A 72089-nucleotide genomic window follows, 5' to 3' on the forward strand; every position below is an offset into this window, starting at 1 on the left:
TTGAACGTAACCATGAAATAGTTATTTGCTAGTAGCATAATCTCCATTTCTCCATTCGGTGCCCATGTCCATTGTGCCCAGTTTTCCAAAAAATGCAATGAAACCCTCATTCCCAAGAACTTGCAGTATAGCGATTGATTTTAAAAGTATTCAACGTCTTCAACTATAATCTCAGGAGGGATAGTCAGCTACGGCCTCTCATTACATCTCTCCAGGCAACCATTAATTTTCACCATGCGTGAGCTACCAGCACTCCCAGATCCCGAGTTAGAAGAGAATAGGTTATTGTTAAACATCTTCACATTCTGAAATGGGGGTTTTGAGCCCACTGCAGCACAGAAATCCATGGCTAGACTCGCCTGCGAGGCTTCCCCTCCTAAAGTCACCATTGGGGCACACAAGAAATTAAAAACAAACAAGGACAGTGGCTTAGGGCCCACACCCCAAGATCTCCCCATGGGGGCTTAGCACCCAAGGCCTCTCCCCTCACCCACACGACCAAGGATCGGCCTACCTAAAGTCCCAAACACTTGAGATAGCCTCGACCGTAGTAGTAGATCCCCACCCCTGTGCAACCATCACACCTCTTGGCGACCACCCTCGCAGCCACCATTGAGCCCTAGCAACCCCTTCCTCCTTCGTCTTCCCCCAACATCCAGCACTTGCCCCCCACGCGAGACTACACCAGCACTGCCTGCGAGCTAGGGCCATGAAACCCTAGCTCGGCCTCTTGCACGCACCCGCATGAACACCATCCTTCCTCATATTTGGTCATTGCACATCAATGCATTTGATTTTGGACATGAGATGTGTTTGCGCATTTTCTAACTTATACATGTACCTATTTCATTTCTCCTGTATATATTATTTTTCTCATTTATTAATATAATGGAACAAGTATTCGCCTATTTTTCTCTCACAATTAATTCTAGTGACAATGTAGAACTATATATCAAGTGAATGAATTGATCTATCACTTTGGGTGAAGGTAATGTTAGGTTTAGGTTTAGGTTTTTATTATTTAAGGAAAGCATCGATCACATTAACAAGGATCTCCAAGTGGTTGGTTTTGGGAATCAAGATCCATGGAGCAAGAATTTGGTTCTACATTATTGATTGAGTGAAAAGGTAATGGGTTAGTAAAAAAAACAAGTTTTGGATAGGTGGTTCTACAAATATCTCCCTATATCATTTACACCATCGACCTATAAGATACTAGAGTCAATTTAATCCTTGGCTTCACGTTTTAGATAGATATATTTCTCTATATCATGTTTAGGAGTATGAAGAAATTGACAAAAGGCCTTAAGTCAAATAAAGGAGGTATGGGTTTGAAGGATTCTATACAATGGATGGGAGGAAGCCTAATTAACATATTATTTTGAACTAGGAGCAATGATATAATATAAGAATTCAAAAAGTTAGGAAAATTGTTGATTCTTTGGTCTAGATGAAAAATGGGTTCTAGAGGAGGTGTTGTAGTCACAACTTATTTTTTCATATTATTGGAAGAAGGAAAATAACTTTTAATAAATTTTTTACTTTGTTTCTTAAATGATTGATAAGGTGTAGAAGAAAAATTTGAGTGGCCAACTAGGGTCAACAAGGAAGAACCCTCATGCCGACTAATTGATAGTTGATGATTGCAAAGGGTTATCCACAAATTTATGAATTAAATTTCATGAATATGGTTTTATCCCAAATCTGCGGTTGTAGGTTCCCAATGAAAATTTGATACACACAAACATATAGAAGAGAGTATGAGATTTGTGAAGAAATGGTTTGGTATATTCCTATACAAGTGGTTATTTTTTTTTTACTTGCTTTTAATGCAGTGAGTTAGTTAATGGGATAAATTGAGATCCAACATTGTTTTGGAAATGCTATAAAAATTGGCTAACATGTTGTCAGAAAGAGCAATTTGATTTTTTAGGTAACAAGGAAAAGCGATCTAGGGTTTCATCTTTTAATGACGTATGAAATATTTTTACAAGAAGAGCATTTTCAAAGAGGAAGTCACTACATAATATGGTAAAAGTCAATACATGAATTTTGGGGTCTCCTTTCCCATTATATTTATCAAAATGTGGTGCCTTAATGTTTTATTAAATGAGAGCTTTTAGAGTGGTAAATTATAATAGACTATGGGTATAATATGATGGAAAGGTTGGTCTAGATTGGTTTTGGTTTATACTAGCTAATTTTTGTTCTAAGGAAGACATAATTTTTAATAGTTGGCTTATGAAAAGATCAATAGGTAAATTGGTTTGTGAAAGAGAAGAATGAGAGAGTGGATAAAAAATAATGGTATGTTGTGAATACTATGATAAATAAAATCTGGGGACGATTGGCTAAAAACATGCTCTGATACTAAACAGTGAGCATTTCGAGAAACAAAAGGGAGAGTATAGGAAGGTGGGACATAAGTATATTGATTTTGAGGGTTCCCAAATGTAACCCTAGAAGTAATGTGAGTGACATTATAATTTTGTGTGACAATAGACTTGACTAAATATGTGAATGTAAGAATAGAATATATCATCATGGGTATCGATATGTGTGTTCACATTTGGTTTTGAGGAGACATATATACAAGCACTTCTATACAAGTAGCTATTGTCACAGTGTTTTCATCTACTATGTGAGCTATGATACATAGAACATCCACATCATATGAGTCACCATGTAGCAATATCTTTAGACTTTGAATAAGAGGGAAGAACTCTTCTACCAAGTGTTTTTTGCTCATAGATTGTTGGAAGCCTTTCAATTCCTTGCCCAAATTCATTAATTTCTCATTAAAAACTTGAAATATAGGGCTGTAAATCTCATGGGAATCATGAGAGGATTGGTTTTTAAGTATTAGAGGAAAGACGAGATATGATTAAGAGATGATTGCTCTCCCAAATTTTCTAATTAGAACAAGTCAACATGTAACTTAGACACAACACTAGCACTAGGAAAAGTAAAAGAAGTCATAAGTTAGTAACTTCTCCTTATAAGAATTTTATATTCAAAATAGTGGGTAATCAAACTCATAAAAAAGTAAAAAGTTTCAAAACACATATGTGCACCTTGAAAGAAATGGATAGAATAATGTTAGTAGAAGAGAGAAAGTTTTTTGTTTTTCAAACTTTTATATATTATCACAAAAGATGTTTTGTAAATGTATTATATAGTAGCAACTATGTAATTAATTAACCATCTAATTAAATGCAAGTATATATACAAAAAAAACTGATATAGGACAACATTGAATTCACTAAAATGAAAAGGAGAATATGAGATCTCTTGACTAATCATTACAACACAAAATATTTTAAATCCTTCATAACATTTGGAAAATTAATAGGCCTAGCTATTGTCCCTAGGAAAGAGCTAGAAGTTGGGATTCTATTCCTTTATACAAAAGATTGAGATATTGAAGAGTGTGTGTGTAAATGAACTAGGTTAATAATGAAAAAATGGTTTTCTAACAAAATATAAAAAATACAACATAAAATAAAAAGTAGTAATATAGATCTAGAATGTAAACACATAGAAGAACCTAACATTGAAATTTGGGGTTGACTACATATGTTGGATAGAATCTTTAGGAAGTTTTTTATGAAGGTGATAGATGCTCAAAATATGGCTCCAAATGGGATTAGGAATCTTTGCACACCTATCTCCTAAAAATAAGAAATAATTGGTAGGAAATGGGTGCTTGGTAGCCTAGTCCTAGGGTTTTTATCGATTAAAATATAGAAATCTATATTAATGTCTTCCCCTATTTGTAACTTATTAGTATCAGATTTGGACGTGTACAGATAGAAAACATGAAAATGGTTGTTATGTATAGGGGCTTGCCTTAATCAAACACCATATTAGTGTTCCCACTTCCACAATGGAAATAATAAGTTAGAGTGTGTGCCCTTGTAAAGAAATGGGCTAAAGAAAATAACAAATATTGAAATGACAAAATCTTACCTTGAGTATGAAATCCTCTCAATTAATATTGCATAAATGTTTGATTTGATGCTCATGAAGTATTGCAACAATGCTCATGAAGTATTGCAATATGTTAGTGAATAATCATAATATAATTTACCATAATTTTTTTTGTAACAACCTTTAATGCTCAGTTGAATTGATTTAATTTTTTAATAAGCAACTTGCACTTTTGAATTGCTTTATTGCTTTTCCTCTTTAATGCAGATTCTAGCTAGACTTTGAAATGAGAAAGGATCTTGTATTTATATTCAATTTACACCTTTACAAAATAATCTTTTGAGATGAACCTAAAAACAAAGGTTGGAACATGTAGATTGAAAGGCTAACTTTTATGTCTCAAAAGTTGAGCCCATTTTGTCAAGATAGGGGCATTGGATGCCTTAGTCCTAGAAAAATATGTGCTAAAAAAATCCCTAACAAGGGGGAAATTAGCTTATTTTTCCAAAATAGTTCAAAAATTAACACACACAAGCATAATCAAGAACATAAAATAAAATGGGTCCACAATTTACGATAATTTAGCACCCTAAAGCAACATACAAGACCATACCTTGTTTAGTGTGAAATTGTCAGGGTCCAGTATGACATTATGATCAATAAATTTTGATGCCAATTTAGTTTGTTACTCTGGTGCAAAGATATTATTGCTTCTTTTCCAAGATTCATCCTTATAATGTCACACTCATTATATAAAACCAAATAAATATTCTTACAAATTAGTACCATTATATTAGGTTATTTTGGATGACCCAACTATCAATATCACTATTATGGTAACTTGAGGATGAGAGACATCTTGGTATTGATCATATTTTTTATGTTTGGTTTATTTCCCATGACATACTTTCACAAGGACATCATCTAGTTCCTTATTTTTTCTTTAGGTTATTCTCATTGAGGTATTTAGGTCTTGTCTTTTATATTTGATTTATTATTTATTTCTTTAATTTATAATTTTTGAGTCAAATCCTTTGGGCATATATCATATCATCATCAAGATCTATTATATCATTATAAATAGTGCTTGTTCAAACTAAAAATTATGAGTGAAATACATAAGATTCTCTTTATAAATTTTTCATATATACCTAAGCTTGAAAACTTAGAAAATATATAATATTTATCCATATCCAAATCAATTATTATAAGATCCAATATTAACCATTATACACCACTCATTATCTATTTCTCATATTCCACCTAACATCATTCTACCATGTCTCTCATTTCTACCATCCTTGCTAATATCCTACTAATATCCATATCTACATCATCCCAATTCTCTTATTCTTCTTCCAACCTTCATAAATATCTTTGTCTACCCTACCAAATCATTTATTCTATCATTAAAATTGTATCTAATAACCTCCATTCATCCCTCACATCTTTGCTAATATCATTTCAGCTATTTCAAATGCACACTCATGTTCTTAGAGCTTAATTTTCATTTATCACTTTATTGAATCGCTAAAATTTAAATTAATATTTTGAATCTAAAACCTATCCAAGCATCCAGGCATCCTTCAAATACAATCATTGACTCAATCAATCAATAAGATAAAATTGATTGAAATAAACCAATTAGGATTTAACCTTTAAATCTTGGGACTTTATCTATCATCAATGTCGATGCACCCTATTTGCGTATTCACCTTATTTGAAATTCTATTTCTTCTAGTTGTAACCCCATTTTAAATAGAAGAAAATTGTAGACATCGAAATCACATATACACAAAATGTTGTAATATCTCATTTAAAATTCACCACACTTACCACCTTTTGATCTATTAAAATAATTAATATTATCCTAATTCAATTACATTGGCATAATTACATCTCATTAGCTGATATTCATTAATAATTAGTTTTATTAAATTTAAATCTAAGTTATAAACTTGATTAAATTAATTCGAATCCTAAATTACACCACATGAATCAACTATATAATCAAAATAGTTAACTACATGATCAATTTAGTTAAGTCAGCAATTGAATCCATTAGAAAGCTTTTAAATTTATATAACTCAAGGTCACATATTAATTAAAACAATACCAACTCACCAATAAAATGAGCTGAATACATAGTTACCTCCATCAAATTAGCAAATTGACAATCAACTCTTGCCATCACATCTAACATTCATGAATCTAACTCATGATCTAAGATTAAATCTTCACCATTGAATCTCCTTTTAAAAAAGTATATATTGAAACTTAATCCTCTATTTTTGTTTTCCCATCTTAAATTGAACAAATATATGCTACAATATTGAGCAAGAAACATCATAAATAATTTAACCACATTTAATTCATCTTCAATGATGTTTTCAATACATTTTACATTTAAGATTTCATTTTGTTTAGATGCAAATTGTTATTGAATTCAACTAAAAGATTTATTATTTTTTTTTTTCAAAATTTTAATTCAAATTCAATTCTTATTTGTTTCTTCTCTTTTTTATTTCTGTTTGATTTCAATTCTCACATGAACTTAACAATTTGATGAAATCTAAAAAATAGAAAAACATTTTGAAAACCTAGAAACCATTAAACCAATGATCCTTTCATGAGAAATTCTAGGTAATGAAGAACATCAATAGATTAATTGTATTGAATATTTGAATAATTCATGTAATAGCAAGGTAATACATGATAGGTGGTAACTAACTAAAGGTGATGAGGGTTAGTTAAATTTGATAAATTAGTTTAGCTATATTACCACATAGATTTTAATGCTATTTATAAGAAGAGCAATTTTCTGTACAAATTTTATTATTCGAAGATTCCTGTTTTTACAGATTTATTAAAAAAAATATGTTTCTTTTTAGGAAAAATAAATGTTAAACTTTTCCCGAAGCAGTCAGAATTCAAATCTAAAATGTTTCATTTACTGTTTGGGTGTACTACAACTAGATTACCGACCCTATTTGTTCCTGATAGATCTTACTCAAGTGTTACTTATGTTACAATAATAATACGAGAAACATTCCACATATCCACAATGACCTTCATGAGAGCTCTTCAGAAGAGAGACTGGGTGAGCAGGTTGCCAAAATTTTGCCACATGGAAATATCCCAGGCCTGACCCTGCACACATATCAAATGAAACATTTCATGAATCTTCAACTCCTTTACAAAAAATTAAACTGAGATAAACAAATATTTGAAGGCTTATATAGAAGCAAATACACACCTTTGGTGCTACGAGAATGTTAGAACAAAATTGACAAGGCTTTGCAGTTGAATTGATAGAAAGGACCTCAACTGGCTCTCTTCTCAACTGCTCTAGTTGCTTCACCAGCAAACTGGTTGGGCATGTAAGCAGATCTGTTTGCATGCTTGTTTTTATGTTTACGAGGCAGGGATTCTCTTTACACTGCTCCAAAGTAACTTCATTGCTACGATAAATAGCTGTGCTCTCTGAATTGAATGATTGATTGTGTGATTCGAACTCGCTACTTGCTATGCCTTTAATTGACATGTTTGCGGGAATCGGTGCCTGCAAAATTTTAGACTGTTGTTTGAGCTCAGCAAAGCGAAGCTTTAACTCCTTCAAATAGATTGTTGTATTTTCCAGTATGGAATTCCTATCATTCTGTTCACAGCATATTATAAGTCAAAACCAGCAGCAACGTTTCATCTGAAAAACTCCAGTCTGCTTAAAAGAAAATGAAAAAAATCTTACACAATTGAAATGATCAGAGAAGCATAAAAGCTCTGAATAGCTTGAGCCTGCTTTACAAAACTAATTTGCCATGATTGAAAAGAGATGAAACCATGGAAAGGCCATACCTTAGTTTTTTTTGGTAGAAGAGAGTAAAGATTTGAGAAATGCTGTTTCAATCTGATTCTTCTTCCCCGCTCGGCTATCATATGCTCAACCGATGTTCTCTTTATAGAGGCGGCAGCAGGAGGAGGAGGAGCACGTGGCATCATTAATCTTCTCTTCTCATCGATTTTGCCGAGAAGAGTGAAACATCTCTTGTGCAGATTCTGGCCTGTTTTGAATGGACCCACATTGGTGTTTGAGTGGGTTCTCCTGTATGGGATAAAGGCGGTCTGTGCATACACAGAATGTTGAGAATCAGGCCATAAACTAACTGACTGCTGATCAGACCCCTCTTCATTGGAACTCAAATTCCCGGAAGATTTATAAGTATCATAAACAGGAGAAAACCCCTCATATTGCACATCGTCCACAATACCCATTTCATAAACGTCGTGCTGGGAAACATCATCGCTAATTACCAGTGGTGAGTCAATCATACTATAATGATCAAGGCCACTACAAAATCCATCGTAATATGTCTCCATTGCCTTGGATTGATTTTGAGAGGAGAAAGGCAACCGGATTCGATCTTTAATCTGGTACAATTCAAAGTATATAGTCATGCTAGAGCCTGCATTGTTCAGAGGTGTTCCTGAGCGTTCAAACTGACAGAGGCGACTTGACTCTGTACACATCTCAAACTGACAGTCAATTCTTTGATTGGCATGTTTGACTTTTAATAACAAGCCAGAATTAATTCGATTGCATTCTAAAAGTAAATGAAATGAATGTAGGAAAGATTTTAAGGCGAGTATATTCTGGGTCGTATATTCTATACGTAGAATCAATAAATTAAGAATTCTTTTAATATGATATCAAATACTATGAGTGCTAATGTTGATTAAAAGTCTTGCCATTAATAGTCCTCTCATATTCAAAATCTTTAGTAACAGTGGTTTTGAAAATCAAATGTTAGTTTTGTATTTCTAAATAAATGCAAAGGCAGCAATAGGTAATCAGCAATAAATATTGTAGGTAGTCTTTTTGTGCAAATGATTAACATCTCCAAATCTTGTTGTGTTGTTTTTGCATTACATAAATTTTGTAATGTTTCATGAAAGTGCATTTAACTTGTAGTGTCATCTTATTGATGAAACATTATTTGTAATATAACAATCATACTACATTATTCCCATAGCATTTCATAATTTTAATGTGATGCATAGATAAATTTTTCCATGTTAGGTGGTAGTGTTGATAAGTCACTTATTAGTATTATAGATAATCAATGAAAATAGAGTTTTTGTTGGTAGGTGTATACTTCACATAGTCTACTATCTATCTTTAGTATTGGCCCTACGAATCTCAATTCGCCAATGAGGATGTACTTTATATGTTTCATGTCTTATTGAAATGTTGTTAGTGATTGCCCCTACAATGGTTGCATTTATTTTATTGAAATACTAAACATTGTATGCATTTTCGAGGAATGTATGTTAAATGTAGCATTTCTTATAGGAGCTAGAGAAAAGAGTTGGTTCTTGTTTTGTATTACATAGTTTACTTTGGAGTGAATTTCTTATGTAGATTATAGGGTAGGATTTTATACTTCTTATAGTTTCTTCAATGGTCATATTCAAGGGTTTATTTAAGGAATGATCTTTGTAGCATATTTGTAATTATCATAAGAGATAGTTTTGATTTTGGTGATAGTGTATACTTTGGGACATTAAACCTAATGGGCATGTGTTAATTTTGGTTGAACACTTTCTTCATGTTTACGAATTGAATTATAGTCTCATGTAAATATGGAGCTATACTATGTTGATCTGGATTAAGTTGTTGTTATCAAAATCATGCCTACCAAGTATTTGGAGGTCGTCTTTATTGACATTGTTAGTAACTCAAATTTGTGAGAATATTCCTCATTTATTTATTTCTATTGTATATGTTGCATTCACCTCATTATCACTATTATATTCCTTTACTGAATTATCTTTCATATTAACTATGCAATCAACATTCCTACATCACATTTATTTGAATTAGTTTGGTACTAATTTATTATTATTACTTTATCTTTGTGAGACCTATTTCAATTAATTTGTCATAGAAGTCCATGCATATGAGTATCTCACTCCAATGTAATTTTTTAAATATTCAAATTCCTACTTTAGAATATTATTAAACATAGGAAAAATATTAAATATTATTTTTTCTTCATCTCTTTCCATTTACATCATCTCCAACATGCAACATGAGAGAAGGCTCCTTTAGATTCAAGTAATTTTATTGTTTCTAGTTGTGGAGGGCATTGCATATAGCAATATAGGTAGCTAGATTAAAATTTATTTTTATTTATGATTATCTCAAGTTAATGGAATACTTTTTGACCAACATTCAATGATAAAAAAGTTGGATTACATATGATATGTTTCTTGTGCTCCTATATCACGATCAACTATAAATGTCATGAATTTTTAATATACTTTTTGAAGCCAAGAATTTAAGTATTTCATTTGTAGATATTCTCATTAGCATATCAGCATGTTAATGCTTATATTTTCTATTTTCTTTTGATGCATAGTTTATAATGTATTTGAGAACAAGTGTCGATGAGATGAAAATATAGCTATCTACATTACCTCTATATATTGATATCATTTCTGGTTTGTGTATGTCTTGCTTATGTATGAAAATGGCATTTTGTAGTTTTCCACTGACGATGTATTTGAGATGTCTTTGATTTAGATATGGCATGAGCTTAGTCATAGAATGAGACTAGGGAGTTGGACCATCTCAACCATGGTGTGCCTGATCATATTAGCTTGAAACCATGTGCCTCATATTAGCCTCAAATCTATGCCCCTACTGGTAGGTGGTGGGGATAGAATATCATTCGCTGTACATATCAATGACTTGATAATAATAAATTTTTTTGATAAAAATTATCATTGTCGGAATTACAACGAATACCAAGCTTTCGACCGATGATGTAATCGGCGGACATACAATGTTCTCATCGGTGAAATGTTCTGGAGTCATCGTACTTCCGACTCAAACCACACAAACATCCAACGAGGATGCTGTACGTGCGACGACACTTCATAGTCGGACGGTCGTCGATGTCTCCGAATGGACCGATGACACAAGCGTCAAATAAACATTATCACCGTCGGTGCAAAGTTCCAAATCGTCATTGGCTTTGCGATGAAATCTACTGATTCTGACGACTTCTTTGACCGTCGGCAGAGTCCATTGGATTGTCGTATTTCCGACGGGCATGGCATCGTCGACCAATCCGATGCCAAGTTTTCGACAGTTGATTTTGTCGGCACTCTGGCAAAAATTCGTCGCAAATCTGACAAACGACCGTCGGAAATCAGCTCCGAATGTACTAGTGCCAAAAGTTGACTTTGTTGTTCTAGCTCAGTAACACAAAGCTTTAACTCCTTCAAATAGTTTATGATGTTTACCAGTATGGAATTCCTACTATTCTGTTCACACCACATTTACAAGTCAAAACTAGAAGCATTATTGCATCTCAATAACTCTAGTCGGTTTACAAGGAAATGAAAAAGTACTTACAATACTGAAATTGCTAGAGCAGCAAAAAAAAATCATTATAAATCCAGTCTCCTTTACAAAACTGATTTGCAATAATTAGAAAAGAGATAAAACCGTGGAAAGGTCATACCTTAGAATTTGTTGGTAGAAGAGAGTAAAGATTTGAGAAGTGTTGTTTCAATCTGATTCTCCTTGCCCGCTCTGCTATCATATGCTTAACTAATCTACTCTTTTTAGGGGCAGGAGGAGCACCTGGCTTTGATATCTGCCTTATTTTTCTTCTCTTCTCATGGATTTTTTCAAGAAGGGTGAAACATCTCTTGTGCAGATTTTGGGTAGTTTTGAATGAACCTACTTTGGCGTTTGAGTAGTCTTTTCTGTATATGATAAAGGTACCATGTGCATACACGGAATGTTGATAATAAACATGAGAATTGACTGACTGTTGATCACACCCGTCTACCTTAAGCAAGTATTTTGTGGAACTCAAATTCCAGGAAGATTTAGATGTATAATGAAGAGGAGAAGGATCGTATTGTGCGTTATTCATAATACCTATTTCATAAATATCATTATGGAAAACATCTTGGCTAGTTATCAGAGGAGAATCAATCCTACTATAACGATCAAGAATACTAGAGAATCCAACGTAATATGTTTCCATTGTTTTGAATTGATATTAGGAGAAGAAGGCAACAGGATTAGATCTTTAATCTGTTACGCTTCGAAGTATGAAGGCATAGAATTTGTATATAAACTTACTAAAGCCTGCATTATTAGGAGTTGTGCTTAAACATTCACCCGATAAAACCAATTGACTAACAATCCATTATGGCAATCCAATCTTGACTATGTAATCATATCAGACTTTAACTTCTTACTATCCATTCTTTGAATTGGTCTTTGACTAGCTTTTTTTTATATCATAGTCTTGACTTTTATAAAAGAGTTAAATTTTTCAATAAGTGTTTAAGATGATGTGCTGTGTAAGCTAATTGTACTCTATCTATAGAATGAATGAAAGGAAGAAATATTTTAATATCATGTGTTAAAGGTGATGGTCTGCTGTAAGCAGTTGTAAAATACAAGAAAGAAAGATTTAAGATGTCAAGCAGTTAAGGTGATGGTTTGCATAAACACATTGCATTCTACACATATAATGAAAAATGATTCTAATGCATGTAGGATATCAAATAAAATTAATTTAGATGAAAATTGAAAACCAAAGTTTTATGTCCACATAACTGGATAATACAATGTGTCCTTTTCCTTTAAAATTTATCACTGTGAACATTGATTAAAAATCTTGAAATTAGTAGTGCTCTCACAATCAAAATCCTTAGTAACACTGCCTTTAAAAACAAACTGTAGCTTTTCTTAAATTGAAATCAACTGTAAGAACATCTCATCAAGATTTGATTTATTTAACGTGCAGTAACAAAACATGGTTACCGCAAAAATGTTTACAGGCTTCCGCCAGAAACGTTTGTCCCATTTCTTTTGTTTCTCATATTTTTGAGATGAAGCAGCCACAGTTTCTGAATGCTTACTTTCTTTGAATGACGCATTTTAAATCATGTCTTGACTATGGAATAGCCGAATTCCAAATCTCAACGCTGGACTCTTTTGATGGAATCCATTTATGAGCGTTAATATAAACATGTCTTTTAATTTGTGAAGTTTGTTAAGTATCTTTGTATTGTGCTTGGAGGGAAGCTCTAAATTTGATGCTCGAGCCTGTGAGTCAAACACAATTTTCATGAAGGTTATCCAGATAAGTTGTCTTTTCAAAGATATTAATATATATTTTATTGTAGATTTTATATTATATATACACATATATATAACAATTACAAATGCATATATACATACATACATACGTATACATATACATGAGTGTGAAAATTTTATCAAGATCATCTATATTAAGCATAACAAAGAGTTTTTTTATTCACATGCACAATCTAATTTCTAGAGCAAAGAGAAGATATATTGAAGGGTAATCCCACAATAATGGGTCACAAACTTTGGTATATCTTGATCTTTGCTAAAATCACATATTTTAAAAAATGTAATGATTTAAGTCTTAAGAGGTCCCATTTGTAGGAAACATATACATATAAGTGCGCAAATTTTATCAGGGCCATTTATACTACGCATAACAAAGATTTTAGGTATTTACATTCATAATCTAATTGCTAGAGCTCACACAGAAGATCTATTAAAAGGTAATCCCACAATAATGAGTTACGAACTTTGGTACATATTGATCTTCGCTGAAATCACATATTTTAGAAAATGTAATGATTTAAGTCATGAGAGGTCCCATTTGAAGGAATTAATTGAAGAGTGTTAGATCAAAGCTTCTTAGATTGAACCCCCTTGAACAAAACTTCTCTCGTCTTGAATCATACTTGCCATGGAGTTTCCTTTGCACCTATCAAATGCTACCAAAAAATAACTCTTACATTAGCTTTTGGCGGTTCAAATGAATTCATTTACAAGTTTTATTTTGTAAGTATGTAGTTCTTATTATAAGCTTTCCAAAAAGTATAGTTTTTAATATATTTGATTTTATTAATATATTTATTTTTTATTTCTTATGAATGTAGGTTTTTCATCAAATATTAAGGTCTTTGTTTCACATATGGGGGAAAATAGGAAAAATATAGATTTTTTTTTTAAATTAAAATTTTCTAAGTATTTGTTATCCTTATTTCAGAACAAAAAGATGGTAATTCAAATTCATAAAAAAAGTTATGCATGACTTAATACACCTCTATCAAAATTAAAATTAATTTGACTTAAAATATTAACTAAAATAATATGCAACAAAAAACTATGCAAAAACATTCATACACTAGATATTGATGTAAAAAATCTATATTTACCAAATTAGAATTTAATTATTTCTATAAAAAATGTTATGCATGACAAAATAAATGTCACTTTAAAAAAATGTTGATTACTATATAAAAAAAAAGTTTTTAAAAGTTAATTAAAATATGCACCTTTTTTTTTTTAATATATTGAAAATCAACACAAAAAATCTCACAAATCAACAGTTTTCTCCATCTTTAAATTCTCACAAATCAGTAGTTTTATCCATCTTCAAATTATTAATGGTTTAGCTACTATAAATGTTAGAAAGTGAAGATCTCATGCAAAATTTTAAATTCAATGTCAAGTTTCGCCAAACTGTGTAATCCATTATCATGGCACCACCTTGGAGGTAGGAGGACATCTATCATCCTAAGATATCTTCTCACTTAGGGGTGATTAATTAAATGAGAAACATTTTTTTCTATCTATGCTCATTAATAAAGAGGAGTCTTAGTATCTTGAGATTTCTTGTTATTGTTGCTTAGAAAAGAGGGGGCCTAACACCTTGAGTTTTTGTGTTTAATGAATTTATTTTTGGTTGGGTTTTTATACAATAGAGTGGGGATCACTTCCATAGTACCAGAGGTTGGATTTGACACACTAAGAGAAGACGTGAACACTTCGAGGAGATTTGTTCTCTCATAAGAAACACTTTAAGAGGGATTTGACACACTTGGAGGAGATGTGGAATTTCAAAGGAAAATTGTTTTTTTATTATGCAAGGATTTTGGAGAGACTTTATGTTATCTAATGTTGTGTAGAGGTTGGCATGTTCTACAATTACCATATCCATTAATGGTGTCAATCTAGTGTTTCCTAGGTTAGTGAGGCATATTGGTGAAGGTGTTGCATCAAAGTCTCTATAAGGGCTTCTTTCAAATCTCATAGTGTTCTACTCTTTTCTAGACTAGCACAATAATGATGGAATGTTTGGTTTTTACCTCAATAGGTTAGATAGTTTCAAATTAACTAAATAATGAATAAATATTATTTAGTTAATAGTTATTAGTAGGCTTAGTTGGAAAGTTACATTCCTACATGTTAGTTTTATATGAGAAATAAAGAATTTATAAGACATTCAAATGTAAGGGAAAATAATCTAATTTAATTTCATATATAATAAAGTATTAAATAACCTAATATCCACATAAGCTAGAAGAATATACTAAGATGTAAACTAAAGAATCATGTAACAATTTATTGTTCTCTTAAGTAGTGTAATGTTCACCAAAGTTCACCTAAACTAATACTTGATAGATGTCTCTATTTGGTAGATTGATTTTTTGGTTAATTGAATTTGGGAATAAGATTCAAATCATTTATAAATTCAATTTATATATTTATTACCTTTACTTAAGAGAACTACTTAATCTTTCATTTAAAAATACATATACTTTCATTTGAAATCAATATATCCTTGTTTCCTATCAAAGACTTCTAGAGCATTTCTTATTCTTATGAATTTTTTTGGATTCGATTGTGTGTAGTTTTTTTTCCATCAACATTTTGAATCACACTCTGTGATTCATCATCTTTCGTGTCTTTGGAATTCTTTTCATCCTGATGATGAATCACAGTGTGATTAGAAACATTGATGGAAAAAAAAAAATACACACAATCGAATCCAGAAAAATTCATAAGAATATAACATGGATTGTGGAAATCTCATAGCTTTAACTTTGAGTTATGTTTCATATTTATGAAGCAATTTAAGACAATTTCTTAATTAATAAGTTATCTCATAAATGCATGTAGGAAAGGATAAGTTAGGGTCTATTTATATCCTACAATCATAAATCCAAATAATGAAAACTTCAATTAACTACCCATGATCACAACTCACCATTTGACCTAATATTCAATATTTTTCATTACTTCTCCAATTACATATTGGATTAACATATGATCAAAATACAATAATCAAATTAGTAATTTTATTATAAAGAACATATAGTATTAAATGAATAAAATTATTAATTTTGATAATTTATTTATGTCAAATCTATTTAACATCTAATAATTTTACGTAACATGACCAAGCTATGATGGTAAAAGGGCAGGAGTGGCGGGGTAGGTAGGGTATCCAGTAGTGATTGTGATGCAGGATAGGTGGAAGATGAAGATGATGATGGAAATGGAGAATTTACCCATGGTCATCTTATTCCTATTCTTGCTGCAAGTTTGGTTGCTCAGTGGCCTATTTCCTTAAGAGGCCCATTGGGCTTTATTGTGGGCTCTCATTGTGGATCTCTAGGCCTGGTATGTGGTTTCTATGATGATGGGTTCTACACGTTTACTCTTTCTTTTCTAAGCATGGTGTCCCTTGTAGATGATGATGGTTTGGGGGTTGATATAACTTTGGAGGTGGCTGTGGTTGGGATCCTGTGTGTGCTAGGGAGGAGAAATGCTTGACGTTGCTTTGCCCTTTGTGGAAGTGTTGTTTTGATCACCATGCATGTAGAGCCCTCCTTTGGGTGTGTGCTGGTTTGGTGGTGAATGGGTGGATACTGGTAGTGAAAGGGGGTGCGTTGGTTTCGAGGTGAGACCCCTTTTCCTCTGGTTCTTCGTTGCTATTTGGGTTTTGTAGAGTTACATTTTTGTTAGCACTCCATCTGTTTGTCTTTCTAATTGTGGTCTTTGGCTTGTGGTTGAGGGGGGTGTTCCTATCTTTCCCTTTTTTGGTTTTCTCTGCCTATTTTTTCTCTCGCCCAACGTGTTCATTGGGTGTCTTGGGTTTGGTGGGGGGCTATTACCTAGCGCCTTTGGCTGATTAGAGTTTTCTCATGTGTGGTGAGCTGGTGGCTTATGTCAGATGTGGTGTTTTTTTTCTCTTCAACGATTGCTGCTCCTCATGTTGACGTTGTGGAAGAGGTTATTATGGGTTTTGGCCTATGCTAGTAGGCATATGTCTCTCTTTGTTTTTATTGAGGAGCGCTCCATGGTGTTCATCTTTTGTGCTAAGGAGTTTGATGTTTTTAGTTTTTCTATTCTGGTGCCTAGAGAAGGTTTTTTTCTTTTTTCACTTTGTTCTTTTGGTTTTCTAGAGGGTTTCTACTAGTTTTAAAGGGCCCATTCTAGCTATGACTTGTTTTTTTTGTTAAGAACAAGTTTTTTTGGGGTTCTATCAACTTTGGCTTCTGATCCTTGATAGGTTCCTTCTTTTTTGATTTCTATGGAGGTGAAGTTAGTCCCTATTGAGATGGGGTTTCTGATGGTTCCATTGGTGTGGGAATGTCATATTTTGCTTCTATTTCTCTCTCTTATTTTCCTTATCGAGGTGGGACTATCTCCTATTGAGGCATATATCTTCTTATGGAGGGAGAATGGAGGTCATTCTACATGGCTTTCACTCGATAGTTGCTGCTCAATTATAGGGATGAGGCTAGTTTGGTTAACTTCCCGATCTTTCATCTTCTTCATTGCCCCTATTTGGATGAGATCCTCTCCTATTGAGGTGGAGAGGAGCTGTTGGGGTTTTTGGATCAGTTGTAGTTCGTTGATTCAGGGTGCCATTTCAAAACCCTTTGTAAAGGTTTGGGGGATCCTTGGAAAAATCCCTCCCCTTCTCCACTTTGCCTAGGGGTTTTTGTAGTGGATGGTTTCATTGTCATCCTTTGTATGCCTTTCTAGATAGTTAGTTTCTAGAAGCAAAGTTTTGGGTGACTTAAAAAACCCTCAAAGATTTTGGGTCCTTTTGGAAATCCATTAGTTCGATCTATTATTCAGTTACTATGTTCTAGTCTCTCTTTTGTACTGGGTTTAGGGCACTTCAAACCCTACTTATCTAATAAAATATATTTAATAATTTTAGTCTTAACATAATAAGTCAAATTCAATTTTCCTAATTGTTAATAATATAATAGGAATTCATATATATATATATATATATATATATATATATATATATATATATATGTTCATCATAATATTAATTAACTTGTATTGATGGTCAAAATGACATATCAACATAAGGGAAATATTAAAAGCTCTTCACTACTTATAGAGATAGATATCTCATCAAGCCTTAGTGCACTAAAAAATCTCAAAGGTCCATGATATTTTTCCTATTCAATGTCATTTGTTAAGTTTCTAGGTTTACATTTATCAAATATATTATAGTTTCAATATTTCCATTCATTATGTAACCATTTTAATCTAATTTTGATGATGGATCCTCATTGTTTAGGTAAATGTACAATCTGAAGATAAAATTTTATTATTTAACAATTTAACCCATTTGTCCACGACAACATTTATTTTAAATTTTATGTCAATATAAATTAAATCCCTTTGAAAGGTCTTCATAAATCCATCTAAATAAAAAATATGAGTAAAGAATGAGATTATAGAAGGAAAAATAAAACCAAATTTTCCTAAAATCTTGTCTACAATTAATACTAGAGATAATTTTAACTTTAATCTATCAATAGCTAGACTCATCATCACACAATCTTAATCAAAGTTGGTGCAATCTTACAATAGATATAGTTGTGGCATTCCCTTAAGTTGAAGATAGTTACACTAGCTCTTAGAAATAGAGGGCCTATGTGTTTTTGTTACTAATTCAAATAATATTTATTTACAAGTCCCGCATCTCTATTTATTGTAATATATTATATCTATTATATCTTGATTTTACAATAGATATATTCGTAGCATTCATTTGAGTTGAAGATAGTTACACTAGCTCTTAAAAATTGGAAAATTATGTTATTTACCAGACTAATTCAAATAATAATTGTGATTTGATATTGTGAAAGAGAATATTTGAAATCTTTTCTGTAGTTTTAATCTTAAAGAAGATTTGATTGCCCTTACAATTAACTATTATACTCTTTATTGATTTTCAAGGAATAACAACTTAGAATTATTAATGCCTTTCCCGACCTGGTCAAACCCTTGAATTATTATTTAGCATCAAATCTATATGTAGAGAAGTTCAAAAGTCATGGAGACAACTCATTCACTATCTTCCTTGAAATATACAACCTCCTATTGTTGTTTCGATGCCATAAAATATTTTTGTCTTCATTCAAATATAATAAATTTGACAATTAAATAAAAAAAATTGAACAACAATATATTTTTTCAATGGCTATTTTCTAATTGAACCAATTCAAAAATACATATTGAAATCAAAATTAATGTTTATAATAATCTACTTTTCCAACTTGTCATAGAAAATGACTATTATTATTTATATACTAGTGCTCATGTCATTCAAGCCATTCAAGCCATTATCATATTTGAAATTCGATTCAATGAATTAAAAGTGTGACATGCAATTTAAAAAGAAAAGATTTTATAATAATTATTTCCAATAGTAAGTAATATAAAAAAAATAAAAATAAAAAATAAAAATTAAAATAAAATTGTTTAAAATGGAAAATCTTATGTACACTATAAAATTCTTATCATGATTAATATTTTCTGATTCAATTGTGTGTTAGCTTTTGTGTCAATGTTTGGATCACCCTCTTGATCTATCATTAAAATGAATTAATATTTCTTACAAAATTCTCTTTGAAATTTTTTAATTTTATTTTGAATAGAAAAAATGAATTTGAAATGAAACGATTTAAAATATTCCCTATACAAAATTTAAAAAATAATAAGAGATCAATAATGAAAGCAATATATATCCAACAAAACACAAAGCTATCAATTGTTTCAGTATTGACTCTGGTAGAAGTCGCTTGCATGACTAGAGTCTTCTAGAACCCGCTATTTGAAACTTTCCACAGGCGTGGCCTCTCTACCAGACATTGCAGTCACAATAACAAAACAAAACGAAAATGACTTACATGCCTTTCGAAAAGCAGGATAGAAATTTGAATTTATTGTTGTGGCATTTAATTTTGTCATTGTTGATTTTGATACCATTGTAGTGCACGCCGCCATTATTTCAATGTTATCTTCAGATTTCAGGTCAAGTCATCTTACAACTATTACTTCACCCACGCTGCCGACTTCTCCATTGACTGCACTTCGCTCTCCTATTAAACATGCAGCTAGAACCAAAGCCTTTGTGCTGACATTTAGTCCTTAGGAATCTTTTTTGATCATTTCTTTGTAAAATAAGTGCATGGAAAAAGTCAAAAGAGGTTTGTTAAAGGATATGTGTTTTTAAAGTGGAATAGTTCAACAGGATAAAATCTTATTTTGGATTATTTTCTGGATCAAAGTACATAAACAATATAGCAAGATTTAGTTTCGGAGTCAAATAACATTCATTCAGTGAGCAGATCAGCAAAAATGCCCAAAGATCAGCAAACATAGTAGAATCTATACTCCCATAAACCCTCAGAAATCTTCTACAATTGAATTTAGAAATGGCGAGGAAACGGATTGTAGCCCTAACATGGTTCAAGAATTCTTTCCTGCCCTTTGCTCTGTATATTCTACTGCATAAATGCCAATCAACGACAACTGACATGGGAGACAGCCTTCCAGTAGGGACTTCCCTCGTCGGAAATCAGACTTTGGTCTCGAAGAATGGCACCTTTGCATTTGGATTTTTCAGTCCCCAAAAAACCAATAACTGGTATATTGGCATCTGCTATGCCAAAGTGTCGGAGAAAACATTTGTATGGGTAGCTAACCGCGAAAATCCTGTGAGAAACATTCCCGGCGTTTTAAATTTATCAAGAGATGGTTATCTTCGACTGTTTGATTTACGTGGACGATTAATTTGTCGTCCGACAACAGCTTGAAGGCGTCTCGGGCATCTTTGTTGGAATCAGGTAATTTGGTTATGCTCAGAACACGGGCCGGGAAAGTTTGGGAAAGTTTCCAAGATCCGGTGGATACATGGCTGCCAGGGACGAAGATTCGGAAAGGAATGAAACTCACTTCTTGGAAGAGCTCTTCTGATCCGGCACCTGGGCCTTTCTATTTACAAATGGATCCTTCACCAGCAAGCACTCAGTTTTTGGTGTTCTCTCACAACACTGGTCCGTACTGGTCTAGCGGAGAGTGGAACGGAAAATATTTCGCAAATATGCCAGGAATTGCCTCGGCAGGCTCCCATGTTAAAATAGTGTGTGTAACGCTTCCTCCTTCAAGAATGTACTGCACATATACAACCAAGGGTATGATAATGGAACGCTTAATTTTGAAAAAGAATGGTGAACTTTGGGGGTACTATATGATACAAAATGGTGGGTGGATGCTGGATGCGTTCGGACCCAGGGATCAATGCATTGTTTATGGTGTGTGTGGGGCTAACGCAGTATGCATTGACTATACACAGCTGAATGCTCATGTCACAGGCAATGCCAATGACACCTGTACATGTCTACAGGGGTTCAGGCCCCAAAACAGCCATGCTTGGGATTCTCAAGAGTGGTGGTTAAGTGGTTGTGTTCGGCGAAGTCCATTGCAGTGCTCTCTCTCAAATTCTACCGACGGTTTTTTGGAAGTGAAGGACAAGATTTTGGCCGACGATGAAGCGGCTGCATATAGCAAGGATCAAACTCTGAGTGGATGCCAACTTGCCTGCCTCAACAACTGCTCATGCATGGCCTTTTGGTTCAGTAGCTCATCTCTTCCTGTGTGTCGATTGCGGTTTGGGGATCTGATGAACGTGCGCGATTCCCCCGGCGGTCAGTCATTCTATCTCCGTTTGGCAGCTTCTGAGTTACAAGGTTCGACATCTAAGCCAAGAAATAAATCCTTTGGCCTTCACATTTTGCTTCCTGGGGGCGCTGCGGGTCTTGTTCTTGTTCTTGTTCTTGTTCTGGCCGTGTTTATTATGTGGAAACGTGGAAGAATGGTAAAGGAGGATGAGGTCCCCACATCTCTCAGAGCATTCACTTTCCGAAAGTTGCGAGTTGCAACTAAGAATTTTAGGCATAAGCTGGGAAGAGGATCATTCGGCTCGGTGTTCAAAGGTACTCTAGCAGACAAAACTCTCATTGCTGTCAAAAAGTTAGAGGGTTTAGCAGGAACAGAAAAGCAATTTCGTGCAGAAATTAGTACCATTAGTGCAATACAACATGTGAATCTGGTCAGGCTGTTCGGATTTTGTGCGGAGGAATCTCGAAGGCTACTCGTTTATGAGTACATGCCCAACGCCTCTCTTGATTCCTTTCTGCTCCGTGGGAAAGAGTGAGAAGTGCAAGGGAAGATATTAAGTTGGAAAACCAGATTGCAGATAGCGTTGGGCACTGCGCGAGGACTAGCTTATCTTCCCGATGAATGCAGAGATCGCCTCATTCACTGTGATATTAAGCCAGAAAACATTCTCCTTGATGCCGATTTTTGTCCCAAAGTAGCTGATTTTGGTCTGGCAAAGTTAGTAGGTAGAAATTTCAGCCGCGTCCTGACTACCACGAGAGGAACGATAGATTATTTGGCTCCAGAATGGATCTCCGGTATTCCCATCACTCCCAAGGCGGACGTGTATAGTTTTGGCATGACATTGCTGGAGATTATTTCAGGACGAAGGAATGTGGACCTCACTGTGCCCCAGCCTAGCTCCTATTTCTTCCCTCTCTGCGCTGTCGATCAATTCCATAAAGGAAACCTGATGGCTATTGTTGATGGAGGGATATCAGGTGAGGCAGATGCTGAAGAGGTGAGAAGGACTGTTACAGCGAGCATATTACGCATTCAAAGAGATGAAGTGGTTAGGCCAACAATGGCTCAAGTCGTGCAATTACTCCAAGGGACAGTGGAGACCACCGCACCTCAATTTCAGCTGTCTGTCGATAGTCTTCGAGATCACCCTTTATGCGAGGAAGATGGCCTTCATATTCAACTGTTAGTCATTTTCTATAAAGTTTCTATATATGGTCATTCTAATAGTAGTTAAAACTAGCAGTTAGCCATGTTAATGCCGTCTATCTAGTTTTATTGGCAGAAATCAGTAATTGAATTTGGCAAAATATTTTTAATATATTATTTCAAAACAATTATTAATGTTAGTGTAGACTGATTTCCTAATCTTCAATGATATAAATATTGATTGCAATTTTTTGTCTTTTTTTTGATGGAGGTCCCACGATCCCGACCTCATCATCTCTTATGATGTCAGAGCCTTGTACTCAGCAAGACTTGATCCCTGGTGGGCTCATTTAGAGCCTTTCAACTTCACCAGTAGACCAAGGGCCCATTCAGGATTGCAAATATTAAATTTTAACAATATTTATTAAAGTGGGTTATCTTTCAATTAGGTAGCTGTTGTTGTAGCTTTTATATATTAATATGACAATTTCTATGACATCAATTTTCTTCGTTGGAATTTTTTTTTTATAGTTTTCCTACCTTCATGTATACAAACTAGTTTGAAGATGATGCTAGCTTTAACCAAGACATCTATTCTGTTCCTTTTAAAACATTATTAATTGTCTTATAAAAAAATTATATTTTCTTATCTTCATGTATAGCACCAAGTTTGAAGATGATACTAGCTTTAACTAATAAACAAATATCAAAAAGCATTTCTTTTAGTATTACATGCCCTTTTTCGAAGGCATTACACGTCATTTTCAAAAGGAACCTAGTGAAATTGAGTTCTATGCTTGCAATCATACAAGGATTCAAGTTGAAATAAATGCAATATTTCTACTTATGCTATTGATCCTCTAGAATTAACTTTTTCGTTTCATGCTATTATTAGTTTCTAGATAGTGCGGTTTAATTTTTAAGCATGTGTCAAAAGTTCTTAAAATTGTCTAGAACCATTATGCATTTGAAGAGTTTTTTTCCAATTAAAATTATTTCCTATTTCGTTCAACGCGAAAATGTTATATCTTTCAAGTTTCTTGGTATAAAATAGGGGAACTCGTGCAGATTAATTTCCTAGAGCATTCCCAGACAAGGGAAATTGCAGCAAACAATTACTTAAATTTTAGTACAACCAATTCATACTCAACACATTGTTAAATTAAAAATCTTCCAAAATTTATTGGAAGTTACCAGGAATTAATACAACCCAATGTTAATTACTTGTAGTCTTTAGGGTAAATTTGTGAAATTTCTTTAGTCCTCTAGTATCTACCCAACACCAATATTGGTATATTTCTTTTGAAAATTAATATCATTGTGTCCTTCCTTCACTTTCTAGAATATATTTTCCTTTAGTAATATACATAAATTTGTTCCTTGCCAATACTCTATTTTACCTTGCAGATTTCTCTTCATTTTGTCCTTGTGCAACAAAACTATGGAAAATTTTGTTTGTTCTTCTCTTACCCAAGCTTACCAAACTCTCCATTTGACATAGAAACAAGCCTTTCTTCTCTATCCTTTTCATTTTATGCATAGTCCAAAAGCTTCCCTCTATTCATTCTTGCACAACACTTTTCTTTTCTACTTGTTTGTATCTTATTTGTCAAAGACTTATGGCTTTTTCCTGAAATTTTGGTACTCAGTCTCTTTAGTTTCCCACACCCCTTTTCTTCTCTTCTCATGAACAAAAACAAGGAAAACATTAAAAATCCTGATCTAGCCCGTGTATTTCCCTTTCATATCTCGCGACTTTTCAGTTTCCTTGTTTCTAAATCTCAACACAAGCTCTATATTTCTTATGATGTGGCTACTGGATATTGTTGGTCATTTCTACTACTAGGATATGTTGTTTTAATTGATGTCAAAATATTCCTTTGATTTGTTCCATTGATTGTAGATTGGGAAAATCGTATAATCCGGTTTGTAGTGTTGATTTTGCAAAGTTCGGTATATCCTCTGGTATATTTTGGTGTGATCAAATCTTGTGCTGAGATTTTGGGAAATTTCTTGGGATGGTCTTGTGTATCTTCATTTCAGATGGTTCATGATTTGATGCTCTACAAGTCATCTTTCGTTGTGACAGTTGCTGATTGGTTGTGTTCTTGAGCTTTCAAACATTGACCAATAAAAATTTGAAAAGTGGTGTTGGTGCGGCTATTCCTAATGATTCTAACATTATTGTTGATGTTTTTTAGTCATTTTCTATTTGTTTTGGTGATCTACATTGATCATTGTGCAAGATTTTGGTTGTTTCTATCAATCGATGATGAATTACGTGTTATGCAATTTTCTTGGTGGTGTAGCGTGTTGCGCTTGATCTTTGCACGATTTCCGGTGGAGTTGTGCATTTGGGAATTTGATTTAGGACCATGTTATGCCATGTAAACCATTATATTGGTCTGGTGGTTGATCTTTGTATCATGTGATATAATTTTGTAATTGGGGATTGAGGGTTTAGCCGATCTTGTTTTCAAGGTTGATGAATTGTATATATAGGTGATATAGTCATGTAATTTAGGTGTTGATGTTGTGTCTGCATTATTAGAGATAGGTTTATGTGTGAACAAGTGATTTATCATTAGGTGTTGAGTTTGATGTTAGATTGGTGTTGTAGGGCAGACTTCTATTCTTAGCTAGAACTCTAATTAGGCATTTGGAGATGCTATTATTTCATTTCATTTCTTCTGGATTGTATTCCAAATCTTATTATGAGTCAATGAGACTTTCCTAAGGCTTGTAACCTTCTGGGCCATTATATTTGAGTAGTGAGCTCTAGGCAGTGTGCTTGAATGCATGTGCCTTCCCCATTGTAATTTTTTTGCATACTACTACAGATTATCATCTTACTATGGGTACGTTCCCATGATGGTTTTCCCTTAACCAGGTTTTCCACGTCAAAATCATGGTGTTGTATGTTGTGTTGTTAATTTTCTTATCTATCTTATTACTGTAGTTTATCAAATTTGTGTTTTGTTTGATAATCTGGTGAAGATTGATTCAACACCCCTCTCAGTCTTCCAAATTGGTTGGAACTCCTATGGTGACTGGTTGTAAATTGTCTAAGAATGATGAATCTCATAAAGGTAATCATAGTTTGTACAGATCTATGGTTGGTGGACTGTTGTATCTTACTTAGACTAGGCTAGACATTATGCATGATGTGTGCATGGGTGCTAGATATCAAGTTGATCCAAAAGAGAGTCATGTCACTGTTGTGAAGAGGATATTCAGATACTTGAAGGGAACTATGGACTATGAATTATGGTATCTGAGGAGTGATGATTTCATGCTATGTGCCTACATTGATGCTGATGTGGCTAGTAATATTGATGAACAAAAGAGCACTATTAGTGGAGAATTCTTTCTAGGTAAGAAGTTGGTTTCATGGGCTATCAAGAAACAAGATTCAGTGTCCTTATCTACTACTGAAGATGAGTACATTGTTCCTGCTAGTAATTGCATTTAGGTAGTTTGGATGAAGCAAATGCCAACGAATGTCAGAATTATTTATGATGAGCCTACTGCTATATAATGTTATAATTCTAGTGCCATTAACATGTCAAAGAATCATGTGCAACATTCAAAGACTAAGCATGTGTTGATCAAATATCATTACTTGAGAGAGCAAGTCAGGGAAGAGAAGGTGGAGTTGGAGTATATATCTACAAAGGAACACATAGATGATATTTTCACCAAGCCTTTTCCTGTAGATACATTTGTCTACTTGAATGACAAGTTAGGGGTATCGACCCCTCTTGATGAGAACTAGTTGCATTAAGTTTCATCAATCTAGTGGATTTCAGAGCCTTATCTTTTTATCCGAATTGGTGAGTTGGAGTTGCTCCTCTTGTGGAGTAGTTGTTGATGTGGTTATGTATTTTAGGGGTAGAGAGATTCTGTTTCTGTCTTTCACGAGAGAGAGTTTGGTTTTATGTTTTATAGCTTTGGTATTTTTGTCAAAGGGGGAGAGAGATCATGTGAATTTTTTTTTTCTAAGTGCTGATCTTAGGGGGACTTTGCTAGAGATATCTTCTTTTCTTTGTATTGACTATTTTTCACATTCATATGTTGCCATCAATGCCAAAGGGGGAGAATGTTAGATATTGTTGATCATTTTTGTTGCTAGGATATGTTGTTATCATTTATGTCAACATATTTCTATGATTTGTTCAGGGGATTGCAGATTGGAAAGATCTTATGATCTGGTTTGTAGTGTTGGTTTGCTGATCACTATTTTGTAGAGTTCGGCATACCCTCCGATATATTCCAGTGTGATCAGATCTTGTGTTGAGATTTTGGGATATTTTTTGGGAGGGTCTTGTGTATCTTCATTTCATATGCTTCATGATTTTGTGTTGTGCAATATATCTTTCTTATTGACAGTTACTGATTGGTTGTGTTCTTGAGCTTTCAAATGTTGATCAATGAAGATTTGAAAAGTGGTATTGGTGTAGCTATTCTTGATGATTCTAACATTATTTTTGATGTTTCTTAGTTATGTCCTATTCATTTTGGTGATCCACATTGATTGTTGCATGAGTTTCTGGTGGTTTCTATCAACCAGTTAAGATTTGCGTGTTATGCGATTTTGCTGGTGGTGTAGCGTGTTGCGGTTGATCTTGGCATGATTTTTGGTGGAGTTGTGCATTTGGGAATTTGATTTAGGATCATGTTATTCTATGTAAACCATTATATTAGTCCAATGGTCAATGTTTGTATCGCGTGATGTTATTTTGTAGTTAAGGGTTGAGGGTTTAGCCGACCTTGTTATCAAGGTTGATGAATTGTATATATAGGTGATATACTCATGTAATTTAGGTGTCCATTTTGTGTCTGCATTATTAGAGAGAGGTTTGTGTGCGAACAAGTGATTTATCCTTCGATGTTGAGTTTGAGGTGAGATTGGTGTTGTAGGACAAATATCTGTGCTTGACCAACACTATAAGATCGGGCATTTGGAGATGCTATTCTTTCAGTTTATTTCTTCCAAAATGTATTTTGAATCTTATTGTAAGTCAGTGAGACTCCACTGAGGGTTGTAGCCTTCTGAGCCATTATATTTGAGTAGTGAGCTCTAGGGAGTGTTCCTGAATGCATGTGCCTTCCCTATTGTATCATCTTACTACGGGTAGGTTCCCATGATGGTTTTTCCCTTAACCAGGTTTTCCACATTGAAATCTTGGTGTTGTGTTGTGTTGTTAATTTTCTTATCTATCTTATTACTAGAATTTATAAGATTTCTGTTTTGTTTGATATTTTGGTGAAGACTAATTCACCCCCCCTCTTAGTCTTCCTTCTTGGTTGTTGCTAACAGTGACACCCTCTAAATTAAATATATTTTATTTATACATTTTTATTGTATCTTTATTTATTTTGAATGAAATAAATATTCATATTACCAACACCACAAATTTAAATAATAAATTATGTTTTTGAAATCAAATTTAAACAAAGTTCCACAATATTATGAGGCAACGAGACATCAACACATACTCAAATAAAATCAAACCAAAACAACTTGGACTCAACAACTAGAAAGGTAATTTTTTTTTGGTTTATATCAATTGTTAGTTGACCTAGATGCTTCAATGTCAAACACTATGGGTGTGAAATTTGTTAACATAACTTACAAAAACTAGTTGATTGATCAAATAACCCTTCCAAGTTGAAAAAAACCCATAGAAAACTCCACCATTGAAAATACTTCCTTCTTCTCATGTTCCAGAACTTGGCATGTCTAATTCCCTTCTTCTTTGCCAAATATTCTCTTGAATTCTTCTTCTTCTTTCAAACCTATACCCAGCATTAATTGACTCCATCCAATAAACTCCTTCATTCTACTCCATTTCTTTGATAGACAAATTGAGATAATTGATTCCATAGAAATTAAACATTTTCATTTCAGAATTTCTAATTTTCCAATCTTCCTAAATTTTCTCTTTTACATCAACTTATTTCTCTTTTCCACAAATTTCTACTTCATCTTCTATATGGAAAAAATAATTTACCTCATCACCACAAAATTTAAAAAATTCAAAGATTACCTATTTTGCCTTCACTATGACAACCTCTTTCTATGTTAGTGCTGAAATATTTTTCTCTCTTACAATTGCACTTTCCAATATTTGCCAATTCTCCAAACTGATCTCAATCATGGCTACAATTTCATCTTCCTTATCCTTTACTATTTGCATAATGTCCTTTAAAAATAAACTACTATGAGAAGAATAATGGAACTCAACTTTATGCATTTGTTGATCTTCATCTTCCTTATTTATCGAAACTATTGCAAGCTTTGGTATATTTGCCAAGCATGAAATCTCCTTCTCTAACTCTTTCATAAATATCTTTCTAAAAACTAAACATACATTTGATTTATCTTCATTTTTTTTCACTGTTCTTCAACAAATTCAAAGTGTATTCTTTTCCAACTTTCTTTTTTGTCTATGTTCAATTACCATTATGAACATCTTGTCTAACAAATTTTCATGGGATTACAAAAATTAAATGACAAACATGTTCCAACATCACATCACAAATAATCTTATCTTTGTAAATGCCAATCTAAAGATTTACCAAACATTTCTCATTCACCATCAAATTATGCTCCTTTTGCAATCATGAAACTTGATAGGGGTTGGGATGTTTGACTCTTTTCAATTTAAACATATTTATAAGAATCTCTCTGAATACTATATTGTCAGTGCTATTGCTATCCACAATGACTCTGCCACATTTGTCATTCACTTTACACCTTGTTTGAAATAGGCTTCTTTTTGGCTTGGTTCCAATTTCTCCTTATTCTTATTTAACAAAAGTATTTTCATCATTAACAACTTTCCTTCCACTCTTGCCTCCTTTCCTCTACCTCCATCATCTTGGATTTATGGATATTTCAATGCTTAATTTCCCAATTCCCCACTTTGGAAATATGTAATATTGAAATTTCTTCCTCTACCCCTTCTAGATAACCCTCTTTCATGAGGGTAGTCTCCAATTCCTTTTCCTTATAACACACTTATATGAGATGTTCCTTCTTCCTCTTTCTAATTTTGGTTACCTCTACCACTATTGGACTATTCTATTCCATGTAAAATTTTGCCTCTACCTTGAAACTTGTTTTGTTGTCTGCTATACAATTTTTTCTTCTACTTCAAATCATATTGATATTGTTCTTCTACACTATGCACATTAATCAAACTTATTTCATATTGGATTGATATGCATAGTCCATTTGAGTATCTTAAAACTTGCTCCATGCCATCCTATACATGATCGACCATTATTCTTAATTGGTAGAACTCTTTGGTGTACTTCGCAACCCTAATCTCAGTTTTCTTAAAATTTTGGAGTTTCCTAAATTAATTGGTTTGTTGGTTCTTTGGAATATTTTTTTTTAATTGTTCAATGCCATGATCTTATTTTATCATTTAATCTTTTCTCCCTACCTATTTATAGGTGATCTCACCATAGGGATGCTTGCCTCTTCAATTTGGTGCATGCATAATTGACTTTCTCATCTTCTTCTACATTTTCATGTTCAAAGTGTGTCCATTTCAATAATCTAATCCAACAAATATTTTGCATTTAAATTACCATTGAAGTTTGGAAAATCAAATTGAGGCTTAGATTTTATCCTTGTGATAGCCTTGATGAACATTTCCTCTCCTAGATCGAGCCCTAGTTGATTCACTTTCTCACCTTCTTCAACAATATCCTCTTCTTCATCTTCACTAATGTCCTCCATGGAGGCTCATCTTCTCTCAGCCATGTCCATTGTGTCCATTCATGTTGTAAGACCTGTAATTACCTCTATAATTTTAGGCTCCACACTTCTACGTCCTCTACCTCTCTAACCCTATCCTTTGCATACCATATTGGTTGCCTCTAGTATTCCTCTCAATAAAAACAAAATTGGTCTTTTAAAAATTGGTGCAAACCAATTTACTAGAGATTTACTAGACAAGGGAAATTACAACAAACACATACTTAAGTTTTAGTGCAATAAATTGATACTCAACAAAAATTGTTAAACTGAAAGTATTTCAAACTTTATAGGAAGTTGCTAGGAATTTACAACCTATTTCTAATTGCTTGTAGTCTTCGAGCTAAGATTTATGAAATTTGTTCAATCCTTTAGTATCTACCCCATGCCAACATTAGTATATTTCTTTTGAAAATTAATATCACTACACCCTTCCTCCACTTGCTAGTATATGATTTCCTTTAGAAATGTACAAAAATTTGTTCCTTATCAATACTCTATTTAACCTTACAATTGTTTCTTCATTGGTCTTTGCGCAACAAAAATATGAATTTTTTTGTTTGTTCTTCTTTTACCCAAGCTGAATCAACTCTCCATTTGACATAGGCATAAGCCTTTCTTCTCTATCATTTTTCTTCTATGCAAAATCCAAAATATTCCCTCTATTCATTCTTGTGAAACATTTTTATTTCTTGCGTGTATGTATCTTCTTTTCTAGATACTTCTACCTTTTCACATGCATTCATCACTTCTTTTTCATGAAATTTTTATGCTTGGTCTCTTCATTTTTCCACATGCCTTTCTTATCTTCTCATGCATAGTAGAAAGAGAAACTTTCAAAATTCTTAACTGTCTTGCATATTTCCCTTTGATATCTCATGAACTTTCAATTTCCTCTATTTTAAAACTCAATGCAAACTTTATATTTCTTATGGCGTGGAACCCTTTAAATTATATGCATGTTTTCCATATATTTCTCTATTTTTATTTAATTTGGATACATAAACAATTGTATTACCAACACCACAAGTGTAAATAATAAACTATATTTCTAAAAACAAATTTGTTTTAAGATATGTTGCACAAATAGGGAAGTCACATGAGTACACTGCATGATGCAGAATACAAGGTGCCACTCCACTGATAATAGGAACTTATCTCCTATTATGTATTGTGTGGATCATAGATCTCTAATATAAGATGATGTAAAGGCATGTTGAGATGCCAGTACACAAGAAGAAGTGATGGGTTTGCCAACTTGACAAACCAGAAGGGATATGGTGAGAGTTGATCAGGGAGAAGGCAAGGTTGAGTAGATGCAAATAGAGGAATGTGGCTTGACTAAAGATGGTGTCTGGTGAAGGGTGATGATAGAATGCCATCAAGAAGGTTTAACGGTATATAAGTCCATTGATAATATGAGAAATGGTTTAGATGCAGATGTCTTCCTACCTTGTGGGATCAACATACTCAAGAAAGACATGTCTGATGACTGGTCAAGGTATTCCACCAAAAGTTCAGTAGAGAGAAGACACGATGAGTTAATCGGTAGAGTGTGATATATCGACAGGTTCTGTATATTGACAAAGAAGAGAAACCAGTAGAAGTGTTTGGTCAATGATCCAATTTGGACCAACATGCAATGCCAAGCTGGTAGATGGTAGACATGGATGCCACTTGAAGTCAAGGTGACAAACCTGCATTTGGATAAAGATTGAATGTACACCGACAAGGTAGTTGCAGGGTTGGTCGACATTAATGGAGGGTCTCACAAATCATGGGAAATGTTGCAGAGATTTTTGCAAGGGTTTGTGGCTCGAGGTCTTGAGGACATTTACGAACCAGCTAAGAGTGATTGAGGAGTTCGTGGTGGATGAAGGAAATAGTGAAACCAAATTGTAGTGTTTGACCAAGAGACTAGCCGATAGGGTAAAAAGGAGATCACTAGAGATGGAAGACATGATCTAGGCGGCGCATAAATGGCATATTTTTGAAGATTGGGAGTCTGGAAGATCAGATCAACCAAGATCTTATTAGATTTGGTTTGCCTTGAGGATGGTGAAGAAACCCTAACTGCCTAGAATTTGAATGAGCTTTCAGCGGGAAAACCAATCTATAAATATGAAGGCAAAAAGACATTGAGTTGTTGCCGCTAATGAGAAGAAAGACATTGTGCTATTGCGAAGTTACTAAGTGTTATTTCTGTATGTGAAAGCAAATCAGCCAAGTGCTTAGAGAGTATGGGATACAAGAGGGAGAGTGAAGAGAAGAACTGGTAGTGTTTATACCAGTAGAGAAAAAGTAAAGAGCACTGAAGAGAAGGCAGATAGTGAACTAGTAGAGCTTAGAACAGATAAAGTGCAGAATAGTAAGGAGGAGATACTACAAAGAAGAAGAGTAGAAGAAGTGCACTGGTAGGGCTTATCGATTGAGAAGCAGAAGGTGTGAGCAGCAAGAGAAAGTGAGTCGGTGTTGCAGAGATGGTATCATATGAGCAGAGTAAGGTATTTGAAATGGTTGCAAGATATACTTGTAACAAGATGACTACTTTTGTATTTGAAGTTTACTTTAATAAAACTAAGTTGTAGCTCCTTTGGGTTGTAGCCCATTAAGTTAGGGGCTGGTGCTCCTTGGGTTGGTGCCCTAAACTTGTAACATTATTTTCATTGTGAGGCTGGATTGGAGCAGTAGACTCCAACATCATTGCTCACCGAGGTTTTTCCCATCTTGGGTTTTCCTCGTACATGCTAATGTTATGAGATGTCTCCTTGTGTGTGATTTCATTTGTGTTGGTTTCCCCACTAACTGGTAAGACTGCATTGAGTTAGATCCATTAACCAGTATTCTCACATAGGATAGCTAAAGGGAAAATTTTTGAAAATCACTGATTCACCACCTCCCCCTCTCACTAGTGCAATGTGTCTAACAATTGGTATCAAAGCTTAGGTTCCCAGTTAGACGAGATTTCTCCAGCTTGGGTAGATTCAGGCGTAAGGACACAATGGATTGTTTAGTGTCAGTCTCTATTCCTATATTTGATGGTTGAAACTTTCCTATCTAGAGTTATAGAATGGAAGTCTTCCTATCCTCTTTATGGTTTGATTTATGGATGCCAGTAGTTGAAGGTCTCCCTAGAAAGGCTAGTCTTCCTACCAGATCTATTGAAGAAAGAAGAAACCAGTTCAATGAAGAAGCCATGAAAGCTATAAACAATGGACTCACCAGTGATGTCTCCTCACAGGTGGATAGACGCACATCAACAAAGAGCTTACGGGTAAAATTTAAGAGGATCTATGGAAATGAGCCCACTACTATAGAATCAACATGCGAAGGGAATGTGAGAAATACATCTCATGTTTGTAAGGATGATGAAGATAGAACTGTTTGCAGTAGCAACCGTGATGAAGAAGGAACCCACCTCTTCATGGCTCAAGAATTTGAAAGTGGCAGGGCAAATAGTTCCCCCCGACAAGATGTGTTTGGAAGTGATGAGGAAGGGGAAGAAGAGGTTGAAGCAGAAGTTGATCTTGAGGGAGAGCTTGTGAATGCACTTGAAGAACTCAGCAGAGTTAGAAGGGAATACAAGCTATTCAAGAATGCAGCTATTATGGAGCAGAACCGGCTGACAAAATGCCTTGAAGATATTGAGAAATGCTTCTCAAAGTTAAAGTCTCGGGAAGAAAATACAAATATGTGCCGGTGTGAAGATCTAGCCTCTCAACTATAAATAAAAGAAAAAGAACACAAGAAGCTGCTCGGAGAAAAGAAAGTTCTCCAAAGTGACCTTAGGAAATGTAAGGAGGAGCTCAAGGTAAGAATCCAAGCTGATGGTAGAAGTCATGTCTCATACAAAATGCTGAAGAAGCAAAGGCATGCCAAGGACACCAAAGAATTAGGAAGTGGTGCCGGTGAATGCTCCACTAGCTAGAATGTCCCCCTCAATGACATTCTTCTTTTCTCCTCAAATGGAGGAAACAATGGCCAGACCTTTCCAGTTAGAAATGTCCCTCGAATAAAGGTTGACTTAACCACAACTAGTGAGGACTTGCAGACTAGGATGGAGACCAGTGCTGCAGAAAGGAAGAACAATGGAGATCCCAAAGGTAAAGTGAAAATGGGAGAAGACAACTTCACCGGAAGAAGGAAGATAAGAAAGCAACAAAGAAGACCCTCTACTGGTAGAGGAAAAAGAAATGCTACCACCCATAAGGGGAAGCAAGTATGGGAGAATAAAAGATCAGATGGAAGAGTTGCACAAACTGGACAACCAAGGATCCATTCTCTAAGAAGAAGAAATGGAGATGCAAAACTGGTAAGATTTCCTCATGCATGGAAACATAAATTGGTAAGTCATATGTCATCATTTGTTGGTTACTGGTTTGCATGTAATACTAATGGCCATAGGGTAGAAGAATTTAGAAAAAGATCTAGAAGGAATGATCCGAGATCTTGTAGAAATTATACTTATTCAAAAAAATGCATCTAAGAGTAGGTACATGCATATCCCCTCTCCCGGTTATGAAAATATTATTTGTCATAACTATAATGGATCTGGCCATAGAGATCTTGAATGTAGGAAGAGGAACCTGCAGTCATATGGAAGCCAAAAAACCAACTATGCTCTGCAGAAAGGTGAATACAGAGCATATGGAAATCAAAGACCTACATGGAACGAAAGGAGAAATCTCCCTACAGGAGAAAAAGGTCAACCAGTTTTGGTTGGTAGTCATAGTAACATGACTAGAAGGAGATGGTCAAACTGGTATGTCAAGAGATCTCCCAAGCATGATGTTGGGATGGATGTTGTGCTCTACTATAGCACTACTTCTAGCTGTGATGGAGAATTAGGAAATGGAAAGACCCATCAACAGAAGAAGGAAAGACTTGCTCCCATCCTTGGAAATGAGAAGATTGAGACCAAGAAGGTATGGAGGAAGAAGACCATGGACCAATACTGTGCACTCATTGCACAGGTGATATCTCCTAAGGCCTAAAGGATATGCAGGATCTTAGGGGGAGTAACATACTGAATTTATCATTCACCCCCTCAGTGGAAAATGGCAACATGGAAGAACACACTATTGCTGGTATGAAGGATGAAAGGAAAGTGATGAGTGTGTGTAGAGGCCGTATTAACTAAACAACTATAGACCAGTGTTGGATCACCACTACATGTCTCAATAAGTGAAGGCTAATAGTTGGAATTGGGTGTTAACCAGTATGTGCAAACTGTTACCAGCATGAATGGTAACAAATACTTACAGGTTATGAAAGACAATGAGGTTGGAGATTATTGCATTAGCCCCAGTAGCATGGAGTGAAGTTATGTCTCAAGTGGTGTTGGAAAATACCTGAATGACATATGTTGGCCCTGGTTGTTGATCATGCAGGCTTGCATATCTTTAGGCTAACCAGCTTATCTTATGGAATGATGATGTTATTGTGTAGTATTGTGTGAATTTAGGATCATGTCATAGGCTGTGGTGGATACAATGGAGCTGAAGGATCATCAGATGACCATATATGCAAAGCTAAACTAGTATATGAAGGAAATAGAAGTCTCGATATTGTACTTGATCGAAGATAAGAACCTGAGATGTATGACTTAGTGGGATTTCAAGTGCTTGTGATGAAGAGCTGGCTTGATTGAACTTGAAAGGTAACTACACTGACTGCCAAACTGTAGGAGATGTTACAGGATGATCGATAGTTGATGGTTAAGATCTCTCATCTCAAGTGCTATGAATTGAGAAGATGTAACAACCAATAACAAGTTAACAAGTGGTATCAAAGGAAATGTTACATCTAATGAAGACAAAGGGGGTGAAATTTCTTTGTCAAAGATTGGTAAATACAAGGAGAAATGATATTTTGATAGTGCCCTTTGCCATTGTTGTCAAAGGGGGAGAAAAGATTATGTAGTATGTTGGATACTACATGAGTTGACATCAATGCCAAAGGGGGAGATTGTTGGCATTGTGTTTTTATTGATGTTAACCGGTATGGGATGACTATCGGTAGAAGAACATGTCATCAACATATGTGCAACACTGCTATGAAGGAGTACAAGATGTGATATCTTGGATATCACCTTGTGTTGTAGAACATTGGTAACGTAAGGAAAAAAGTGTCATCAAATGGATGACCACTGGTGTTACCGGTACACAAGTTAGTGCTTGACTTGTGTGGATGAGATGGTAAGGTGATCATCCTAGTACACCAATAAGGAAAGGATGTCAATTGGCACATGATATATTGACATAACTGGAGTCAGATCAACCAAGTGAGTGGTTGAAAATCGGAAACGGTCATGACCAGTGCACAAACAGGATGGGCAAGGTGCTTGAGAAATTGGTGTGTGATGAAGAGGTGGAATGCTACCAAAATCACATCAACATAGGAGGAGAAGGATGAACAGGTCATCAATATGCTATGAGGTTGCAAATAGCAGGACTCCCACCGAATAAAGATGCAGTCATCATGAGAAGCAATGGCTGACATTGAATATGTTCACACCTAATCACATGTGCTTGTTTTAAGAAATGCTGCACAAACAGGGAAGTCACATGAGTACATTGCATGATGTAGAATACAAGGTGTCACTCCACCGATAAAAGGAACTTATCTCCTATTATGTATTGTGTGCATCATAGCTCTGTGAGATAAGAAGGTGTAAAGGCATGTTGAGATGCCAGTACATAAGAAGAAGTGATGGGTTTGCCAACTTGACAAACTGACAAAGATATGGTCATAGTTGATTAGGGAGAAGGCAAGGCTGAGCATATGCAAATAGAGGAATGTGGCTTGACTGAAGATGGTGTCCGGTGAAGGGTGATGACAAAATGTCATCAAGAAGGTTTACCGGTATATAAGTCCATCGGTAATATGAGAAAAGCTGTAGATGGAGATATATTCCTACCTTGTGGGATTGACATACTCAATAAAGACATGTTTGATGACTAGTCAAGGTATTCCACCAATAGTTTAGTAGAGAGAAGACATGATGAGTTAACCTGTAGAGTGTCTTATACTGGTAGGCTCTGTATACTGACAAAGAAGAGAAACTGATGGAAGTGTTTGGTCGGTGATTCTATCTGGACCAACATGAAATGCCAAGCTGGCAGATGGTAGACATGGATGCCACTTGGAGTCAAGGTGACAGACCTGCCTTTGGATAAAGATGGAATGTACACTAACAGGGTAGTTGCAGGGTTGGTCGACATTAATAGAGGGTCCCACAAATAATGAGAAATGTCACAAATCTTTTTGCAAGGGTTTGTGGCTTGAGGTATGGAGGACAACTATGAACCAGCTAAGAGTGATTGAGGAGATCGAGGTGGATGAAGGAAATAACAAAACCAAATCTTGGTGTTTGACCAAGAGGCCAGCTGATAGGGTAAAAAGAAGTTCGCCAGAGATGGAAGGCATGATCTAGGAGGCGCATAAATGGAAGATTTTTGCAGATTGGCAGTCTGGAAGATCAGATCGAACAAGATCTTATTAGATTTTCTTTTCCTCGAGGATGATGAATAAACCCTAACCACCTAGAATTTGAATGAGCTTTCGGCAGGAAAACTAATGTATAAATATGAAGGCAACAAGACATTGAGTTGTTGTCGCTGATGAGAAGAAAGACATTGTGCTATTGCGAATTGACTAAGTCTTATTTCTCTATGTGAAAGCAAATCATCCAAGTGCTCAGAGAGTATCTGATACAAGAGGGAGAGTGAAGAGAAGAATTGGTAGCGTTTATAGCGATAGAGAAAAAGTAAAGAGCACCGAAGAGAAGGCAGACAATGAACCGGTGGAGCTTAGAATTGATAAAGTGCAGAATAGTAAGGAGGAGATACTGCAGAGAAGAACAGCAGAAGAAGTGCACCGGTAGGGCTTACTAGTTGAGAAGTAGGAGGTGTGAGCAGCAAGAGAAAGTGATTCGGTGTTGCAGAGAAGGTATCTTACTGACAAAGTAAGGTATTTGAAATGGTTGCAAGATATACTTGTAACAAGATGACTACTTTTGTATTTGAAATTTACTTTAATAACATTGAGTTGTAGCTTGGTGCAGGGGTTGTAGCTCATTTGGGTTGTAGCCCATAAAGTCAGGAGTTGGTGCTCCTTGGGTTGGTTCCCTAAACTTTGTAATAGTGTTTTCATTGTGAGGCTGGATTGGAGCAGTAGACTCCAGCATCATTTCTCATCGAGGTTTTTCCCATCTTGGGTTTTCCTCATATATGCTAGTGTTGACCGGTGAGTAAGTATTGGAGACTGGTATGGTATGTCAACCGGTGAGTGATATGTTGGTAGGGTGTTGTTGCCAACTGGTAAGCTTGTGACTAGATGGGTAAAGGACACCATTATCCAATCAAGATTGTTTGCAATATACAAAATGTAGTGCATCCGACTACCGACCAGCTATACAAATAATTAATAGACGACTTACAACTGATTTATTAAGAAGATTAAAAATTAACTAACTACAATAACATATTATAATTACCTCTCACTTTCCTCAATCTACTTGTCCCCATCAAGTACTCCCCTTTTTTCCAATAAGGTTCTCAAGCCCGCTTCACCTCCCGGCCGAAGGATCAAAGATAGATGTCTCCTTGTGTGTGATTGCATTTGTGTTGGTTTCCCCACTAACCGGTAAGTTTGCATTGAGTTAGATCCATTAACTGGTATGCTCACATAGGATAGCTAAAGGGAAAAAGTTTAAAAACCACTGATTCACCCCCTCCCCCTCTGAGTGGTGCATTGTGTCTAACATGAACAATAACACAAAATGAAACATTATTTTGATTTCATCGAATTGTTTCTCATTACATTGCATTGTGGCTTTATAAAGCCAAATATATTCTCTCACTAAATTATTTATATGAATGTGTCTTCCCAACTAACCTAACTACTAACAATTTATTTTATTCACTAACTATTATCTTACTTACATTATAATAAATTTACAATACATGTCAATTTATTTTTTATTATTTAATCTTACCTAAAGTAGATGGAAACAATATAACATTGCCCCCCTATTACATCAAATTGGACCAATAGTAGAACATTGTAAGAGTTGAATGTGACCCTTCTAGAGGCTTTGATGAAGTAGCTTTTCTAATCCTCTTTACTCACCCAAGAAACACCAAAATAACTCTATTAGAAGATTCCTTATGTATAACATGAGAGAACATAAAGTGTCTCCATAATCCATGCACAATGAGAAAACACATTTCCTTCAAAAATATATATCTCCTCTAAGTGTGTGAAAATCCCTCCCCAATATTGCACATGAGAGAACAACTCTCTTTTGATAGTCTGCATCTTCTTCAATTGTGTGAAAATCCATTCTCTAATATTGTCAAAATAATCCCTCCTCTAATATATAGAAGAACCTCAACCAAATATGTATACATTAAATACACCCATAAGAAATCTTACGAAAAGTCAATCCCCCATGCTTCGAAGGGACACAGATACAAAAGGGTTCTTCTCATGTGATGAATTATCACTAAGTGATAAGATAGATCAAGATTATAAAATACCTACATCTTTTTATTCCTCACAACTCTAATATGACTCCTTATTCTTTCCTAGTTAGATGGAACATTAGAATTTCAAGAAACACCATTAGATAGAGAATCAACCATATAGTCTCCATGTACACATACATAAGAGGGTGTAGCTATTCCTAGAATTTTTTTTTATTTCGAACAAGAATGCACCTATTATAATAAATTTTCTGAAATTATCAGATAAAAGACTTGAAAAGAGAAAACTTCAATTGATGGATACATAGATATTTTAACTTGTAAGGACATCTTTCCATCCCTACATGACTTAGACAATAGTTATAAACTAACTCCTCCAAAACTCTTTTGTAATAATAATTTGCTAAGCCAAAATTTGTCACTAGCAAAAAAACTTTAGTATAAATTTAAAATTAGTCACATTCTTATGTTAGTTTATATGCCTTTTTTATGGAAAACATTATGTGAACTTACAAAAAATTATTATAATACAAAAAAATTACAAGACAACAACCATGGTTTGCCACTTCACTCTTGCAAACCTCTCTTCTTTCATATTGTCTTCAAAATATTTTCTTTTTTGAAATGAAATTCAATAATCATATAATCAAAGATGAAAACCTACATGATATAATAAACAAAACCCTTACATCCTTTTATGTACTATCTTCTACTTCCCTCAAAAAAATCTTGACACCTTTTTAAAACTATTTCAATCATTGTTTTGAGTGTCCAACATTGCACTACAATGATACTTATGTTTTCTATATAGTGTCATATTACCTTAATCCTTCCATTAAACTTATGTGCTTGACATAGATGTCAATGAACGAAAACCAACATGAAATAAGATTCTACCATCTTATTTCATTTATATTATAGCAAATAAAATTCAAATATATAACAACGGAAAACATTTTCTTATATCTAGATTGATAAATAAACTTGACTATTTCCTTGGCAAATCATGCCACCCTAGCAAGAAATAATCAACAAAATTATGTAGGATATCACACTTTTGGCTAAACATCTTGTTTCATATGCCTTCATTCACACTAATCTGCATTAGATATGAGCATTGATGATGTTCTCCTTAGTAAATTTACAATTCAAAGCAACATGGTAAAGGAGGTGGTAGATTTTATTATCATGATACTACTCTCTAAACATGGATTCTCTACATTTGGGTGGTTCGACAACTTCTTGATAATGTTGTCTGATTAGCTATTGCATATACAATAATTACTAGGAATCTCACCCTAAAGATCAAAATGCTTTCTTCAAAATGACAATTTGACTATGGACCTATAATTTTATATAGAAGGACTATAGTGATCCTATCATTATTTTTATACCAAAATAAAATGGGTGATTAGATTACAATTAAATTATACATAATTATTGTCTAACAACATTACAAAAGGATCATTTTATTTATTTGTGTGGTGTTTTGTTGGCTTCTCCTCCAAGCCTTTTGTTTTTTATCTGATTAGTATGGGTTGGGGCCCTTCTCCACTTTTTTTTTTTTTATTAAGGGAAAATCGGGTTTTCGAGGTACCCAAAATCACCAACTTATAGAAAAAAATTAAAATAAACAATCTAAGTTCACAAATACGGAAAAGTTGTCAAACAAACAAAAAGATAATAGACTAGACAAAAAGACAACAAGAACTAAAACTAGAAAAGAATTAACCTAATGACATAATAGTCTCAATTATCTCATTCTCTAGAGTATTCATCTCTTGGGCCAATTTTTTTAGGTCCTGAAGCTCTTGATTAGAGGACTTTGTCTTTCTCTTCAAATTGGCTCTGGTTCTCTTGGACAGGCACAACTCCTCTTTCTGGTCTTTTTCTCTGTTAGCATCAAGGTCCACAATCAGGGTGTCGTGTTGGGATTTTTATAGTTTATGAATCATCATTTTCATTGTGGCCGAATAATTCTTGACAATCTTGTGACTTTGTTTCATTATTGCATTCAAGGTTTCCCTAATTTTGCTAACTTCCCCCTCAAGCTACAAGGTTTTCTTTTCATTTTTTTTTTCATTTTATCAATAAGTTCCACTATTCTTTGCAGACACTCCACCATGGAAATATGTTCTTCATCTGTCCAGATTGCCCCTACGGTCTTCTGGGGCTGCCCTTTATCAACCAACTCCTCCAGTTTGCTAGCAACTACTCTCTTCTTTAGGTTAAGGTCTTTGATTTCATGAAAGGCCCATTTAAAATGTTGGATATGGTTGTTCATTATTTCTGCTAAGATATGTTGTTGTCATTGATGTCAAAATATTCCTATGATTTATTTCGATGAGATTGGGAAGATTTTCTAATCTGGTTTTATAGTTTGGTTTTGCTGATCACTATTTTGCAGAATCTGGTATTTCCTCCAGTATATTCTGATGTGATTAGAACTGGAGCTGAGACTTTGGGATATTGTTCTGGGTGATCTTTTGTATCTTCATTTTAGATGGTTCATGATTTGGTGATCTGCATGTTATCTTTCTTCTTGGTAGTTGCTGATTGGTTGTGTTCTTGAGCTTCTAGACGTTGACAGATGAAGATTTGAAAAGTGGTGTTGGTGTAACTATTTCGTATGACTCTAACATGCTTGCTGGTGTTTCCTTGTCATGTCCTATTTATTTTGGTGATCCGCAGTAATAATTGTGTGATTTTTTTGTGATTTCTATGAACCAGTGGTGATTTTCATGTTATGCAATATTTATGGTGGTGTAGCGTGTTGCGGTTGATCTTGGCGTGAATTTCGGTGGATGTGATCATTTGAGAATTTAAATTAGGTCCATAATATGTAATATAAATAATTATATTGGTCTGGTGTTTGATATTTGTATCATACATAATATAATTTTATAATTGTCAGTTGAGGGTTGAGGGTTTAGCCGACCTTGTTATCAAGGTTGATGATTTGTATATATAGGTGTGATATTCATGTAATTTGATTATCGATATTTTGTCTACATTATCAGAGAGAGGTGAATGTATGAGCAAGTGAAGTGTTGAGGTGAGATTGGTGTTGTAGAAAAGACAATTGTGCTTAATTGAAACTGTCATCAAGCATTTGTAGATGCTATCATTGCAGTTCATTTCTTTCAGATTGTAGTCTGAATCATATTGTAAGTTAGTGAGACTTCCCTAAGGGTTGTAGCCTCCCAAGCAAATATCTTTTGAGCACTGAGCTCTAGGAAGTGTGCCTGAATGCATGTGCATTTCCCATTGTAATATTTTCACATACTACTGCAGAGTATCATCTTATTGTGGGTAGGTTCCCACTGTGGTTTTTCCCTTAACCAAGTTTTCCACGTCAAAAATTTTGGTGTCGTGTGTTGTTCAATTAATTTTATTATCTGTCTATTGTTGTAGTTTGTCAATTTTGTTTTAGAGTTTAATTTTCTATATTTGGTGAAGACTGATTCAGCCCCCTTCTAACATTAAAAACCCTAAAAAGGTCCACTGCACTAATCCTTGCAATAGCCAATACATCATCTGGAGATTCCTTGTCCAATTTAAAGTAATGGTCATTTGGTTTGAGGTCTTTTGGAAATCTTGGCCTATTCTCTCTATCAGTGGTAAGGTGGGATGAATGGGAATCTTCAAGGGAACAAGAAGTATTCAAAGGGTGACCCAACGAATCCTTAGAGTAAGACACCATCTTTTTCTTTGAAGAGGCTTTCATTTTCTTTTTCACCATGGAGAGGGTTTACGCAAAGGTTTCTAGTTTACCTAAAGGCCTGCTCAAAGAAGATTTTTTAGGCATCTTTTTAGGGGGAGGAGAAAGTTCCTCTTCCCAATCCAAATCCCCATCAGAATTTCCCCTAGACATACTGGTTTCCATGCCATACCCATCAGATTCTAGGGGAAAAATGGGATTGGATGGTGTAGGCAAGCTAGCAAAGTTCTCAAGAATGAGCTGGATAAGACCGACATGCAAAATAGGGGCACTCCTAGGACTTTTATGGTGTTCCAGAATATAGTGTTTAAGTGAACACAATATATAATGAGGGAAATAAACCTTGACCTTGTACCTGAAGTGGTTGAGAAGGATGAATTGGTAGTCATACACCCTTGTAAATCTCTCGTCCATAGTTATATATTCCATCACCACTCTAAGAACCTCCCTCCCAAGATTTTTTATGGTGTTGGCCTCAAAGTAACTGTTTGAAACCTTTACCATCACTTCCCTCTCCTCCTCTGATTTAGGAAATTTCATGACCGCTTCATCAGATATCTTCCTATCACGAAAGAATTTCATACCTTCGATAGAGAGGCCTGTAACTTCTCCAATAAGACCCTCATTGATAATAACTTTTCCTCCAAATAGAATGATGCCTTCCTCCTTCAATTTTTTGACAAAATGCCTCACAATGTTGGGGTTAGCGCCATGAAGCTTTTCCAGGAAAGGTTTTAGCCCCCATTTGATAATCTGATTCCAAACCTTCTAGTTCTTCTGGTTCTTTTCACAGCTTTTCGGCTCCACCCTTTTCCTAGTCCCTTGCATTTTTTCGTAGATTTCTTTCTTTTCACTTATAGAGCAGATTATCTTGGCAACAAAATTACAAAAAAGCCTAGGGACCCACAAAACATGTCATTTCACGCAAATAGAAGGGATACTAATGACGTCAAAGATGTATTGAATGAAATAGTACCTTACACTAATCCTCTTAATCATTTTTTGAAATAGAAACTTTTCCATAAATAACATCATATATAATTAAGGATTTCACCCCCACTTCTAGATCCTTGTAGGATTTCCTTGTTCGTCATCCATAGATCTTTACTCCTTTGTTGGCAAAATAGTCAGTGACCATGTTTGCTTCCCTAAACACATGTGAGATTCTTTCATTTTCAAAGTTTCTAATGAGAGATTTAGCTTTGTCGATCCAATTTTTGATGGTCCATAAGGGGGAGGACTTACCTAAAAGGCATTCAATAAAAATTTTTGAGTCACTTTCAATCCATAGATTTTTAATATTCAATTTTCTAGCAAGTTCAATTACCTAGATCACTCCTATGGCTTCGGCTAACTTCTTCACTTATTTTAATAAAAAATAAGAGCACAAAATAAAATATTACTTTAATTTCATTAATTCTTTTTTCATTACATCCCAGTTAATCTAAGTACTAACATTTTATTTTATTCACTAATTTTACATAATTTACATTATTATAAATTAACAATTACATGGAAATTTATTTTTTATTATTTAACCTAACCTAAATTTGATGTAATAAATCCAACATGTATTATTTTTAATTGGTAATAGTTATAAATTTAATTTGATATCAATCATAATATACCTCCAAATTATCATATCTAATTTCTAAAAAAATTGTATTACAACTTGGTTATTATGGCTTATTTGTGGAAGAACATGATACATTATTTTGTGATGATGTTGGTTTTTAATGAGAGTATTATTAAGAGGTTACAATATGGTGATATCATCATAATGAAGTAGTATTTTAGAAGAAAATAATCACGTTTAAATAAAATGGAAGCATATTGAAAATGGAAGTTGAATTTTAAGTTGGTCAAAGAAAGAAATATTTTATTTGTCTTGTTTTAATTTTAGAAGTGTTTTATAAAAATGACTTGTTGAGTGAAAAATTGCTTTTGATTATATAAGCAAGGAGAATTCCTTGAACCTATGAAATAACAAGATCACCAAATAGCAACATTACCCCAGGATAAGAACAACCATCCCACAAAACCATAGAAATAGAGCCCTCCAATAAAAAATAAAAAATAAACTTCATATCCTTGTAGCTTAACCTACTAATTCTAACTAACTTCCATCTACCTATCTTGCTATCAACATTATAAGTATCAATAAAAAAAATGTCACTATCAGTATTATGCATAATTAAGTCTAGATAGATAGGCACGCAAGCCCAACATAATAACCACCTCAAGATCATAATAAAAACTCAAGCATAAAAGAGGAAATAGAAACTAGAGAGGAGCTAATCCTTCTTTATCAGGTTCTAGTTCCTCTGGAGCCTATCAATTTGAATTTTCCCCATCTGCCTATCCCCATCATTAACTTCTTTCTCTTTATGTCCCTATTTTGCCAATTTCTTGTTTTTCTTTTTAATTTTGCCATATCTTGACACCAAACCCATGGAAAATATATTCATGACCCCATCAGTAATGCAACAAAGGAGCTAAAGGCATTGCAAAGATTATCAATTTTTTTTTTGTACTCATCATTCCTCTCCTTCAGGTTAACAACTCTCTATTTTATCTCTTTCAATTGCTTGAGCACATCCCAGTTGTTCTCTTTTTCAGATGGAGAATCTTGAGAACAGGGGACCATTTCTTCGTCATCTGAATGGTTAGGAGCCATGAGACTTTGGTCAGAGTTATTAGAATCCTCTTCCTTTTTGCTAACCTCTTCCTTTTCACTTTCTTCCTCCATCTCCTCTTTGAATTTTTCATCAGGGTCCTCTTCCTCCACTTGAAAGTCTTCATCCTTTGAGTTATCCATGGAAGTATCCTTATTTTCTTCAAGGATGTAGACTTCCTCTAGTTTTTTGCCATATCTTTGTTCTCTACTTAATATTTTTTCTCCTTTGCTGAGTCTAGCTAATCTTCTCTCCCCTGAGCTACTTTCTTTTCTCTCCTATTTAGAAGTCTTTTCTTCCTCATTCTCCAAGTCATGCGAATCAAGGTCAATAGTAATTGTCTATCTTGCTGACTCTTTATCAATTTTTTTGGCTTTGGCAGGGGTACTCTTTGGGGTGTCCATTTTTCTTTTATCTAGAGGAAATATTTAACCAAATGAATTTTACCATCCATGTTGAGAAGGTTCCCTTTCCAATTGGCTAATTTTTTCTAGAATCTTTCAATAATGCCATTCTAGAAAGATAAAGAGGGGGATTTGGAAATGAGGGGTAACCCTAAATACGAGTTAGGTAGAACAAAAATTTGACATGCTAAGATAGTGGTTATTTTCTCTTGAAGGATGGTATTTGAATTCATGAAGAAAATATTACTTTTTTCATGGTTAATATGTTGACCAAATTTCTGAGCATAATTGTCAAGGGTTCTTTTCCAGTGTTTATCTTTTGAAACATAGGCTTCTCCAAAAATGATAGCATCATATACAAATTGCTGGTGTGAGATGGGATCAAGCGTAGAAGCAATCTTGATCCCTTTAAGCATTCCTCCCCTTCTAAGTTTATCAATATTTCTGCCCAAAACTTCTACAAAAATGATGAACAAATAGGGTGAAAGAGGGTCACCTCGACAGAGCCATTTTTCACAAGAGAAATAGCCCTTAGGGGAACCATTTAGGAGAACAAATTTTTTTGGAGTACTAACACATTTCTCTATCAATTTTTAAAATTTTCCTTTGAACAAAAACCTTTTAACAACCTCGAAGAGGATATTTCATGAGACCTTGTCATAGGCCTTAAAGATATCTTGTTTGAAGGCCGTGGATGGTTTTTTACCATTTTCCATAGAGTGGACAAGTTCATGGGCAATAATAACATCTAATATATGTCTCTCTTTGACAAACCCTTTCTGGTTACTTGATATCATCTTATCAAGAAGGGGTTTTATTCTATTAACCAACACTTTAGAGAGGACTTTATACATTGTATTACATAGACTAATAGGTCTGAAGTCCTTAGTAGAAACAAAATTCTCATTTTTAGGAACAAGGGCAATGAAAATAGCATTAATTTATTTGAAGATTTTACCTAATCTACAGAGTTGTTCACCGCATTATAGATAATCGCACCCACAATTTCCCAGTGGTCTTAGAAGAAATCAGGGGGAAGCCATTCGATCTCGGGGCTTTGCAGGGGATAAAAGAAAACATAACGTCCTACATTTCCTAAGGTGTGACCTTTTTTGTCAACTTTAAGAAATCTTATTCTGTAATGACTTCAAGGATAACTTCCAGTAAGATATTGGGGTCTTGAAAGAAACTTTGGACGTTAGGATTAATTTAAACTTAGGAAGTTAGTAAATAATTCAACCAAATCTTCCTCATCCTCCATGCAAGAGCCATCCTCTTTAAGAAGTTTTCTTATCGTGTTCTTGCTTCTATGTTTCATAGTAGATTCGTGGAAGAACTTTGTGTTTTTATCTCCCTCATTAAGCCATAGTATTCTCATTTTTTGCTTCCAAAACACCTCTTCTTTTCTATTTAGCATAATCCATTGGTTTAATAAATCAATCTCCTCCTTGTTTTCTTCCTTTGAGGCATTGTTCTCTTTAGTCTTTTTTTTTATCTTCTCTAAATATAAAATGATGACCTTTTTTTGTTCAAAGATGTTACCAAAGGAGTAACAGTTCCATCCTTTGACATTGTCTTTTAGGATTTTAAGCCTCTGGGTGATTTGATACATAGGGGTCCCACTGATAGGAACTTTCCACCCTTGTTCCACTAACATTTTAAAATTAGGATGATGAGACCACATAATCTCATATCTGAAGGGGTAAAATTCACATTCTCTTGATCCATCCACAAATAGCATTATGGCATTATGATCTGAGTCAGATCTAGGGAAGGAGCATAGATAAAAAGAGTCATAGTTCTCCCAATTGCTAGTAACCAAAAACCTATCTAGCCTAACCTGAATTAGATTTTTCCCTTGCCTTCTATTGGACCAAGTAAATTTAGAGTCAGTGAGGTTTATGTCCATTAGACCAAATGAAGAGATAAAGTCAAGTAAATTTGTCACACTATCATAATATTCCTCAATACCTCCATATTTCTTGCAGGGGTAAAGTGGTGAGTTAAAATCACCAACAACCATCTAGAGAGAATTATTTTGATTTCCAATGAACCTAGTTAGAGAAGACAAAAGCATAGCCTGGGGGATCTTGCATTGGGGGCATAACATTTATAAGGAACCATTGGAGATGAGATCTAAGATCCTTCATCTTAATAATCAAACAGTTTTTAGCAAAGTGAATTAGAGTGCCCTTAAAGTATGTAGGATTACAAAGGGTGGTGATTCCCCTAGAAGCACCATTAGAATCACTATTAAGAAAATAAGAAGTGGCCCAAAAGGAATTTATAGCCTTCTTAAGGAACTCATTTTTCATTTTTGTCTCTTGAATCATTAGGATATCAACTTTATGTTCCATTAACTTACATCTAAGCATATGTTGTTTTAGAGGGTTATTCAAGCCCCTTACATTCCAAGAAAGAACTGTCATTTCAAACATTACAAAAACATCTCTACTCACTTTAATAGAGATAGTTCCCTTAGCTAGGGAGAGGTTATATTTTCTTTTTATTATTTTTCAGAGAGACCATCTAGGGTTCTCTGTTTCCCTACTGCTACCTCATGGGCTACATCCTTATGTCTGTAGTCCTTGTGTGTATGTCTTACTAATTTGCCATTTCCCTTTAAATCTATTTTTTCCTTGTTTTTGTTCTTTGTAACCACCTGTGTCCATTCTTTGTCTTCATTTTCATCCTTTGATAGCCAAAAAATTGTCCTAGTTATCAAGGGTGTGGAAGAGAATCCCAACATTTGTAGGTTTTCTTTAAGATTTTTGAAACCTCTATTTCTTTTCTTCATTGGTGTCTTCAATTAGTTTTCCCAGTTAATGTTCTCCTTATCTTGAATAGTATTTTTTCCTTCATTTTCTATCATTGTTTTCACTTCACCATTCTCTCCATTATTCTTCCTTTGTCTTGGGATCTAGCTTAGTTCAATAAACATTCCTCCTTCCTCTGCAATAGCCTTAAACAATTGATATTTAGTTTTATTATTCACAGAGAGAGGGGGTTCCTCAATATGACCTCTTACACATGAAGTGGTAGTCGTGTGGTCATCTATTTTCTTTTTCTTGTCCTTGTCCAAGTTTTTTTCAATATCCTTATTAGAGAGGCCAACCTCCACAGGGGGGTCCAACTCTAGACATATATTAGGCTTTTTACTTTGTTCCTCCTCTAACTTTTCCAAACCCTTAGGGGGTTGTTGCTTCAACCTCTCATTTATTTTACAAGCTAAGCTAAGATGACCTTATCTACCGCAAATTTGACAGAAATCTTTGACATTCTCATACTCTATTTGTTGAACCCAGGACCCCAGACTAGAGAGGAGAGTCACCTTGGTTGGCAACATTGTATTGATGGAAACATTAACACAAATTCTTGCAAACAACAAACAAAATTTACTTTGTGTAATGTTGTCAATAGAAAGGAATTTACCAAAAGAATTAGCAATCCCCTTAAGGACGCCGAGATTCCAAAATTCAAGAGGCAAACCAAGGAGATATATCCAAGTGAGAGACACAACATGAAGATCAAGCCAAGGGTCCAGATTTGGTTTCCATTTGCACAAAGAGAGATAGTTGCTACTACCAAAGGCCCATGGACCATCTGTGAAGATGTAGGTCATGTCCGCTTGATTGGTAAAGATGAAAAAGGAAAATGCCATTTTCCATAGCATTGGAAGTGATGCTTCCTTTTAGTTTCCACTTAGATGTTACCCATTTTTTTCACCTAATCCAGTGAGGGATGAAATGCCAGGAAATTTCCTACTAGAGAAAGGCTTAATTCAACAATTGCTGAATTCAACAACACATCTAGTACCTCCACCTAATATTCATCGACCAAACACTCAACCTAGGGAGAAGGAATGCCAAAAAAATTCCCCATATTTTTAGGGATTCCACCCAGGAGTTTATCCACATAAGTGGAATGTTCCACTTCTGCAAAAACAGAATCATAAAGATACAAAGTGGGGGGAAGGCACAAGAACGAATCTGCCACCAAAGGGTCCACATGGAGAGAGAAAATATTGGGGCTCATGGGTTTGGATCCTCAACTATTGGGAAGCCCGAAGAGGGCCTCCTCTAGTAGTAGACATAATAGGAAACAAAAAGCAACAAGCAGTAGGTAGACAACAAGCAGCAGGTAGGCAAGTAGGTAGGTGTTTTTAGGAGACTAACTATATTTTTATCTTATTCTTTAGATGACATATAGTGAGATCATTATGCAATGATGTGTTCAATTATCAGTTCATCATTTTTATATAGCTAATCATATATTTTAAATATATTACGCATGTTGTTAGTGAAGATCCTAAACCATGTATTATTTCTATAATTAGTTTTTTCAGTATAAGTTAGTGTTTATTATATATATTAATCTTATGCAAGTGGAGTTTAAGGAGTTGAAGATGTGAATCATTTTGTAGAATAGTATCTTGAAAGATGGAGTTTTGATAAAGGTATTATTGGATGGTGCATGTTTTAAATTTCACTGAGAAGGTGATGAACTAGTTTTATTAGTATAGGTTATTTACAATTTTTTAAATACCATATAGATATAAGTTGTATATATCAATTTTTTTTTATGATATGTTATTAAAGATTAAGTTGAGGATATGTTATATATCTTTAAATAGTCAAGAGTGAATGGTATTTAATATAAAATAAAATATTCTTCTTATGTATACTAAAATAAAAGGTTACTACATTTAATTAGAGTTGATGCATCATTGGCTTGTTTTCTAATGAGTGGATGATAAATATATTAACTAGGACCATTAGTATTTATAAAGTCACATGATAATAATGATGTTAATAGGGGCTCATAGAATGGTTGATGCAATGGTGTGACACATAATAGTAGAGATGGAAAAATGATTGGCTAGAGCACAACAATAAGGAGAAATCACAATGTGTTTGATGAAAGTTCTAGGAACCACACAATTAGAGAGATAATAAATAGAAAATTATATAGTTCAAATGTATGTCAATGATTTATAGGATTTTGGGGTGCATGACCAATTTGATCAAAATTTATCTAACTATTACTGTATGTTGATGACATGTTTAGAGAAGTTAATAAATATGGGTGTACCCTTTTTTTTAATTAAGATAAGTGGGGGAAGGGCTGCCAACCCTTGTAGAGAAAAATTAAAAATGACTAACATAACCAAAGGCCTATAGAGAAAGCTAGTGAAAAATACCACACAGACTAATTAGCTATTAAAAGTGAAAATATTAATATACTAAAAATACAAGCTATAGAAAACAAAGAAACAAACAAAAATAATAATAAAAATAAAGAAACACTTAAAACATAATAGACTCTAAAAGATAGAGTCCTAATTCTTGGTCATTTTCTCTAGTGTTGCCTCACAAACCATGGAAACCAAAATATTCTTTCCTTTCTTTCTATCTTTAGTCTTATTCTTATTTCATTCGTGTCCAACTTATCTCAAATTTTTTCCCCACAATATCTATCCAAATCACAAATTTGCACATGAGATTGTTGTTTGTTCTCAATAACCATTCTAAAGATTTCTCCAAGGTTAAAATTATTTCCCTATTCTTCTCACATATGTTACAATTTTATGGGGTTTCTAAATTTTTTACCCTAATTGTAATGTCTTCAAGTTCTAGAACTAGCACTTACAGATTATATTTCTTTATTGTATCCCTTTATCTTCATGTTCTTCTCCACCCTCTTCACCATTATTCTTAAGAATATTTAGCCCTTATAGGCTTCCTCTAAGTGTGTTTCCTAGGGTGAGGAGAAGAATAGAGAGCCTTGAGGGGTTAAGTTAAATAGTTCCTTAAGATATTTTTGTTGTCTTCACTAACTTCCCCATTAGAGGTTGATTCTTTCGATTGTGGCTCCTTGTCTTCTTTAGTGGGGTTTTTCTCAAGTATGGAAGCAAAATTTTTAAAATCATCATAAGATTTTCAATTCTATCAGACCTCCTATCACCTTAGGAAATTATGATATCTTAACTTACATATTTCCCATATGAAATATCAATTTCCAAACAAGGGGTCATGTAGTAGGGTTATTATCTTTGGAAATGTTAATAGTTTTCTCTTTGCCGAAATTAGCTTTTTTATATTTGAGTGGGGTTAAGAATCTTTTTTCCTTTACCAATTGTTGGTTTGGGCCTCTTTTCACAATTAAGGGAGGTTTTCACTACCTAGGCTTAATTTTTTCTTTTTATGAAAATAGATTAGGGATTTATATGTGACATGGCTTGAGACACATCCTTAGAAAAAACAATTTTTATTTTAGACAAAGAGGGAAGGTCATAGTTTTGACATGGAGGTAAATTCTAGGTAGGGGTGGGATTTAAAGGAGGGGTAGTATCCAAAAAAAAATTACATAACATAAATCAACCCCTAGTGTAATGGGGGATAACCTCTTGTAATAGCAAATTTATACATAGAGGAAGGAAAAAACTAAGGAAAAATAATAGGACTAATATGAATAAGGTGATTAAGGAGAAACAATTGATACCAATGAATGGTAGAAAAGATGCCCTTGAGAGTGAATATTTAATCACATGTTAGCTGACAACCCCCAAGGAAGGAGGCAAATTGTCTCTACTAAACTTGCTCTGGTGGTGCTTGATCTTTTCACCCTCCAAGAAAATTAGTCTTCATATGCATGTTTCTAGTTGAGATAGTATACCTTCTCCACATCATAAATGAGGTCAATAAATTGAGAAATGAGTTCCTTTGTGAACACAATTTTTATGTAATCCATATGGACTATGTCATCCCTCTAGCTATTCATGAATTAAGACAATAATTCATCATGTTTTCCATTCATAGCTTTATAGAATAATGAGATCCCACCCCTAACCAAGATATTTCAGACTTAAAAAATTCTCTTAAGGTAGAATAAGGTAGTGGCCTCAACTCTAAGCCTTTTTCTCCTCATTAAATCTCACTTTGCTTTCTTAGACATAGTAAAAGGGGAAACCTAGGACCCAAAGAATCAAGACATCAAAAAGAACTTTTAACTATACTTTTAAAAAGTATTTTGGTATTAATTAAATAGACCACAATTAAAATTCCTTTTTATCTTCCACGAGAGAGAAAACCATTGTTATCTACAGTACCCTAAAAATGGTCATCTAAAACCATGGCTCCCCTAGTCTCGATTTCATCACCAAGGTCCTAACCAAAGACTATTTAAATTAATTTTGAGCACATAATTAATTTCTTAAATCATCAAGGTCATATGGAAAATAAATCATCTTGAATTAATTGAATATTTATTTAATTAAATTATCATTCCAAGTAAATCATTTTAATCAATTATTCTATTTATTTAATTAAATATCCTAGTATATTTAATTAAATCAACCAATTTGCCATTAAAATATAAGAAAAAGGAATTAATTGGAAAAAAGAATAAAAATTTGAGAAAAGAAATCAAATTGAGATAATCTTGAAAATACAATAAAATTTAAAAATCTCAGAAAAGCATTTAAATCTCAAAATTGAATAAAATATGGAATAAATAAGTTTTTCTGATTTTATCTTAATTTTAGTTTAATTTCTTAAAAAACTGAGAAAAGCAGTCAATCACATCAATTCACCTAGATTTTTCTTCTTCTTGGAAAATCTTGACCACTCATCATCATTCGATCTCAAATGTTGGTTTCTCTCTGAATTTTCTATAAATTCAGGCTCTCATCTCCTAATCAAAGGACCCTGGAGATTTATTGTTATTATGTTGTTTTTTCTCTAGGATGATTGAGATTTTGTGCATTGAGATTATTGCATATTACTTCATTGTATATTACTTTAATCATGTTAGCTTAATAGTTATTAATATTACATATCTTGCATCCATTTAGTTCAATTTCATGCTCATATAGACTAAATCTTTCATTTAGGTGTCATCTAGTCACTAGTATTGTATATAGAAATTTGAGAGCAAGACTAAAACTCACATCTACTAGAAGGCAATTGGTTGCTTTGTAATGGTTTATTATTAATTGATGATTGATTTAATAACCATGCATCTAATGACTTATTGAAGTGTTGTGTATTCAGATATAGGTGCAGATTCCACTTTTCACACACTTTTTTGGCGCCCACCATGAGGCAAGAGAATTCAATCTTTTAGCCTCAAAATCATTTTTTCTATTTTTAAGGTTTTCATCTATATAATCTCTATAAAAGACCGTACGATTTTATGCAACATACAGGACGAGTTATGAAATTTGTTGTTCTTCTCTATGTTAATCCTCTTACTAGTATCTTCTTGTGTCATTTCATTCTTTGTTTACTCATTCGGTTCGGTGAGAATATTCGTTCTACTCTATGAGAATTGTAGTACAAGTTTCTTCTTTTCTCATTTTTTAAACATTATACTTTTTTACGTTTTCTTGATTTGGCATTGGATTTTATTAATGCTAACCCTAAATTGTCTTTTGTCTACCTAAGATTTTTACAACCTAACTAATTTTATGTAGATCGCTTGTTAAAGAATTTATCAATCAAACTTATGCCTATCAAAGAATTCAAAAACAATATGACTACTGATGCATTGTTTTTACAGGTTGCCTAAGGAGAATCAACTGAACATTGTGTATTCTTTAATTCATTTCTAGGCACTTAAATTTCTATGTGGTTAATGAGAAACTTTGTCTTTTGTGTTTGAAGAAAAGTCTAAGAGGTAGGAGAGTATGCTCTTGTCTGCACAAACAATAAGAAATCCAGACCCTTGAAGTTTTTCTAAGTTTGATATTTGTGTACCTTTTAGCAGGCATGTCATAGTGGGAAAAAGTAATCACCCTGTGAGAATGACCTAGGTGAGTACCACTAAACCCAAGCATTCTGACTCACTATAATAAATAGGCTTTTCGAGATTAAAGTCTAAGAGAATGGGATTATTTGAGTTTTCTCTTTTGAGATCTTTCATATCGGGTATTTTTTCGGGCCTCGCAGTCTAAATCATGCTTACATGACTAAAGCTTATTTCAGTACCTTGTCGAGCTATAGGCCTCAATCGCGCTTTCATGACTTCAAGGGGTAATTTTGAATGGAAATACTTACTAAGAAATTTAAGATAGAAGGTACCTAGTTCACCTCCAAAAGGGGGATAAACTTTTTGCAAGAGAGATAGTAACTCTCCCAAAATACTTTTCATATCGTGCCCCCATTAGCATTTGGAGTCAGCTAAGATGGTGTTAAGAATCCATTGTGTGAAACTCAATGACCATATTCTGATTAGCTATTAGGTATGTACCTGAGTCTACAAGCAAAGGTTTTCTCTCTCAGCCAACTTCCTTAGAGTTAGCATGCTATGCTTGGAACACTTTCATCTTGAGTGTTTGTTGTGTCTTCATCCCTAAAGTAGAAATTGAAAAAAAACCTAGAAAAACTCAAAACAATAAAAAAAATCAAATTCACTGGTCAAAAACTCAGTTTCTTTGTAATTTTTTTTTGTCCCTGGTTAGAATTGTCATATGAGTTTCCTATTTCATTGTTTGAGTCATCTAAATTTTCATATGAGTTATGTATATTTTCATGTGAATTATCTAGTTTGTCATTCTATCTTCTCCAAATTTTCATCTTCTTAGTAGAGAATTGTTGTACGAGTCAATGCCACCTTAGGCAGTTTGTCATCTGGTGGAGCCTAAATTGTCGTCCGTGTAAAGACAACAAATCATATAAGTCAGTGTCTATATTGTCTAGTGAGTATTAAATTGTTGTCTGAGTTAAAATAAATTATCATCCAAGCCTCTGATCTGTTAGTCCAGGAACCTGTCAGTTTGCAGCAAGTCTAAATCTGGTCTTTTTCATTCTAAACATAAACAATATTGATAGTGTACCCCTGCCATTGTGATACATGATTTTGTCGATTATATTTTAGCTAGTTCAATCAATCTTACATCAACTTGATCAATCTGATTCATTTAGATAATGTCTTATACAAGATAGATCGTTCTTGAAACCAGAATTGGTTTTCTCCTCAATCATCACCTCAAATCAACATCTAGCTTTGATTTGATCTTGACATCTGTATCACTTCTAGGGATTTGGATTTTAGGTTGTTTATTTCATCTAGAGTCTCCTACATTATTCTAGGTCAAAAATCAAAACTTTTATAAATATCCATGGCTACCTGGGCCCAATAAATTCAAGATCTCAAGGGAGAAATATATGACATTAAAGCCCAACAGAAAGATTCAATGACCCCTCTTGAGATAAAATTTCATGATATCAGGAACACCAGACTTCAAGAAATGCTAAAACAATTATATAAGGTGGAACTGAAAGTAATTGAAAAACAAGAGCCAAATATTGTACAAGATCGCAAGACATTTTCACCAAGACAAAAAGACATACATCCCCTAGATAGACAGTTTATACCATTGGGGTAATCTATTGAATCAGCTTTGGAAGAGCTTCTTGCACACAATCTTGTCATATTACCTAACAAAACCACATGGGGGTGTGAAATTTTGAGTAATTATTATGCATATCATAGGCATAAAAAACATGATACTTCTATATGCATAGAATTAAAACATAAAAATCAAGACCTTTTTGATGATGGTGTTATTAAAATTAAAGATCCTAATAATTCACCTAAGGAGAAACCAGATGTCATTACCAAGCATGATCAAAATGGCAAACTCGTGTCTAGAAATGGCCCACATGTAGCCTTCATCTCTTCCATGATGCCTCCATCTCCTAAGGCTCTCAAAAAAATCCATACCATATCCCTCAGATAATGAATCTAATGATGAAACTTCTCATGTTGACCTCAAGGGATATCTCAAGGGCCATCCCATCCAATGGTTGAAAAAGATCCTATCTCCCTAGAATCCCATTATGGTCCCATTAAACCTTTCCATTTATTCCAAGATGATCCCCTTCCATATCAAGAGCAAAGCATCCTTCCAAATCCCATTCCTAATCCACTTTCTATGCAAGATCATGATGCCTCTTCCACCTTTTCAAATGATCCTGTTCAAAATGAAGAGTCAAACACCCTTCCTACTCTTCCATGTCAAGATCAAAGTATCCCCTCATATCCTTTTCATAATCCTCCATGTTCACCTCAAAGATCCATCATGCCTACAAAGCCCTCTCATGATCTTATCATTCCCTACATTCCACCTCCACCTCAAAATGGACTCACATCTTCTTCCCAAACCAAAGTGTATCCTACAAGTCAAAATATTTATAAAGGAAAAGGGGTAGACATTCCTCAAGATGTTGGTATCCCTAATAAACCCTACTAAACCAAAATTCAAATACACATCTTCCCCTTCATCTCTTCCATCCATTTTAGGACCCTATATCCCTCCATCCCTTATGTAAGATCAACAAAGACATACATCTTCATGCACCTTGCATCTATCTAAAGGGACACAAAGGCCCATTTAGAAAAAGAAAGAAAAATCAAAAGTTATATGGGTTCCTAAGGCACTTGTAGAAGTAATGTGTTCCAAGAAACTGCAAAAGCATGAAAAATAAAAAACCATGTGGATCCCTAAGCGGCTCCTTGAAGCATAACAGTCTAAAGAAAAATCTAAACGGGAATCCAAAATTGTTGTTCCACCATATAAACTTTCCAAATCTATTCCTCCATTGGCTCCTTCATCCATTTTGGATCCTTATGTCTCAAAATCCCTAGTTGTGCCTCCATCCAAATCTCAAAACCTGAGATCCACTTTTCCTTCATCACACCACACCTCATGATGTGTGCCAATGTTGATCCCACCAACATTTCCATTCACTCATGCACCAAAATTTCAATATCTGATCCATTATCCAACACCTTTTTTTCACTCTTCCATCCCCTTAATCCACTCCTTTTGCTAAGACTTTACCCTAGTTTCATCACAAAATCCAAAAACTAAGGAAATTGACATTGGATATTTTGAACATGTACAGTTAGTTGAGTCCTTATATCCTATTGGAAAAGACATCTTTATTTGACTGTTCAAACAAAGACCAATGAACTACCTACACAAAACTTCCTAACCCTATGAACAACATGCACCTTAAACAATATTATATCTAAGGGGTGGGTTAGTTTAGGTTTTGCTTTCCACATTGCATCTCATTTTATTCAAAGCACTGCATCACATATAGTTTCTTTTTCAAATGCATCACATTCACATAATTTTTGCATTTGCATATAGCAACATTAATAAAACAAGACAACTATCCAAGTTTATCAATTTTTTGCATTAAAGAGAAACAAGGGTCGTCTCCTTTCTTAGATGTTTGGACATGAAGTATTTGAGGTCCTAAGGTCATTCATTGTCAACATCACCTCATGATGATGCTTTACTTATGGTTGGGTAGTGATTTCACTATTTGAGACTTGTTATCCCAAAATCTATCAATAGCTATATCTCAAACACATTAACAAAATCTCTAATTCATTCTAGACACCTAGTTGATCATATGACTAGTGAAAAATCTAAAAGTCTACTCTAGTGTTATTGTAATTATCACACCCAAGTAAGTTTCATTACTTACAAGTCAAGGAAAGAAAAAGAAAAAAGAAAAAAAATGCTATGCAAAATATCCATCTCAAAGAAAAAGAGAAATGATATATAACCAAAATATCACACATACAAGTGCGACAAAAAGCTTGACGATGGGAACATCCAAGTAACTCCATCAGGGCTATGAATGCCTACTGACAATGGAGCAATATTTTAGAAATTACAGTCCATAACCTCGTCAGAGCTGTAAAATCTTACTAACAGCAAGGCTCTATTCACTAATACATTTGGCCTAAAATTCCAACAGAGGTTTCTGACGGAGAAGGTAAATTGTGAACAAATTTGATTTTTTTGAAAAATTGCCCACATTCATCGGAATTCTGATGATAATTCAATACCTATTTTCGATAGAGAAGGAACTGGCAATGAAATTTGTTCTTTTTACAAAAAGTGCCCACGTTCATCGAAATTTCGACGACCATGGGCATTATTTAAAAAAAAAAAGACCAAGACATTTCAAATCATTTTCGTGGTCTCTTCTCATTCTCACGTTGCTGCCCCAACAACATACTCCCGCCCAGAGTAAGCATACTCCATGAACCATTTTGACCAATTAATGCCAGCTCCAAGCATTCTAGGTTCATGGAATAGGGTTTGTGAAAATGGTAGCAATGTCAGCTCATGGAATAGGGAAGGTGTAAAGCTCTGTCAACATCCCCCAGCCTATGTGAAAATGGGAGCAATGTCAGCTCATGGAATAGGGCATGCTCTTGGGAGCTAAAGACCAATACGCTTCATTCCCCTTCTTTCATTCATTAGTATTGGTCACCCATCTATTTTGCACCTGCAGATAGTGATGTTTTTGATTCTCCGTTGGCCCAGGCGCAGGTGTAAAGCTCTATCAACATCCCCCCAGCCTGTACAAAAATGGGAGCTTTGAAATGGCATGCCGATTGTTTGACAGACTGCCTCATAGAAATTGGAAGTTTTGGAACAAGGTATGAGCAACTATCATAGGATAAATAATAGAGGAATTTTGTCACATGTTGTAGTTGCAATTGTCACGGTACATGTTTTAAAAATATTTTATATCATAGAATCAACATTCTAATGGCTATTTATTTTTTACAATTTGGATATCGTATTCCCAATTGATGTCTATTTTCATGAAACTATTAGTTTAGGAAAGCAAAAAAAGCATGAAAAAACTACACAAGGCTTAAACCATTATTCATAGCCCCTAGAAAATCTCTTCATTACCAAAAAAACCTAATCATACTTGAAAACATTATTCACACCTAAAACATTGTCCATGCCTAAGACATTAATCACAACATCAAATAATATTCATAGTGTAAATAAACACTATTCATGTTTAAACTATTGTTCATAGATTTATTTAACCTCAAAAATTACTCTAGAAGCTCTTGAGTCCAAATTTGTTGTTCTCTATATGAATTATGGGGTTTGAAATCTATTTAGTATGATTGTGTAATATCCCTTGTCCAATGATGACTGAAAAACAAGGAATATTTGTTGTCAAATCTACAAGAGTCCTCAAAAAATGGGCGTATTGTGATGCAACCTCAAATTCCTCTTATTTCATATCTAAATCAATCAAATTCCTCATTGAAAGTCATAAATACATGTTATAGTAAGCTAATGTAAAATTACATGGACTGTCACAATAATGTATGAAAATCAAACTTCACTAGATTATTGACATTTCGTCAAACATGTCATGCAACCTTTGGAAACATATTACAGCTACAAGCCCATTCAAATCTTATTATAAACCAATTCCAATTTAATCATAGGATCTTTACATAGGTTGACTACCAAGAGATATGCTATTGATTTTCTAAAGACATTAGACAGTCACTAACTGAAGCATATATCTCAAAATATGAAGCCTCAAGGGAGTTGTATGTGTCAATTATTCAAGCTTCTTCTAAATCTATTCCAACCTCTTCTTCCAACACATGTCTTGATGATGGTTGAGGATCTTTAAACTTTAAAAATATGAATGAACACACTCCTCTAGAAATTATTTAAATACCACATTTAATTATACACATGGATGCAATGGACGCGATTTAGGATGTGTGGAATGAAGTGTGGAGGTTCATGAGAAATATACATTACATTTTTCTGAAGAAGATTTAGGTTTCTATCCTCCTCCTTTGTTGACATCCCCTCCCCCATTGTCTAATATATATATGAATTTTCTGACAACTTTTAATCACCACAAGAAATAATTTCGTATGAGTTTCTTAAAGCCAACTTTATTACTCTACCCTTGAAAAATTAAAGAAAAAACCATAAACAAAATTAGGACAATCCTTTTTTCAAGAATCATCAACTATTCCACTAATGAATGTCATGATTTGGAGATTAAAATTTAACAACTTATTGTAGTTCTAGTAACATTTAAATAATAGGTGACAATGAGTTATACACTCATCATATCCCTTCTAAATGACATTTATAACCTATTATGTTTTTATCTTTCTATATGACATCGGTAGCTTAATTACCTATTAGGGGCTCATTGTCATTCATGGTACTATGATTTCATGTGCAATCATACTTGGGAGGCAACATAATATCCTAGTTCTTCTTGTCTCTACATTGTGGAGCAAGAATAATAGTTTTCAATTGTTCCTCTTTTTTAAGGATCCACTTTACCTTTGTTAATTTTTATCTTTTATAACTTGATATCCTTTCTTGCATAGAATTGTCCTCAATCCAAATTATCTCCTTGCTTGGACGTGTGTGTTCCTTTATTAGGACCTCTTTCATTGTTTTGTAGGCAAATAAACAAATACATCGACCTCTCCTCTCTACTTATACACAAAATGGCTAATTGAAACCACTTCGTATACACAAAATGTCTCCTTGCACTGATAGAGCCTCAAAAATATGACACCCTTGTTCAACAAGGGTTGATACTCTACAACATGATGCCTATCATTTATGAGCTCAAGGTGGTTGCTTTCATGCTCAATATAAATATGATGAAAATGTTTTGAAGTTTCGCCACCATCATTATATCATTTTGTTATTGTTAACATCATACATCCTCATGCTATGCTGGGAATTCATCAAGCTCTTCAATTTATTCACTCTTTATATGTTAATGACTAACTTTAACTTATGAACCTTCAAATAGATCATCATAATGACCCCTTCACTATCTTGTGTTGAATGAAAATCCTTCAACTGGACTGCATTGTATAAGAATTTGGTGTGGATCTTTCATTCTTTCCTTGATTTGCCACTTTTTATTGTTCCACCCTACAATTTTGTATTTGAGGTATGTAAAATAGTTGCTCTATAGAGTTTTTTTATCTCTTTGCATTCTTTTGGTTTCCTTCATTTAAATTATGTAATGTTTCTATGATTTCAAAAAATAAAGATTTTAGGAAAAAGGTTTGATATGCATATATTTCTTATATACCAACCCAACAATTGAATGTTTGGGGTGTTATGGATATTTTAATACAAACATTTAAAATATAGAAACCCTTGTTTTAAAATCTTAGAACTGATTCCAACACCAAGAAGTAGTGTTAGTTTAGAGATTTTGGAAGTAACTACACATCAAATTTTGGGTGCCTTTGAAAAGAAAGTGGTATGATGAAATCTTTGGGCATAAAATAGATGAGATGTACTCCATACTACTGCTGCACAATATTTTGGTTGATGATATTTTTAAAATAGTAAAGGAAGGTGTATGGAGCAACCAAATTCTTATCATTATAAACAATGAATATTTTAAGATCCTTTTATGTTGTGTAAGTTGAGAATATTTTATGAAAGGTCCCTAAATGAATACACTTTAAACTTATTTTAGCAATGACTATTGGATGTAGACAAAATGAATGATTTTTGGATTAGGATGGTACACAAAATCTACTATCAAAAGGTTTTCAAAAATTTTTGGGACTAGGAGGTGTGAACTGGCCTACTCTTCTACTTTTCATGCCATCAAAATTTGAGTTTGATTGTCATCATTTACTTTGCCAAATTCTTCACATGTAAGTCCTAAATCAATTTCCTAAACACAAAATGACGAAAATAGGTTTGTTGATGGGGGATTTCCTAGGTCAAATAGGTTTGAATATACCTTGAAGTGTGCAATATGGAAGGTTTGTATTCTTAATCTCTTGCCCATTTCTTAATTTAAAAGATGATATCTTTATTAAATATCTCCTCTATTTTTGGAGGTGGACATCTTTAGGAAAAGGTATCTTCCTCTGTCTTTAAAATGATCCCTTTACACTTGTTGAAAAATATCTCTTTTACAACCATCTCTTCCTTTCTAATATCAATGAGACATGTACAAGGATCTTTCTTCCTAGATTGGAATGCATGTATTTTTATTAAGGGTATCTTCATGGTGTTGAAGGTGCTTATCCTTGATCTCTATCTACCTTAAGATATTAACCTAGAGGTATGTTGACATCTTAAGGGGAGGCATATGATCTCTCCTTTTTTCTCGTGTTAATTCATTTATGTTATATCATCAAACTAGAAGTGTTGTGTTACATAGCGGCCCCTAGGGCATGGTTATTTTTTTTTAGATTCGTTACTTGGAATAGCATGGATTAAAGCTAGTGTGATCATTGTTGTTGTTTACACCTTTGCAAGTATTGGTTATTATTGTTGTTTGTGTTTTGTGTCACTACAACAACCATTTTATAGTAGATTTTTTGGATTTCCTTGCGAACAAATGGTTTTGCTTGTTAATATTCTCTATCATGGATCACCTAGCATAACACAACTTTCTAGCCAATGAAATCCATGATGTAGCATGAATCACCCAAAATTACACAACTTGTTAGCTAGTAGTATTCATGTTTCTTCTCTTTTCTCTTATCATATGACTAATAGTAAGCATCTCCTTAGTAGATGTAGAAGTCATATCTCTTCTCCTATGACAGAGTGTTCAAGTAGAATTGTTTGGACTAGGAGGTGCGGATTGACTAGATCCTCCACCTGTCAGATGTAGACAAAATGAATGATTTTTGGATTAGGATGGTACACATAATCTACTATCAAAAGGTTGTCAAAAATTCTTGGCACTAGGAGGTGTGAATTGGCCTACTCTTCCACTTTTCATGCTATCAAAATTTGAGTTTGATTGTCATCATTTACTTTGCCAAATTATTCACACATAACTCCTGAATCAATTTCCTACACACAAAATGATGAAAATAGGTTTGTTGATGGGGGCTTTCCTAGGTCAAACCTCAGGTTGTGAATTAACCTTGAAGTATAATGTTTTCCTTTTGAGGGAAAGGATAGATCTAATCTAAAAATGCTTAAAATTGAACATGATACCTTGATGAATCTTTCTTGAATCCTCATACAAGGTTTTAGGATGTCATGCAGACTGTTGATCATGAATGTTGTGCTTTAACTTGAATTCTCCTTCAATGCTTGATGAATGCTTGATTTCTTATTCATTTGGAATTGAATTGATTTAATAATTAAGAGATCACTTGAATTGTAGGTAGACTCCTTCAAATTAAAGGGTAGGCTTCCTTTTATACCTAATAATACATAAAGTGTTTGAATTTTTTCTTACACATGAGGCAATAAATGAGGGTTCATATTTTGGGTCCCAATCATGAGTACCAGGGCACCTAAGGCATCCTAGTCTTGTCAATGAGGACTTAAAATTGAACACAAGTTGAGGAAGGTGTTGAAAATGTGGATTTCAAGACGATGTGAGTAGAATCAAAGTGGGCACGAAGAAAAACATGCCTAGGGGATATTTAGGTTGGGACATGCTAAAGTGGGCATCAATGTCTCAAGATCAGATGGACCTTAAGTGATTGTCTCCCTTGCATATGATTTATTTGGGTTATAAACTTCACTATTCTACTCAAAAGAATTTTATTAAGTCTCAAATATAGGGCTCATAACTTATTAATGATGCAGTGAAAGTCCTTCATGAAGGACTTCTAGAAGTATTTTTGGATGATTCTTTGTCAAGTGCAGAGAAAATACAATTGATGCTTAATGGATTTCAGGAATGTTCTTTCAAATTGGAAGCCAAAGTTTTGAAGGATGTAGAGAAGAAGGTGGAAGAGAAAAGACTAGAAGTTTTGGTGATTAGATGTGCAACAACACATATCCAACTACAAGAAAGGAAATTTTTTTTTAGAAAAGTGTAGTGGCAGCATACATGTTTTAAAGGCAATGGCCTAAATATACTAAGGATATTAAGGGTCAAATAGATATTATAGCTTCACAAATTTTACAACTATCCAATACTATAGACATGAAGAATGATGCAGAAGGAAATAAAAGGCTTCAAATAGAAAACTTGTACATGCAACTAAATCCATTGACTAATCAAAAGAACAAAATTAAGAAACGGTTTGATCATCTGAGAGATGTTGTAGACTTGCAACTCACTAGCATGGTGAGATTGTTTGAAGACTCTTAGAATCTTGATTTGGTGGTGAAGGTTTCAGATAACATTAGGGAGGCAGAGGATATTCTTTTGAATATTTAAAATCAATACAATATTTTGGCCTCTACGTAAGAATATTGGAAGACCTCTTGGTATCAACTCAAGTTCGTTCACAAGGGCCCCCTTCCATGCAAGCTACTTAGTTTTTGCGGGTAAGAAATTTTTTTTCTTTGGTTATAGGGAGACATTTACAAATTTATATCTATTTTCACTATTTAATGGTTTATGGGTTTGTAATGGTAATTTAATGTTCTTTCATATTATTGTATAGATACTTTATAATAGCCTATTATGGTGATTTGTTCTATTATGGATAATGTTGTGGGTCAGATGACTTTGCCATCAGTGCATGAAAGCATTGCATGAGTTCTACTTTTAAAAATTACATGAAACATTTTTAATTTATTTGATTCAGTGTTATTTGAAAAAAAGATTATCAATGATGTTTCCTTTCTCCAAGAATTGGATCTAGGGCCTTTCCGTCAGATAATATGTAACATCCAATGACTAAATATTTTCTTTACAAATGCTTATTTTATTTAATTATCATCTAAACATGAATTATAATTTATATCTATGTGGAAGCAGAAGATACAAGCTGAAGACTCATGTGCAAGTAAATTTTGTAAAAGAAAGCAAGCAGACATTATCTTGAATGACATGGAAAAAAGGTCATCAGTTGCCTAGAAGAGAGAAATTGGAGAAAAGAAGAGGAAAGTATTAAAGGGTGATAAATACATAGAGAGTATGCAATACAAACAAACAATGTCTGGAGTGTGTGATGTGATGTCTCTAATTTATGTCCGGAGGGACTAACTAGTTTTGGAATTCCTGGGAAACCTATTGGGCCACACTTGGAGGAAATCAATGTGTTCATGCAAGGGCTGCCTTTTTTCTATTATGAGAATGATGCTTTTTCACCGAAGGATATTTGGAAGACAATATCCAAAAATTTCTATAGTGTGGAACCAGAGTTGGTGGATTCAAAGTACTTTTTGGCTTCTAGAAGACCAAGAGGTTATGTACACAATCTCCCAATATAAGGGTGATTTTAAGAATTAAATCTCCCCCCATGACTATTGAGGAAGCACTTCCTCAGACAAAGGATGGCCTCCATGGGATCAAAGAAAAAAATTGAATTGCATAGACTCTAGACAATGTGGTGGTGTCCTTCGTGAAGAGCTCTACACTATAATTGAAAATTCATGAGGGAAACTGCAAGATAGTGAACATTAATACATTCTTAAAAAGTGTGAAGAATTGATCTTGGTTTGGGTGGGGCTAGGTTAGGTGGCTCCTCTAGAGGTTGATGAGATAGAAATCATATTAGGATTTGAAAAAGATCACACTCGTGGAACTTCATGTGCGATTGATCAATTGTGCTATTTGGGTAATGCATTCCAAATAGATACAGTTGCATACCATTTATATGTCTTGAAAGAATTTCATCCTGATGCATTAAATTAAAGTACTTTCTCTTCTATCTGGTATTGGTAGAGCAGAGGTTGCATTGCATCAACCTAGGAGACATATTTCCGTAGATACAACACAAGTTAAATGTATTCTAGGTTGATACAAAGCAACCTCTGCTCCAGAGATCACCAGAAAATAGAGAAAGAAATTTAATTTAATGCCATCAAGATAAAAGTCTTTCAAAATAGATAAATGGTATGCAACTATATCTATTTGGAATGCATTACCCAAATAATGCAATCGATCAATCGCATACGAAGTTCCACGAGTGTGATCTTTTTCAAATCCTCATATGATTTCTATCTCGTCAACCTCTAGAGGAGCCACCTGACCTAGCCCCACCCAAACAAAGATCCATTCTTCATACTTTTCAAGAATGTATTTTTGTTCACTATCTTGCAATTTCCCTTGTGAATTTTCCATTATAGTGCAGAGTTCTTCACGAAGGACACCACCACATCTTCTAGAGTCTATGCTTCAATTTTTTTCTTGGATCCCATGAAGGCCAATGGTCCTTTGTCTGAGGAATTGCTTCCTGAATAGTCATGGGGGGGAGAGGTAATGCTTGAAATCACCCTTCTATTGGGAGATTGTGTACATAAACTCTTGGTCTTCTGGAAGTTGAAAAGTACTTCAAGTCCACCAACTCTAGTTCCACACTATAAAATTTTTTAGATATTTCCTTCCAAATATCCTTCGGTGCAAAAGCATCATTCTCATAATAGAAAAAAGGTGGTCCTTGCATGAACACATTGGTTTCCTCCAAGCCTGGCCCAATAGGTTTCCCAGGAACTCCAAAACTAGTTAGTCCCTCGGGACATAAATTAGAGATGTCACATCACACACTCCAGACATTGTTTGTTTGTATTACATACTCTCTATGTATTTATTACCCTTTAACACTTTCCTTTTCTTTTCTCCAATTGCTCTCTTCTAGGCAGCCAATGAGCTTGTTTCTATGTCATTCAAGATAATGTCTGCTTGCTTTCTTTTATGAAATTTACTTGCACACAAGTCTTCAACTTTTATCTTCTACTTCTGCACATATATAAATTATAATTCATGCTCAGATGATAATTAAATAAAATAAACATTTGTAAGGAAAATATTTAGTCATTGGATGTTACATATTATTTGACGGAAAGATCCTAGATAATTCTTGGACAAAGGAAACATCATTGATAACCTTTTTTTGCAGATAACACTGAATCAAATAAATTAAAAATGTTTTATGCAATTTTTAAAAGTAGAACTCGTTCAATGCTTTCATGCACCAATGACAAAGTTGTCTGACTCACAACATTTGATACTATTGGAATTTTGACGACAACTAAAGAAACATCTGACAAGGATCTTGTATATCCAATGTCAATTCCTTATTGGATAGTCATCAAGGAAGAAAACATAGCATCCATTGGAATTTTGACTGTAATCCATTAAATTTTTTGGCTGGGGGAGAAAATATAGCCGTCACTAGAAGAGTTCATAATGTCATCGTATTGCCGACGCAAATGGCATCATCATCAAGAAGACCGACAATTAAGTTTCAACGGTTAAATTGGTTGGAATTCTGACGTGGTGTCGTCAGACTTCCGACAATTAGCCATCAGAAATTAGGTCCAAATGTACTAGTGATTCAAGATTCTTTTGAAGTTAGGATAATCCACGTAGATAGTCATATAGGATGCTAAGGATCTGTAGTGAACACAGAGTAGGAAATAACTCATTTGTACTAACATGAGAAAAAGAAGATCAAAGTTTCAAGAATCAATAAGGAAGTTTTTGGTGTCTCCATTTGTAAATCCTACTCACTAAGTGTGTTAATTTGGATGTTCCAAGGGACCTTAAAGATCGATTGACTGCTTATCTATGAAATTTTTTGTACCTCCAATTCAATTGGTGTATTAAATGGTAAACAAACATAGTCATCCTTGTTCGAATAGGAAATGCATCTTCAACATACATATTTCATTAACATAGGTCATATCAAAAATTCATTGTCTCCACATACATTCTGCAGATCATCATGTCATATAAGGTCTACATACTAGGGGCATAGTTGAAAAAAACCTAAAAAATCATAAAATAGCTGAAAAAAATCCTAAAAATCCTAAAATGTCTTGAACAAAATCCTAAAAATAAAAAAAGCACAAAATCAGAATTAAAAAATCAAAGCAAGAAAGCATAGACCATCCATCAAACCAAACCAACAACAAACAAAATCTCAAAGTTTGCAATAAAACTTATCACATGTCTTGTTAATCGATCTATCAACCTCTATGAAACATCAATATGTCTTATACAAGGAAGGGTGCACTTGAAACTAGACAGATCAGTTTTATACAGGGTACTTACTCTTTGAAATCAAACATTCCTATCCATGATCACACAAAATAAAAAAATGGCATAGATTAGTATGGTTGTTGGATTTTGTCCAGGTTAGTCTTAATTCCTATATTGAAGTGCTGCATCTTTTCTTTAGCTTGTACATATCCTTCTACTTCTCTTGTGACACCTTGGTTCTTCTTGGATCCCTCATGGTTTGAAACTGATCAACGTCCTAGTCTTAGGATAGTCAACTAACCAATATAAATGTCTAAACAAGTTATCTTTATGTCGGTTGTACTCGATCGTCCAATCTGAGTTAGTCACATGTCTTCTAACCACTACAGATTTTTACCACTGAGTACACAGACAAAACAAGAGCACTGAAAACAATCACTAAAACTGTTTGAGATATGATTGAAATTTTTCTTTGGATGTTGTCTTTTAAATTGGTTGACGATTATTATTCTTAATGAGAAACTCGAGGAAGTCTATCTTGACTAAGAGGAGCAAGTATTGGGGGCATAATACCTTTCTTTGTTTTCTACTTGTAGGAATGATTTTGATAATCTGGAAACATCTCATAAGATGGGTGTCTGTGATAAGTGCCTTCACATCAAGGTAAAATTGCCACACATACCTCGACTCCATTTATTTGTATGCTACAAGGAGGTTGGAATCATTTCCTTGTACGTTTGAGGAAATTTCTTTATTATGCAATCTCAATGCCTATGAAATTTGTCCAAGGATATGAACGATAAAAGGGTCATTGTGGACAACATAATAAATATTGCATAAGGAAAGGAAATAACTCTTCTATGTTTGGTGTATTTACATAGATGTGACGTTTAGATCATCTTGGCTCTTTGTGCCTCGATGCTTATGTCTATCTTTGACATTGAAAAATCTCAAAGATGATAAAAAGTAAATAAAAATCTAGTGGCAGGTCCTAGTTTGCATTCATACTATATTTTGCATTTCAAAAGAAGCATAACAACAATAAAATTTCCATGGTAAGTCTGAATTAGTCATCATTTCTTTGTCAAGTGGTCAATCGAATCATCATTATCAACAAGATCGAGTTCTTGTGTATCAGAATCACAAATCCTACATGATATGTTCATTGCATTCATGAACACATCATATATAGATCCATAAGTTCATTATGAATTCATTTGCATTTATATTATTGCATGAAAAAAACAAAAAATAATACACATTTATATTAGCTCATCATTTATTTGCATATGAAAAAGAAATAAAAACATCTATAATAATATAAATTACATATATATATACTAAAAATGAAATGCATTCATATAGAAGGACATCTCATTAAAACATCACATATAAATCAACACAAGAACAATGAGATCGAATCATGTGCCATATATATATATATATATATATATATATCATCAAAATATCAATGTCAAAGGGGTACAAATGATATCAACTATCATAAATAATTTCTATCAAGACAAGAATCACATAAACTACAAAAATGGGGTATACAAAATAACACAGATCCTATCAAAATCTATCTTTGGCCCTCTCCCTCATCGCCTGGTGGAGGAAGAGGTTCCTACTGAGCATCAAACTGCTGAGGTGCATGTGCTCCCTCTGATCGATCCATATATTGTGAATAAGGGGCCACCTGTCTATCTGTCGACACTGTTGCACTGTATGCTGCCACATAATAATCTGTTTGGCTAGATTGATGCAAAACCTCATGCTGGGAAGCAACTAATGCAACTCTCAATCTATGAATCTCCTAGTCACTCTTGGCAACCCATGTCTATGCAACTGTTAGCTGTGTCTAGAGAGTCCTCACTCTCCCTCTTAATGTACAAATCATATCTGTTGGTGTCTGTCTCTGAGGTATCTCCTCCTCTCCTCCCTCCACCTTCTCATCTCTCTGCTATCACACCTGATGAGGAGAAGCTCTCCCTCTCATCTCCCCCTCACCACCAATATAACCTCTAGCCCCTACATCCTGAGCTCCAACTCCCTCACCTCCAACTGTACCCAATGAACCACCCTCTCCTCTCCTCCTCTGCTGACCAGATATTGGTGCCCTACTACTGCTCGCACTAGGATCATCTCCTGCCTACCTAGGTATATCTACTCTCTATCCTTGTTCCTGTGATGGTACGTCATCTCTACCCTCATCAATCTGAGGTGATTTCTCTATAGGATCTATATATCATGGGAATGGATGCCTCAAGAACTCATCCCTATACTCTGGGGTCACCACCACATTAGTAATATCCTCTAAATAGTTCCAGTGTTATGGTTGGAGAGCTATCAACTCCTACACCACCAGGGAATAAG

At 34.2% G+C, this 72089-nt stretch overlaps 1 protein-coding gene across 1 annotated transcript; it reads left to right on the top strand.

The window, feature by feature from the left end:
- The first annotated feature begins 20544 nt into the window (after positions 1-20544).
- On the top strand, positions 20545-36297 carry LOC131049184 (G-type lectin S-receptor-like serine/threonine-protein kinase At2g19130). Its single transcript, XM_057983217.2, has 6 exons — positions 20545-20879; positions 20921-22321; positions 22418-22975; positions 35287-35683; positions 35930-35992; positions 36175-36297. Exons 1-6 carry the CDS (start codon positions 20545-20547, stop codon positions 36295-36297), a joined length of 2877 nt encoding a protein of 958 aa, XP_057839200.2.
- The last annotated feature ends 35792 nt before the right edge of the window (positions 36298-72089 follow it).

This window comes from Cryptomeria japonica, chromosome 5 (assembly GCF_030272615.1).
Source record: "Cryptomeria japonica chromosome 5, Sugi_1.0, whole genome shotgun sequence".
Taxonomy (NCBI): domain Eukaryota; kingdom Viridiplantae; phylum Streptophyta; class Pinopsida; order Cupressales; family Cupressaceae; genus Cryptomeria; species Cryptomeria japonica.

What these genes read in the sequence shown, in the direction of transcription:
- LOC131049184 (XM_057983217.2), top strand. Translation starts at nt 20,545, where the DNA reads ATGGCGAGGAAACGGATTGTAGCCCTAACATGGTTCAAGAATTCTTTC. An exon ending in TTTCTGCTCCGTGGGAAAGA is followed by an intron (nt 22,322 to 22,417) that starts GTGAGAAGTGCA and finishes CGATGAATGCAG; the next exon opens with AGATCGCCTCATTCACTGTG. An exon ending in AGGTTATGAAAGACAATGAG is followed by an intron (nt 35,993 to 36,174) that starts GTTGGAGATTAT and finishes GTGTGAATTTAG; the next exon opens with GATCATGTCATAGGCTGTGG.